The 72,089-nt window shown below is 42.0% G+C and overlaps 1 non-coding gene across 1 annotated transcript; it reads right to left on the bottom strand.

The window, feature by feature from the left end:
* Window positions 1–47,810: 47,810 nt before the first annotated feature.
* Window positions 47,811–47,894, bottom strand: Trnal-cag (transfer RNA leucine (anticodon CAG)). The gene has a single exon. It is a non-coding gene; the product is annotated as a tRNA-Leu (tRNA).
* Between the last annotated feature and the right edge of the window lie 24,195 nt (window positions 47,895–72,089).

Below are 72,089 nucleotides of genomic sequence, written 5' to 3' on the forward strand. Positions count from 1 at the left end.
TTTTGAAGGATTCTTTTCTGTTCTGTTTTGTGTTTGTGCTTTTTGAAGGATTGAAATTAGACTAGTTGTGAGCCTTAGTGCTAAATAAACCGAAGAGCGCCAGCTATTGCTCCGTCGAAGATGTGGTTCATCTGTAAAGGAGACAGCTTATAAAACACTAATAAGACCTATTCTTGAGTGCTGCTCGAGCGTTTGGGATCCCTATCAAGTCGGATTGACGGAGGACATAGAAGCAATTCAGAGGAGGGCTGCTAGATTTGTTACTGGTAGGTTTGATCATCACGCGAGTGTTACGAGTGTTACGGAAATGCTTCAGGAACTCGGGTGGGAGTCTCTAGAGGAAAGGAGGCGTTCTTTTTGTGAATCGCTACTGAGGAAATTTAGAGAACCAGCATTTGAGGCTGACTGCAGTACAATTTTACTGCCGCCAACTTATATTTTGCGGAAAGACCACAAAGATAAGAGAGATTAGGGCTCTTACAGAGGCATATAGGCAGTCATTTTTCCCTCGTTCTGTTTGGGAGTGGAACAGGGAGAGAAGATGCTAGTTGTAGTACGAGGTACCCTCCGCCACGCACCGTATGGTGGATTGCGGAGTATGTATGTAGATGTAGATGTACCCCACGTTGCTGCGATTACGCGAGTTTAAACAGTTCTGTCCATAAAACAAATATTATTTAAATGTGTTTTTCATCACTTTGTGTGTGCAAAATATTCCGTTATTTTTTTTTAAAAGAATCATTTTTTCACGCTATTTCATTTCCTGCATCATTTATACGACTGCACCTTCGTCTTTAATCTGTTAATCATTGTAAACTGTGTGGACGAAAACTTTTTTAAAACTATACATCAAAGTCTGTTCCCGTTACATTAGTGAATGGAACGTGGTGAGAGTAACTGCTTTGGCGTCTTGTACGAGTTATGCTAGTTACGATTCTTCGACATTTGTGTTACACACTCTCTTGCCAGTCAAACAATCTTCTGACCATTCGCTTCACACTTCCCCTATTGATTGTTACCAAACCGGGTAACTATGCCTGACTCACTGTAAGACGTAAGTGCTTCTCAAAAATCTGTTTGGTTCGGGAGAAGTTCGCTCAGTTTTTGCAACGGTTGTAGCTTTTCTTAAACGTCTTGGGTATTCCTCTTGGATATTAATAACCGCTTCAGCTGTATTTAATCCTTTATTACTGGGTCACTACCGGTTTCCTGGCACTAAAAGCCACGTCTTCAGATGAACATACGATTAAAACATTAGAGCGGAAAAGCTCGAGATCTTTTTACGCAACATTCGTTGTCCGTCAACACAAGACACCGCTAAAAGACGGTACGTCATGGATTAAAAACTGCCAGATTCCAATGTAGCGGATGGGCAAAAAAAAAAAAAAAAAAAAAAAAAAAAAAAAAAAAAAAAAAAAAAAAAAAAAATCGCTTCTCCGATCTATACGGAACTGCGTATAGGGGACGCAGCCGTGTGCTCTGTCATATTGATGGCAAGAAATACATCAGGGCGGCTGCGAATACATCAAGGTAATTCGACATCAGCTCTCTCAGTATTGTAAACAAGTTACAGTTTTTTATGTTTATGCTTTAGATAAACTTTTTACCAACATTAGCAGAAGAGAAAGGTCATGAGGAAATTTCACTGAAAAGTTTATGTGCTTCAATATTAAAATCGTCGTGACAGCGGTAGATATGTAAAAGCAGTATTGTTACGTGCGCACCTATAACAGTACATCATTCTATAAAACCAGGCATTTAGTTGCAAATAATACTGTCAGTCACTGGATAAAGCGTCACATTAAATCCACTTAAATGCTCTGTCAGCCTCTAGTCCTCGCAAAGTTTGTTGACGTACGCATCTTTGAGCGTTTTAGCTCAATGGCCCACTTTCACAGACGTTGAACGTTTCGTCAAGTAGTATATCGTATGATCCTTCGATGGTAGCTATTTCTGACAGCATCCGAGCGGTATGTCGTCCGAACGGTATGTCGCAGTGGTAAGGCGCAAGACTCGCATTCGCCAATTCAGATTTAGATTTTCCGTGATCCCCTCCCCCCCCCCCCCTATCACTAATTGCTTAAGGAAAATCCCAGGATATTTCCTTTCTAAAAGATACGGCCTATTTCCTTACCCACCCTTCCGACATCCCACTCGCGGTCCGTCACTAGTGACCTCGTCGTCAACAGAACGTAAAACCCAAATCTTCAATGTTTCCTTCTGAGAGCGCCGTTCCTATGAAGTCTTTTGCAGCTGTAACGTCTCATTTGCAGCTACAACGTTCATACTTCCACACTGAAATATCCTACGTGATGTATTAATTCTTACTAATGGGATACAGGCTGATTCACTGCCCCTAGCTGTGGGTTTTAAGCAACCTGCAACGTCTTCAAATACTATGCGCACGATTTTCATATTCTCTATTTCACTAAACGCAAACTGTTACTCCTACAGAGAAAAAGGACTGAAACATTTTCTTGGAAATTTAATGTAGTTAAATTTTGTAACTGGATGCGATTTTGCTAGAGATCGTAGTTTCTGAATTACTAAAAAAATGTACATAATTATCTTCAAATGCGTTTCTCTTGAATAACTCGAAAACCGTGGCCTCCAGCGAAAACGTATCGCAGTACAAAATTCAACTGCCTTAAATTTTCTGCAAAAATAGGTCCTGTCTATTTCTCTGTAACACCATTATTTTGCGCATCATGAGCAAGACAACATGAAAATTTTGTTCGTGGTATTTAGAGGCGTTGCAGGATGCATAAAACCCATAGGTAGGAGCAGGTGAGTCAGCCTGTATAATTAATCTGAAACGGCTGAGATTATATTTTTGATCTATCGCTTTGCTTCGTTTGTTTTTCTTAATAATACGAACTATGTTTGCCAGAGTTTTAAGAACATCGACACATCTCTAGGTGTATAAATGGTTCCTTAACTGCCAGCCCAACACGTTGGATTAAGTATCTTCCGTGTCAGCTTGGTAATTCTCATCGAACAAATTTTTAAATCCCGCCGCTGCAGCATGCTTTGACTAAAAAATTTATGCATATTCTCAACTGCTTCGAAATACAGAGCTGTATCTCGATTGGCTTCTTAGCCTCCAAAGCGCCATTAAGGGCAAATTTAAATAATGATTTCACTGTTATTTGCACATCATTGTATAAACCACGGATATGAATGTTCTGCGATAACCTTGGCTGAAGCGAATGACCGCTTCAATGTATCGTAAATAATAGAACCGAAAGCAATTCACTTTGGAGGTGTGGCGGTGGGACTTGTAGTCCCGTACCACCCTCTGACGATGATAGTGCTACATAAGCCAGGCAGAAGAATTTTGCCTAGCATGGGCGGGTGAAGGTGTGGCGGTGGGACTTGTAGTCCCGTGGGGCCTTTTTTTTTTTTAAAATGGACTTGTAGTCCGGGGTGATATGTTACAATACAGCATCACCGGTGTATTGCGGTCTAACTGTGTTGGTGGGCAGTAAATTTCCACAGGGCAATGACTGCGTCACTGCAATTCACTTTGGAGGTGTGGCGGTGGGACTTGTAGTCCCGTACCACCCTCTCACGGTGATAGTACTACATGAGTCAGGCAGAAAAATTTTGCCTAACATGGGCTGGTGAAGGTGTGGCGGTGGGACTTGTAGTCCCGTACCGGCGTGAGGTGCGGCGAATTATTAATGCTGATAGTAGCACAAATTGCCTGCGAGAATTAGACAATCCGTGCTACGGATGCATCTCTCTGGAATAAGTAACCAAAGATGTATATTTGAAGACTCTGTATGAGGCGATTACAGAGATCGGACGTGTTTTATGTAGGAGAGATTTTGCTATTGTTGTGCGACGCTATTAATCTCCATTGTGAATGTTTAGTTAGTCGATGGCACAATAAACAAATTCAAGAAAATAATACGCATTCAAGGTGTGTATTTATCAATTTATAAAAGATTTGACAAACATTCTTCAGATATCACGTGACGTAGATCGATCGGAGGTGCAGTGTGGAATGATTGTGCGGGCCTGCATCTTTTCATGATCAATATTCTTCGAGAGAATATCTCAGAAGCAAGAAACTTTTCGTCGATAAAAAAGTTAGACACATCAATCCATACGCATCATACAACAGAGCAGCTAGTTGTGCCCAACAATCTTCGTAGCGAAACAAACATTTTAGAGATTTCAGTTGGAGCAGTTCCGACGAGGGGTATCAGCGAGATCGATGCTGCGGGACATATATCCTGCTCTCCTGTGGTATTTCAAACCAAAGACTTATATTCTTTAGGTTTTAAAAGACTGAAGCTAAAACCTAAATAAAACCACTGGAAATCATAGCTAAAAATACCAAAAATAAATAAGAAGCAGAGAATTTCCTTTAAAAAAACTTCTTAAATAAATAAATAAATTAATTAAAATATAATAGTGTCCGAGTACAGGACGGCCAATAACTAAAATTGTTGTATACATTTCATAAATTTGTGCATGTACTAATCCAGAACTTCACATCGCTGCAAGCTGGATAAGGCAAGCACACACACAACTGTCAGCAATCTCACCTCAATCTGGTCTTTTAAGATGAATAGTCTCAATCTTTATATCGTAATATAGTTCTATATTTTCACTTCATTTCCGCATTTTCCTCAGAAGTAGTCATAGACACTTATTTGGTGCATTCTTTTCAGGAGGAATTTTTATATGAGATAGTGTAATATATGTATTTTATGTTTTCTAATTTCGTTATGGTGAAAACTAGATCACAATTTAAAATGGTTAAAGAGAAAGTGTTAGATGTTCAGGAAATTGGTGAAAATACGATGTAGAGGAGACAGCAGCTTAGTCTCAACAGGAGACAAATCCTATGGCTCAAATTTTAGAACAACTAAGACTTTTGTCAGTATCGGTAACGACTATGTCAGGTGCGGTACAAGCAGTATTACAAAAGCAGGAAGACATGTCACAGAAGCAAATTGATATGTTATTGGTGGTACAAACAGTATCACATAAGCAAGCAGATTTGTGACAAAAGCAAACAGACATGTCAGCTGTAATTCAGGCATTAGTTAGCCAGCAACAACAAATCTCAAATGAGATAACCGAGTTGCGAGATGCGCAAAGCAGTTCCTTTGGCTATCAAAAGAATTACTGAAGAAGTGCAAAACATGAAATCGAAGCAGGAGGAAGTAGAAAATTCCGTAGTGGAATTAACAGAAACTACCATAGCTTCTGGATGTGATCAACTGATACGAGAGAATTTCAGCAAACATAAACAGGATTTCTCAAATAAATTAGATGAATGGGCATCCGCTAATGAATACCAGGTGATGCTATGTACACAAGTATAAAAGTATACAAGTATAAAAGAAGCGGTAAGCAAATTGCCTACTGACAGCTTATCAACTGCATAAAATATTAAAGACGACATTAAAGAGGTAAAAGAACAATTAGGGGTGGCTTTTAAACAATGGAAGGACGAAATAGTCCATTCTGTTGAAAATATATCCAGAGATATGGAACAGATGCGAAGGGCAGTAAAAGACTGTAGAAACGAGCTGCGTGAAATATAACGAACACAGGGCTCAAGCCATGAATCATGTCATGGTAATGGACATGCTTCGCCGGAGGAAAATACAAATTATAACGGAATGCATGCAGAGCCGCAAGCTAATAATGTGTACACTGCAATGCTAATGGAGGAAAAATTGTTGAAACATGGGCAGTTTCAGACGTTCTCACCTGACCAAAAATCCATAAACCCGGTAGTATTTATACGAGGATTTTATTGAGTACTACCAAGGGCATGGACTGAAGCGCGAAAGATCAGTTACGTTTCAGTATATATTCAAGGTGATGGTGCGTTATGGGCCGCGGATATGACGGATACATGCGAAACGTACGAGGAATTTGAGAAGGCGTTTCTTGCTAAGTATTGTTCACGGTGTGTGCAAGAACGATTAAGAAAAGAGGTCTTTAACCCGGAGGCGTTCTGAGTAAAAACAGGAAGCCTACGACGATATTTGAGAAGTATTGAAATAAAGCAAGATACTGGGATGAACCTATAATGCACAAGGATATTCTGCAGATTTTGAAGGCGAAACTTCCGGCTGAGACTAGAGGGAACTTAATACACGCATCAGAGGAGAATTTAGAAGAATTCATGTCAGTCTTAGACTCCATTGATTTGATCCAAGAAGATATTAAGGTATTAAAGCAAGACCAGACACACGTAGAGCGTACTCACAGTCGAATAATGCTTACGGCAGTCGAGCAAGCAATTTTTCTGATTCAGGAGAGAAATGCAAATCGCGCTCCGCCGCACTGCAATAATTACGACCAACATCGTAATCCGTGTAGCGGTAATGGAACCAATTTCAGATACGGGAGAAACAGACAGAATCGACATGACAGAAGATACAATCCAGCTAATAATGTGGACTCGAATTCTACCAATTGGCAAAACAATAATAGGCAGACATAATCTTCTGTGCAATGGATAATGACTAGAAGCAACGAACGGAGAGAGGGTGCGGTTCATGCAAATGAATCGCTCTCGGAAAACTGATTCCGACCGAATCGTGCCCTGGAGGAGCGGTCAAGGAAAGGTGTAGGGGCTATGAGCAGAATATTTTCCAAAGCTGTTTCACAGAGGAAGACCGCACTGCAGATCCTTCTCTAAATCCTTGCACGAACGAAAAACTGGCTGACATCGAAATGAGTGTCCAAGGAATAGAAAAGCAACTGAAATCACTCAACAGAGGGAAGTCCACTGGACCTGACGGGATACCAATTCGATTCTACACAGAGTATGCGAAAGAACTTGCCCCCCCCCCCCCCCCCCTTCTAACAGCCGTGTACCGCAAGTCTCTAGGGGAACGGAAGGTTCCAAATGATTGGAAAAGAGCACAGGTAGTTCCAGTTTTCAAGAAGGGTCGTCGAGCAGATGCGCAAAACTATGGGCCTATATCGCTGACATCGATCTGTTGTAGAATTTTAGAACATGTTTTTTGCTCGAGTATCATGTCATTTCTGGAAACCCAGAATCTACTCTGTAGGAATCAACATGGATTCCGGAAACCCAACTCACTTTTTTTGTTCATGAGACCCAGAAAATATTAGATACAGGCTCCCAGGTAGATGCCATTTTCCTTGACTTCCGGAAGGCGTTCGATACAGTTCCGCACTGTCGCCTGATAAACACAGTAAGAGCCTACGGAATATTAGACCAGCTGTGTGGCTGGATTGAAGAGTTTTTAGCAAACAGAACACAGCATGTTGTTCTCAATGGAGAGACGTCTACAGACGTTAAAGTAACCTCTGCCGTGCCACAGGGGAGTGTATGGGACCATTGATTTTCACAATATATATAAATGACATAGTAGATAGTGTCGAAAGTTCCATGCGGCTTTTCGCGGATGATGCTGTAGTATACAGAGAAGTTGCAGCATTAGAAAATTGCAGCGAAATGCAGGAAGATCTGCAGCGGGTAGGCACTTGGTGCAGGGAGTGGCAACTGATACTTAACGTAGACAAATGTAATGTATTGCGAATACATAGAAAAAAGGATCCTTTATTGTATGATTATATGATAGCGGAACAAACACTGGTAGCAGTTACTTCTGTAAAATATCTGGGAGTATGCGTACGGAACGATTTGAAGTGGAATGACCATATAAAATTAATTGTTGGTAAGGCGAGTGCCAGGTTGAGATTCATTGAGAGAGTCCTTAGAAAATGTAGTCCATCAACAAAGGAGGTGGCTTACAAAACACTCGTTCGACCTATACTTGAGTATTGCTCATCAGTGTGGGATCCGTACGAGGTCGGGTTGACAGAGGAGATAGAGAAGATCCAAAGAAGAGCAGCGCGTTTCGTCACAGGGTTATTTGGTAAGGGTGATAGCGTTGTGGAGATGTTTAGCAAACTCAAGTGGCAGACTCTGCAAGAGAGGCGCTCTGCATCGCGGTGTAGCTTGCTGTCCAGGTTTCGAGAGGGTGCGTTCCTGGACGAGGTATCGAATATATTGCTTCCCCCTACTTATACCCCCCGAGGAGATCACGAGTGTAAAATTAGAGAGATTCGAGCGCGCACGGAGGCTTTCCGGCAGTCGTTCCTCCCGCGAACCATACGCGACTGGAACAGGAAAGGGAGGTTACAACATAGGAAGATTAATAGAAGAGGAGCTTTGTGCTGACACAACAAAATGTGTGGAGGAATATTCATTGGAACACGTTTCTGCTATGAAAGTTGAAATAGAGGGTATCCCAGTAATAGTAGTTTTGGATACAGGTGCGTCAATAAGCGAAGTATCAATGAGTTTATTTAATAAAATAATGAAGAAGACCCTGTTACCGACATTTCCTGCATAACACTGTAAAATACTAGAAGCGTTTGGCATGTGGTCACAACCTTTAAAGCCGGCCTGTGTGGCCGAGCGTTTCTAGGCGCTTCAGTCTGGAACCGCGCGACCGCTACGGTAGCAGGTTCGAATCCTGCCTCGGGCATGGATGTGTGTGATGTCCTTAGATTAGTTAGGTTTAAGTAGTTGTAAGTTCTAGGGGACTGATGACCTCAGACGTTAAGTCCCATAGTGCTCAGAGCCATTTGAACCACAACCTTTAAAGACACAGACGGTGCTGAAACTCGATCTAGGAAATGCAGCGATAACATGGGTGTTCCTAGTAGTGGATAAATTAATAGTCACTGTGCTCTGGCATTAGAAACTATTTGGGAGAAGGACGCAAAATTAGACTTCTCTACCAGGAAAGTAAATTTTTGGATCGACGGAGCCCTAGCCCAGGTAGATTTGCTAAGGAAAGAAGGAAAACATGGAAGGTACAGCAGAGGGCCAAAGTTGCGATTGATAATGAAAGAGCGCCGAAAATACAAAACAAGTTTGATTTTAGTTATCCAAGCAATAGAAATGTCCGAGCAGATAAAACAGAAGTTGGGTGAGCCAGACCACCTTAAGGATGAGCATAGGACACTATTGTCTATCCTATTAAGCAAGTGTGTTTGAAGAACAACCCGGTATCATTAAGGGTTATACATGTCATTTGAATGTCAAGCTACATACAACATGCTGCCATAGTTTCTATCCTGTTCCTTGGAAACAACGCAATGCAGTGGACCAATAAATACACAGGATGTTATACTGGAATCTAATCGAACCTTCAAACAGTCCTGACTGCAGTCCATTTCTCATGGTGCCAAAACCAGGTGGAAAGGTACGTCTTGTACTCGATGCTCGTGTAATTGGTTCAAATGGCTCTGAGCACTATGGGACTCAACTGCCGAGGTCATTAGTCCCCTAGAACTTAGAACTAGTTAAACCTAACTAACCTAAGGACATCACAAACATCCATGCCCGAGGCAGGATTCGAACCTGCGACCGTAGCGGTCTTGCGGTTCCAGACTGCAGCGTCTTTAACCGCACGGCCACTTCGGCTGGCGCTCGTGTAATTAATACAATTATTGTACCAGTATGTACTCACCCAGAAAATATAGATGAGTTGATCCAAAAGTTCAATAGAGTAAAGTATTTTACAACAATCTATTTGCGTGTTTCATACTGGCAGGTCAAGTTAAATGAAGAGTCAGGAAAGTATACTGCATTTGTATATGTCGGAAGAAGTTATCATTTGAAGGTTCTTCCGTTTGGTTTGAATATCAGTGCAGGAGTATTCATATCCGCATTGGATGCAGCATTAGCACCTGAACTAAGGATTCAACTAACATTGTTTGTGGATGACATCTTGACAACTACAAATTTCACTGGATATAAGTTGAGGCATGCATTAGCTCGAGCCAACATCACAAAAATATTAACATCCAGACATAACCCTGGCGCTAATCCGATCGAGAGAACTTTTCACAAATTAAATAGATTTATGTGAACATATTGCCATGTGAAGCAGACAAGATGGATAGAATATCTCGATACATTTGAGGAAATCATGAACAATTTGCCTCATATGACCACAAACATTGCACCTGCTGAACTAACGTTTGAGAGAAGAGAAAGAAACAAATGGACAGATAAGATTCCAAAGATGTCAGAAGGAGAAACCCAATGGCAAGATAAGATAAGAACAGCTTTAATTAATCTGCCTGAAAGGACTAGAAAGAGGAAGGTAGAATTTGACAAAAGAATATTATGCAGACAGTCCTTTGGCATTGGCGAAAGAGTATTGATACGTACAGATCCTCGTGCATCGCTACTAAACAAGACAAATAAAAAATGGCAGTTGATGTATGAAGGACCATTTGAAGTGATTAGGATATCAAATCCAGGAGCATATGTCTTAGGATATCCTGAGACAAGGAATATAAAGGGATTAAATCCTCATCACGATTTAAAAATGTTTCATTCCTGAGGGAATGAAGAAATACAAGAAAAGGAATATAATTTTTCTAATAGTAATATTAGTAATTTTTTCATGATTTCAGATAAGATTATGATTTGTCGACAGGGATCCATAAGAGATGAATTACAATGGTTAAGTAAATATATATGTTTTCTTTCAGCAACGTAATTTTGTATATTCTTAAAGAAAAGTAATTATGATGTTTTCTTTAATTTCAGTAAAAAATATAGATATACTGGATATCTGTTTCAGGTGTCATGTAATTGTTAGTAATAGGTACATGGGAATATTCATGTTGAAGACATAGGAATATATTATGTATTCAAAGCAACGAGACAGCAATATAGCTGATTAATTATTTTAAAGAATAAAGTCATTTCACTGGGCGCAGTTTCAGGAAATTTTATTGAGATAGATTACCAACGAAAGTATTTGGAAGGACAAGCTGGACCAGAATGAGAGGGATATGTGTGATCGTTGTGGGGTGTTTGGTATTAATTTGTAATTATTTGAAGTATGATAAATGATGAAGAGAAACGATTGGGCTGAATTTGTGCATATTCCGGGGATGTAGATAAATTCGTAATTATATTCTGTGAAGGTTAAAGCTAATTTCACAGACTGATAGAAGTGAGGAGTAGTGATGGATTCCGTGAACATCATCAAGTTGACGCTTTGTTTGAAATTTCCTTATCTTACATCTTCCAATTCTGTGGCACTGTTTGAAGTTATACAGACACCCATTGCTTTCCTTGAAATCATTGTAATTTATGTTGCGCGCAGCTTGATGTGCATAACGTAGTAGGTCACTATAGTGTACACCCTGTAGATTGTATCGAGTACCCTTGAAACGCGCAAACGCCAGTTTTTGTAACAAGTCAGCCTCATCCTCCCTTGAATATCAGTAGTTTTTTTCATGCACTGCATGGGCATATTGCTGCGGATTTATCCGAACTCTGTATATATTACAATGCTGCGAATGATCTTCCATGTACGTAATCATATATATAGTACGCACTACCTGTACAACGATTGACTTTACTACACTTTACTGGAGACCGAATTTGTGGTTACCTTTCCGAAAAGGATGATAAACTTCAGGATTAGACATTTGTTTCAACATCACTTTCACTTACATCACTTTCGCTTGCTAAGCATGTATTGTCATCGTTGTACTCCTCATGTAAACTGTCCGCACAGTCGAGCGTGTATAACACCATAAGTCTCACTGACTCATCTTGCAGAAACGCTAATATTTCGACTGCCACTTCTTTCTCACTCTCCGAAATTCCTTGCGTTCCTTTCTGACGAAATGTCAACTTCGGCAAGTGTTGTAGATATAACGCTGTTGGCTTTGTTTATCGTTGCCATTGCTCTGCTTTGTACCAACACCACTAGTACTGTAGCACGGTTGTTACTCGTCGACTAACAACAAGTTCTGCTTCGTTCCGTCATCTCATGCTGTGCTCAATATTATATACCTCCAGTCCCTTCTCCTGTTGCCATTAGCAGCCAATATTGTGGCTGTATATTAGACATTATGTGAGGAGTCGAATGCCATAGACCTACACTACTGGCCTTCAAAATTGCTACACCATGAAGATGACGTGCTACAGACGCGAAATTTAACCGATAGGAAGAAGATGCTGTGATATGCAAATGATTTGCTTTTCAGAGCATTCACACAAGGTTGGCGCCGGTGGCGACACCTACAACGTGCTGACATGAGGAAAGTTTCCAGGAGGAGAAATGCGTACCATCACGTTTCCGACTTTGCTAAAGGTCGGATTGTAGCCTATCGCGATTGCGGTTTATCGTATCGCGACATTGCTGCTCGCGTTGGTCGAGATCCATTGACTATTAGCAGAATATTGAACCGGTGGGTTCAGGAGGGTAATACGGAACGCCGCGCTGGATCCCAACAGCCTCGTATCACTAGCAGTCGAGATGACAGGCATCTTATCCGCATGGCTGTAACGGATCGTGCAGCCACGTCTCGATCCCTGAGTCAACAGATGGGGACGTTTGCAAGAAAACAACCATCTGTACGAACAGTTCGACGACGTTTGCAGCAGCATGGACAATCAGCTCGGGGACCATGGCTGCGGCTACCCTCGACGCTGCATCAGAGACAGGAGCGCCTGCGATGGTGTACTTAACGACGAACCTGGGTGCACGAATGGCAAAACGTTATTTTTTCGGATGAATTCAGGTTATGTTTACAGCATCATGATGGTCGCATCCGTGTTTGGCGACATCGCGGTGAACGCACATTGTAAGCGTGTATTCGTCATCGCCATACTGGCGTACCACCCGGCGTGATGGTATGGGGTGCCATTGGTTACACGTCTCGGTCACCTCTTGTTCGCATTGACGGCACTTTGAACAGTGGACGTTACTGTGTAACGACCCGTGGCTCTACCCTTCATTCGATCCCTGCGAAATCCTACATTTCAGCAAGATAATGAACGACCGCATGTTGCAGGACCTGTACGGGCCTTTCTGGACACAGAAAATGTTCGACTGCTGTCCTGGGCAGAACATTCTCCAGATCTCTCACCAATTGAAAACGTCTGGTCAATGGTGGCCGAGCAACTGGCTCGTCCACAATACGCCAGTCACTACTCTTGATGAAGTGTGGTATCGCGTTGAAGCTGCATGGGCAGCTGTACCTGTATACGCCATCCAAGCTCTGTTTGACTCAATGCCCAGGCGTATCAAGGCCGTTATTACGTCCAGAGGGGGTGTTCTGGGTACTGATTTCTCTGGATCTGTGCACCCAAATTGAGTGAAAATGTAATCACATGTCAGTTTAGTATAATATATTTGTCCAACAAATAGCCGTTTATCATCTGCATTCCTTCTTGGTGTAGCAATTTTAATGGCCTGTAGTGTAATTGGCATTTTACGACCTCACACTGAAGAGGTACTTTGTAAGGAGACTGTTACAACAGTGGCTGACAGACGTAGCTATCTCAACAGAAGTCGGAAGACTATGTATGACTTAGAACTGATCTTCAATTGTTTCCGCTCGCGTCGACCTTAGCTTTCAATACTGTGTGCAAAGAGTATCTTCGCTGGCCATATCAGTAACTTTAAAACATTTCAAATTGAATTACATATAACTGTTCTGTGACCTTTAGCTCTGTGTGCGTTGTCTGAATTCGTTTACCAGTACATATACGTACTGAACACAATATCGTTTGTTAGCTAAACGTGACTAAATGGAGTCATTGCGTCAGAATGATTTCTAAAACCAACTTTGATTATTTTTATGTAGCTAAAGACAGCGAATCCCCGCTATGGAAGTAGGCACTTCAACGCGCGCGACTGTCAATGCGGATTAACTTTTAAAAACGAGTATTCGTCGTCACGGATGCACGTCATAAGAATCCCAATTTTGGCATATCACTTGATAAGTGTGATCTGCGGAACTAGTGGTGCATAAAAGAACAATGGAATAGATTTTTGACAGCTAAGTTGGAAGCAAATCAAAGATTCCATGCATTAAATCAACTGGACACTTCTAGTGATTGATTTAAGTATTTTAGTACGTCTGCAGCAATTGTGGGCTTCTACGACTATTATTAATTTCGGTCGCAGCGTTTCAACAGCCAGGAAGCTGAATGTTGTTTTCACAATTGCGATGAAACTAAATTTTCCATGTTTCTTTGCTCTATAATTGTTCCACAAACTGACACGTGTGAGCGATAAAGATTACGACGCGCGCAAACAAGCTGTAGCGCCCATAATCATACTCTACAGGGAAACTACTTGACCCTTTCTGTTACAATTATAAGGGGCGATCGCAAAATTTCCGTCCTGAAGCAGTACAGTCCGGAATCGGTATGCCAGTCAGGTAAAATCGATGTAAGCATTGAGGCAATCATCCCACAGACGCGCCAGCCTGTTTCACGTCTTCGTTCGACAGAAATCGTCGACCATTTAAGGTCGTTTTAAAGAGATAGAAGGAGTAGTAACTGGGTGCGGAGAGATTAGGATTATAGGGCGAGTGCTCGAGTGTCTCCCACTTGAGTTGGCGCAACTTCTGCGTTGCGACATTTGCGGCATGATGACGTGCGTCAACATAAAGCAGCACCCCTTGTCGCACAGCGATGGTTGTACACAGACATGCTGGCCCACGCAAGTTCTTCACTCTCCGGTGGATCTCTACCGGTGTCCGTCGTTTTCGGAACGAGAATTCATTCTTACACATGGATCTCTTCGTCAGCCAAGAAAGAATGACATTATAATGGTTCTGTTTGGACGCATTTGGTGGTAACATCGCCATATTTCACGTTTTCGCATTTACCGCACGCGCTTCGGAAATACACGAATACTACGCTAATCGCTTGCCTGCATGTCGGTGCTTGCAAACCGCATTGGAGTCGCGCTACGTTGCATAAACGGAAACTTTTTGATCGCACCTTATATATTCACCAACTACACTCATGCTCATAAATTAAGGATAATTGCAGAATGTGGTGCCACACAACGTGGCACTAAACAAAACGCGCTAATAGCATAGGCACATAGGGAACACACATAACACAGATCTGTAAGTCCACGATATTGGTGATAAGTTGAGGAAACAGTCCCGAAACACATGTGCTACAAAACGCCACTGTTTCCTGCGCCTGTACTCCGACATCAATATGGGATATGATCACCATGCACGCGCACATAGGCCGCACAACGGGTCGGCATGCTCTGGATCAGGTGGTCGAGCAGCTGCTGGGGTATAGCCTCCCATTCTTGCACCAGTGCCTGTCGGAGCTCCTGAACACGTGCAGCGATACGCCGACCGAGAGCATCCCAGACGTGCTCGATGGGGTTTAGGTCTGGAGAACATGCAGGCCACTCCATGCGCCTTATATCTTCTGTTTCAAGGTACTCCTCCACGATGGCAGCTCGATGGGGTCGTGCGTTATCAGCCATCACGAGGAAGGTGGGACCCACAGCACCCCTGAAAAGGCGGACATACTGGTGCAAAATGACGTCCCGATGCACCTGACCTGTTAGACTTCCTCTGTCAAAGACATGCAGGGGTGTACGTGCACCAATCATAATCCCACCCCACAACATCAAACCGCGACCTCGATACAGGTCCCTTTCAAGGACATTAATGGGCTGGTATCTGGTTCCTGGTTCACGCCAGATGAAAACTCGGCGAGAATCACTGTTCAGACTATACCTGGACTCGTCCGTGAACATAACCTGGGACGACTGTTCCAATGACCACGTACTGTGTTCTTGACACCGGGCTTTACAGGCTCTCCTGCGACCAGGGGTCAGCGGAATGCATCTTACAGGTCTCCGGATGAATAAACCATGACTGTTCAGTCGTCTGTAGACTGTGTGTCTGGGGACAACTGTTCCAACTCTTCCAGTAACTGCGGTAAGGTCCCGAGCAAGGCTACCTGCAGTACTCCATGGCCGTCTGTAGGAACTGATGGTGAGACATCGATCTTCTTGTGGTGTTGTACACTGTGGACGTCCCGTACTGTAGCGCCTGGACATGTTTTCTGTCTGCTGGAATCGTTGCCATAATCTTAAAATCACACTTTGTGGCACACGGAGGGCCCGTACTGTGACCTGCTGTGTTTGACCAGCCTCCGGTCGCCCTAGTATGCTACCCCTCATAACGTCATCAATATGTGTTCTTTGAGCTATTTTCTATTTTCAACAAACAGTCACCATTAACACGTCTGAAAACGTCTGCACACTTACTCGCTGCACCGTACTCTGACATGCACCAGCACACCTCTGCGTATGTGGACTGCTGCCAGCGCCACCGTGCGACGACCGCTGGTCAAATGCACCGCATCGTCATACCCCGCTTTAAACCCGCAAACCGCCCACCAGAGCGTTGTTTCACCATCTGTCAGCATTATCCTTAATTTATGAGCATGAGTGTACATGTCCTAGAATTACATCCATATTCTGAAAACCATTAACGATATTCCACATAAGGGTGTTATTCCCTAAGCAAAAGATAAGGTGCACATTTAGGGCCACAGCTCACTTGTAAGCAAGCAAAATGACAAAAAGGCAAAAGATCTTAACGATGATGATGACGATGATGATGATGATGATGAAGGAGGAGGAGAAGATGTACATGGAAAGAGACTCCAACTATACTGTTTTATTTTCACTTTGATGCTTTCGTGATGAAGAACGGGCGACATACCTTTCAGCTAGAAATTTTGGATGCGGGGCAGACGTTTTCGTTGTACTGACTTATAGAGAAATGTAGATGGTGGCTACCATTATGAATTTACTTTAATTATTCTCCGCAGAAGCGATATCTGTTTTTCCAAAAGATATGCAAATTAAATGATGATCATCCTATCGTTCGTGGAGGTCTGTCACTGAATAACGAAATTTGCTAATTTCACCTTCCAAGCAACCAATTTAGTTAAAATTACATTTCTGGTACACAACGAGAAAATGTTCTAAATTTTTATCTTACCATCGACTGTCGGATGGACTAGCGCGAAAATTAAATGTTCTTAGTTTGCCATGTGTACCGAATGTCGTTTTCACGTCTTTGCCATCTGATTTGACCGTGTCAAATGATCTGTTTCGCTAGCATGAGATGCTTGAACGGCTCGGAAAGACAGGTCACGGAAGTCTTTGGTGTGACTAACCAAACAATCGGCAATCCTTGTGTACTTTAAACGGTCAAAGGCAGGAGAACAGTGATTTAGCCTCGGGTCTGTCTTGTGCGGACTAATCGCCCTGCTTTTCCGCATTATTCTGCCCTCATGACCTTCCGAGTCTGTCAGGCCCTGTGAGGCCTCGCAGAAGAATTTTGAAGTCTGCGGTCTGGCGAGAAGTACTAAAACCTCTATAAAATGTTTGGAGGTGCGCACCCTTTATCACTGTGTTCCTTTCTTTAATGATGAACTTACATTTGTTTCATACATTATAGATATTTGGTGCAATTTTTGTGTAATCAAGAGACAAAGGAGTGCGGCAGTGCAATTGTTTAAGAAGTTGACTTCGTATTCCGGAGGACGGATTTTGCCTGTCTGGCTAACCTGATTTAGGTTTTCCATGGGTTCCCCAAATAATTTCAGGTAAATACCGAGATAGTTTCTTCAGCAGGTCACGATCGACCACATGTCACACATTCTGCTGGTGTGTATCTGGATCTATTTATTTTCACTGTATTGTGATAACTGATAACTAAATAACTGATAACATATACTGAATGAAAAAAAAGAGAAAACTGATTCGGAGTTTCCTTGCTGATTCTGTAGATAATACTCGCATTTATAATCTTTACAGTCCACTTAATTTTCGGTGTAGTTTGGTAGCAGCACATCTTAACGCATCGATTCTTTTCTTCTCCTGCTTTCCCTAGTCCACTCTGAATTTCCATGCAACGCTGTCCTCCAGACGTTCATCTCACAATTTTTTTATTGAAATTAAAGCCTGTTTTTGATACTAGAATACTTCTTTTGGCGAGAAATGCCCTCCTTGTCTGTGATAATCTACACATTGCTTCATCCGTCGCCTACAACTTTTCTACCAGTGTGGTAGAATTCGTTCAGTTCATCCACTACGTGCTCCATTAATGCGGCCACAGCCTATGTTAAACATAATAAGCACTCACAGACGGCAGGCGGCCGCACTAGCAAGGCGGGGGCGTGGGGTCGGTAAAACAGTGCCCTTTTTATCGTAATGTGGAAACGGAACGATTTATCTGACGTTCAAAAGGGCATGATCGTTGGCTTTCGGGTCGAGGGTGGAAGCATTTCCGAAATAACTAAGTTTGTAAACTGTTGGCATGCCGCTGTGTTTAAAGTATACCGTGTATAGCAAAATGATGCTATTCAAAATCGGTGCAGATGCAGCTATGGTGCACCATGGGCCATAGATGACAGGGGTGAACAACGGTTGCTGAGATGCGTACGTGCAACTGTTGAGCAACTGACCGCCCATATGAACAAAGGGGCTTCCCACCGTATCTCCTCAAGGACCGTTCAGCGAACCTAGCAGTGTATAAGCCTCGGCAGCAGGCTCCCGGTTCACGCCCCTTTCCTGACTGCTGGTCATCGACGACGAAGGCTGGGATTTGCGCGCCGATACCGCAACTGGACGTTCACGTTTTGTGCCTCATCGAAAAGATGGTCGCTGGCGCGTACGGCCCTGCAACAATCGTCTGAAGGGTCCAAGCAGCAGGAGAGAGCCTTGATGATTTGATGATGATGACGTTTGGTTTGTGGGACGCTCAACTGCGTGGTTATCAGCGCCCGTACAAATTTCCAACCTTTGCTCAGTCCGAACTCGCCACTTTCATGAATGATGATGAAATGATGAGGACATCACAAACACCCAGTCATCTAGAGAGAGAGCCTTGAGGTATGAAGAATGGTTCAAATGGTTCAAATGGCTCTGAGCACTATGGGACTCAACTGCTGAGGTCATTAGTCCCCTAGAACTTAGAACTAGTTAAACCTAACTAACCTAAGGACATCACAAACATCCATGCCCGAGGCAGGATTCGAACCTGCGACCGTAGCGGTCTTGCGGTTCCAGACTGCCGCGCCTTTAACCGCACGGCCACTTCGGCCGGCTATGAAGAATGTTTTCGTGGGATTCCCTGGGTGATCTCATTCTGGATGGACGATGCGTCAACATAAGTATACATCTATCCTTCGGGACTATGTCCACCCCATCACGCCCTACATGCTATGTGTTTTTCTTCGGCACGGTGTCATTGACCAGCAAGACAATGCAACGTGTCACACAACTCGCAGAGCACGTGCACATTTTAGAGAGCACCAGGATGAGTTTACCGTATTCCCCCGCCAAGCAGACTCACCGGATTTAAGCCCAATCGAGAGTCTGTCGGACCATCTCCATCGGGTCCTTCGTACCATGGATCTTCAAGCGAGAAACGTAGCGGAGCTGGCCACAGCACTGGAGAAAATGCACTTTTTTAATTTTCCTGGGTGAACAAAATTGTTTCTGTGCATTTACAACGCTACACTACTGAAACAGTCTGGTATTTGTGTTAATCATAGCATAAACAGTAGGCTTCCTTCAAGAAAATACAACAAAATACCTCGAAACACATAATGTTTATTGAAATACAAATATACAGAAGCATCAGAAGAAGATACTGGCATATTTAACACCATTCTTGTTGCAATTACATTTTCAATTCTCAGTCAACAGGTTCTGCCAGACCGATGTGCAAATCTACTATTCTCTTGGTAGCTGCTGATGAAAATTCCGTTTTTCAGCTTGCTTATACCGATATTTGTCCGTTAAATGTCTCTTCCATGTGATTTGAGTGCTAAAATTTTATCATACAAGATATGGAAAACTAAAACGTTAGCTGGCGACAGATTTCTTTTCCCAGTACCTCTCAGCTTCTTAAGTGTCTTGACAAACCCGTTGTTGCAGAACGTTATGACTTCTTTTCACCTTAGTTTAGCAGGGCCGTCATATGAAATTTGTAGCCAGATATACTAGTTAATTTTGAGCGAGCCTCTATGCAACTTTTCGTCTAGTTCGCTTCTATATTCCTCTGATTCCACAATTTAGACAAGGAATCCGTTTTCTTTGGAGTTGACAATAACTGGAAACAAATCGTCTTCGTGGTATAACTGAAAGGAACTCTTGTTCCTCTCTGCAAGGGAAGTGTGCAATATAACAAGGAATTTCTGATCTACTGTATTACAGTTTCGGCTAAGGTTACACCACTGTATTAGAACTCTGCAAGCATTTAATGCTAACAATTTTTCGGCTATACGAATTATGTGGAACTTTCTTCCGTTATGAATAGTAATTACAACGCTGTTCTACTCAACTCGTCAAGTAGTAAATTTCCAGAAACAGGAGCTACGCGTATTATGAGGAACTTTGTTCCCTTATGAATAGTAGTTACAGCGTTGTTCCTTTCAACTCATTAAGTAGCAAATTTCCAGAAACATTACCGTTTCTCTTCGATATATAGGAACATCTCCTATCCCTCAGTGTCTTTCTCTTATTGTCCTTCGTCTCAAAAATTTTAACTTAACATTTCCTTCCTTTATTCAAACAGTTTAGCGCTCTGCTCGTTACAACACTCCGTACGTTATGCATGGTGCCTACGCTCACGACGTCGTCCATCGCAGCAAAAAATTTTGTGGTTCGGTAATGGTACCATAAATATGGCACGGCGCAAATGATTTAACCAGCAGGTGCAGGTCGTCAGTTACGACGCTGTTCAAACTCTCACTTTCGACAAAGTAGTTGGTTACAACGTCGCTCGGCCGTTCAGTTTTGTTTTCCATTCTACATACACTCCTGGAAATTGAAATAAGAACACCGTGAATTCATTGTCCCAGGAAGGGGAAACTTTATTGACACATTCCTGGGGTCAGATACATCACATGATCACACTGACAGAACCACAGGCACATAGACACAGGCAACAGAGCATGCACAATGTCGGCACTAGTACAGTGTATATCCACCTTTCGCAGCAATGCAGGCTGCTATTCTCCCATGGAGACGATCGTAGAGATGCTGGATGTAGTCCTGTGGAACGGCTTGTCATGCCATTTCCACCTGGCGCCTCAGTTGGACCAGCGTTCGTGCTGGACGTGCAGACCGCGTGAGACGACGCTTCATCCAGTCCCAAACATGCTCAATGGGGGACAGATCCGGAGATCTTGCTGGCCAGGGTAGTTGACGTACACCTTCTAGAGCACGTTGGGTGGCACGGGATACATGCGGACATGCATTGTCCTGTTGCAACAGCAAGTTCCCTTGCCGGTCTAGGAATGGTAGAACTATGGATTCGATGACGGTTTGGATGTACCGTGCACTATTCAGTGTCCCCTCGACGATCACCAGTGGTGTACGGCCAGTGTAGGAGATCGCTCCCCACACCATGATGCCGGGTGTTGGCCCTGTGTGCCTCGGTCGTATGCAGTCCTGATTGTGGCGCTCACCTGCACGGCGCCAAACACGCATACGACCATCATTGGCACCAAGGCAGAAGCGACTCTCATCGCTGAAGACGACACGTCTCCATTCGTCCCTCCATTCACGCCTGTCGCGACACCACTGGAGGCGGGCTGCACGATGTTGGGGCGTGAGCGGAAGACGGCCTAACGGTGTGCGGGACCGTAGCCCAGCTTCATGGAGACGGTTGCGAATGGTCCTCGCCGATACCCCAGGAGCAACAGTGTCCCTAATTTGCTGGGAAGTGGCGGTGCGGTCCCCTACGGCACTGCGTAGGATCCTACGGTCTTGGCGTGCATCCGTGCGTCGCTGCGGTCCGGTCCCAGGTCGACGGGCACGTGCACCTTCCGCCGACCACTGGCGACAACATCGATGTACTGTGGAGACCTCACGCCCCACGTGTTGAGCAATTCGGCGGTACGTCCACCCGGCCTCCCGCATGCCCACTATACGCCCTCGCTCAAAGTCCGTCAACTGCACATACGGTTCACGTCCACGCTGTCGCGGCATGCTACCAGTGTTAAAGACTGCGATGGAGCTCCGTATGCCACGGCAAACTGGCTGACACTGACGGCGGCGGTGCACAAATGCTGCGCAGCTAGCGCCATTCGACGGCCAACACCGCGGTTCCTGGTGTGTCCGCTGTGCCGTGCGTGTGATCATTGCTTGTACAGCCCTCTCGCAGTGTCCGGAGCAAGTATGGTGGGTCTGACACACCGGTGTCAATGTGTTCTTTTTTCCATTTCCAGGAGTGTATATATCTCTTAGCACTTGGAAGCATGTGGTGTCAAGCTCGCATCTATCTGCTTTTTCGATCTCCTGGATTGTGTGGATCTAATATCCCGTCACTCTAGCGACATGGTAACTGTCCCAATTAATGGCAGCAATAGTACCTGTGTATCAGGTAGTTCCGCTTGTGGTGGCCGCGAGTCCAGGGCTCAAGGCAAAAATATCACATGGCTAGTGCATGTGGACCACTGCAAGAAATTAATCGGATCGACAGACTGCATATCTCCATTGAAGTCTACACTATGTCCATATCCGAATACAACTGATATCTCTCTTTTCCAGACCTATAGGATTCTGGCGGGAATCGGTACTGAATTGATCTCGTGTTACGTACAGTCACAACTTTCTGTGTTTTCGGCCGTCGACTTACTCTCGATCTTGATTTCCATAGGCTACGTGGATTGCAGCAGTTATCAGTCTAGTCGGTGATAGGAACGACTCAAAATGGATTAACTCACTGAAAGTGCGGTAGTATGACCTCATTTGTATTGCGTCTGCATCACTAACTTCAATAATCATTTGTTTGACACTTACCCCAATGAATTTAGGAAGGAATTTTAACTACCCTTTAACCCTTGTTTGCTCACATGTCTTCAAAAGCTGTGATAAATGATGCCTCTAATACTAGATCCCTATCCCCTATGACTTCCAGATCGACACCCATTTGGTATTCTATCACGTACTCTTTCCACTTATACACTCTCTCTTCAGCGTTTAAAAGTTGAATACATTTTGCATTTCCTTGGGGAGCGCAACTGAATAAATCAGTGCATACACATTCAAGAATATGAGTAATTACACAATCACTGTAATCAACAATCTCTTTCATACAGCTATACGTCATAAAATTCAATCTTATAGTGAGATCTCCAGTGTGACAATGTTTCGCGAGTGAGATTTCTTATTCTGCTAACAAAGCAGGGGCTAAATTCATCGAAACAGAACAAAATTCATACTCTGCTGGACGCAGCATTTAATGGTCCCCGTCGCCGAGAGCGCTACGTCGTCGAAATCCATCAGACTGGGAAGATAGAGACTAATGAGCAGTGAGTCGACACTTAGTGCATCAGTTTAGTCAGTTAATAATCCGAAATTTACTTAAAGACTGACGAATTCCAGTCTCTCTAAAATGGTTCGATGTGAATACTAGACTGGCGGATAAATAAGTGAGATAGTCACGAGTAGCTTCGTAATCAGTTCAAAAATACGGCCGACTTCCAGTTCATACCTTAACGTTCATATCTACTGCAATGTCAAAATATAATTTTATAATAAACTTTGCAAATCACTTCTTCGCATACGTTTGCGTAATGTGTTCTGCCATCTGCCACTGAGAAGAAATACAAGTACAGTTAGGATTATTTATAAAATAGTGACTGTTATAAGAATTTAGTAAGCTTTTACCTACCTTGTTACCATCATTCGATGTATTTCGTCATATGTGTTGGCTCTGTAACTAGAAGTACATTTCTATTTACAGGAGGGCATAATTTAAAATACGTGTGTAGAAAAATTTGATGCAGGATTTTCATCTTTCACACGGATAATTTAACTCTCATCTTTTTGATACAGCACAGTTTCAATATTCAGACATGTTTGAACCTCAGAATACGAAATAACACACAGTACAGCAGCTTTCCGCCCACTTCATACAATTTCCAACTTAACAAGAAAACCAAAGATAATACATACATTAAAAAAGTCTTTTACGTAACAAATGAGTTACTTATCGAAAATCTTTTCTGAAGCCAACTTGAAAGTTTACAATTAACAATTTTAATGTCAGTGACTTCAAGTGTAATTAGAATTTGACAATCAAATTTTGAAATAAATCCAAAGTAATAAAAATAATTATTTTATTTGGAAAGTCATAAAACTGATATTGTTTATGCTAGATTCTTATTTGAAAATATATTCTTTATTTGAATGCAGAAAACTATTTTTATGTGTCACTAAGACTATACGAAATGCGAGATTACAATTTTGAACATGTCTGTATCATACAGTAAACTTATGGAGTGTACTGAGTTGTTCAGTATGTGGTGTACGTGGCCCACTGACTAATTCCATTACACAGTCAACATCTGTATTGTTTAATTTGGAGAGTTCCCCGTTAATACATAAAACAATACCTTCTCAACGAGGTGTTGAAGTTAACCACACTTGATTTTCACCAGGTTACTTGGCTTAATATACGCTTAATACTATTCCTACGAGTTAGTTCACATTATTGTAGGAAGCGTGTGAACACTGTTCTTGCTGAGAATATTCCATACGATATATGAATTCGTGATCTGTTTTCGAAAGTTCGCACAATTGCACCTTCGCACTCACGCTCGAATCATGAGACGTCATCTTCATCACAAGTTACTGTACTCAGTGCTGTGTGTTGTGACACAATAAATGAAGCAAAGCGTCTCCATCTCGGATTGTTACCACATTCTCTGAAAGACGGCTGAAGAGGTAGACCGGAGAGCATCTTAATTTGATCTACCTACCTCCTCGCTGCTCTCTCCATCTGTCTTGTACCCTTGATATTTCCTTCCATAATTATTTTCTCTAGATTTTATCCATCTCTTCCTACAATATGGTCAACGAGCTGAAGAATTTTTTGGTTGCTAGCCGCCTACATAACGAGTTGCGCAATAATGGACACATTAGTTCTTCTTTCGGTGCATCTGATGGGCAGCGCCAAAACTAAAATGCGAAAGTTAATTTCTAGCAATATTATTGATGTGTTGGCAAATGTGCCAACACCTTGTAGATAGAGGAGGCCGAAATGCACGCTATCTAACGCAGACGGGCGTGAATTCTGGAACAGGATAAGTAGTGAATGTTAATAAGAAAAGTATGCAGCTCCTCGAATACTTAACTTTTATTCCTTCATGTGAATACAGCGTTCTTGATGAGGCGTTTCATACGATAACTATCAAACTATATTAGGCTAATGGCGCCTTGCTAGGTCGTAGCCATGGACTTAGCTGAAGGCTATTCTAACTGTCTCTCGGCAAATGAGAGAAAGGCTTCGTCAGTGTAGTCGCTAGCAAAGTCGTCGTACAACTGGGGCGAGTGCTATTCCGTATCTCGAGTCCTGCCTTGGTGGCGCTCGGTCTGCGATCACACAGTGGCGACACGCGGGTCCGACATGTACTAAATGGACCGCGGCCGATTTAAGCTACCACCTAGCAAGTGTGGTGTCTGGCGGTGACACCACAATTATCGTTTTTCTATCCTTCGTCTTATTCCTTTCATCTGCATATATGATGGTGACGGCGCAATTGTCAGACAGTCATCGATTACCGTTTCTGCAAATTTAGTGAAAAGTATTTCACGAGAACGTCGCCTTTCTTCCTAAGATTCCCATTTAAGTTCGCCGTGTTTCTCTTTCAAATTTTGTTTGGGCTACACCGGCCTGTTACTATCGTAGAAGCGCACCTCTGAATTCGTTTGGGTGATTGGAGTAATACTCCACAATTTATTGCCTTAGAGTCTCGCATGTGATTTTCCTTACAGATACGCAGCACTGTCCCAGAAGCATTACGACAAAAGTATCTTCTCTTCCTTTTTCCTTTTCCGGTTCGTCGTACGGTTTTCCGTCCGGCTTTCCCTGTGTAGCTTGCCAGTAACTTTTTATTTCGACTGGCCGCCGTACCTTACGGGGGCTGCGAAGGTATAGTTGGATAGTGGGGCTGCCAGTTCAAGGCCTTCCAGCGTGCCTGATTGTCTTGTAATGGTTTAAGGGAAAGCTGGCCCCTCTACGCCTCTAGAGCCCTCCCTGCCCTATGTTGTGGGACACACTTCGTCTGTCTCCTCTGTCAAGGCCTGTCCGACTTGTGTGGCCTTGCTATATAGCGTCGGCATAGCTATTGTGGGAAATTTTAACAAGAAGAGGTATACCAATACACATTGTACAGGTAATTCAAAGGATCTATGCTAATATTCCTGGGGATGATGAAGAAACAACAAAGGTTATTAATTTAGGAGTTCGACTAGGATGCAGCCTCTCTCCAGTGCTTTTTAATATATACACTGACGACATTATACGGTAATGGAGGATGAAACTGAAGTACTATACATATAACTTCAACCAAAAAGTTTACATTATGACTTTGTTATTCGCAGATGACCAATGAAGATGTACTGCAGCGAGCTGCCTACGAACTATACCAAACTTGCCAGGTGTATAATATGTCAATATCAATACAAAAAACAAAAGCCATGGCATTCTGTGGAAAAAATCCAGTAAGAACAAAACAATTATAGACAAAAAGATTATAGAGCAAGTAGATAGATTCAAATTTCTAGGAACCATGTTGTCGTACAGGGGAGACCTAGATCAAAAAGACAAAATTGAGAAATTTAACTACTTAAATGGCACTATCAGAAGCGCCCTCTAACTTAAAGTAGGAACAGAAACATATCTAAAATTTTATAAATTTATGTCATTACCAACATTACTATTTGGAAGTGAATCTTGGGTAATGAGAAAAAAAAGATAAAATAAGATTACAAGCCAATGAAACGAAATTCCTCAGGTGCATAGCAGGATACACCAAGATAGACTAAAAGAAATACAGATATCAGGAAGGAATTAAATATTTTCTATATAAACAGTAAGGATGACGAATACCAACAAAAATGGATATCCCATCTCTTACGAATGGGCAAATCAAGATTACCACTACATTTTTGGTGATATCCTCCGCAAAGTGAAAGATGCATTGGAAGACCTGCAAAACGATGGAAGGACCAGATGTAGCTGCAACAGGCTGAGGGAAAGCCTAATGCATGACGGAAGAAGAAAAAGAAGATATCTTCTCTTCGCCTTCTATAGTGCTGATCTGACGTGTTCATCGTACTGGTTCTTCGTATGAGTCCGAATTATGTAAACGACCTGTAGTGCTCCAAATATGCGCCACTAATTATATGATCGGATACTACCGGTTTCTCCTCTTTGCCACGAACCGTAGGTTATATTTTTCCACAGTTAACGAGAGATAGCATTCATTGTAACAAGCATGAATATTGTCCAAGTCGTTCTGCGTTTCCTTATTATCACACATATACATCTACATCATACCCTGCAAGCCACCTAACGCTGTGTGGCGAATACTTCCGGTATTACCAGCTGATCCCCTTTCCCTGTTCTGTTCGCGAATGGCGTGTATTTTACGTGGTTTTCTACCTAAGGTCGCTCTGGATAGACTCCTAGATTTTGTGGCGGATGCTGTTTCCAGCAACTTGCTATGACTAGTGTAGTAGTGCAAGAAGTGGATTTCTTTTCTTGTATATGCGCAATATGTTACATTTATTTACGTTCAGGGTCAACTGTCGGAGCGTGCACCATTCATCAGTCTTCTGTAGGTGATTCTGCAAATCGATACTGCCTTCTGGCGTTGCTGCTTTCTTATAAGCAACCCCATCATCTCCGAACAATCTTAGGCAGCTTCCGACGCTTTCTAATAGATCATTTATGTACATTATAAAAGGCCTTATCACACCTACTTGGGGTACACCGGCAATCATGTTTACATTTGTCGATTTTGTTTCGGTAAATGTGACGTTTTGAGTTCTTTCTGCATGGAATCTCGAATATGGGCCGATACTCTGTAAGTTAGTATTTTTTTTTATTAAACAGCAGTGCGGGACGGTGTCAAACGCCTTTCTGAAATCAAGGAACACGACATCAACCTGAGAGCCTTTGTCTACAACGTTATGGATCTCATGGAGGAACTGGGAGAGTTCAGTTTCGCAAGATCTCTATTTTCCGAGTATATGTTGACTTTTATAGAGGAGATTTTCGTCCTCCAAGAAAATAATTCTTGAGCGTAAAACTTGTTCCATAATTTTACATCAGACTGACGTCAATGGTATAGGTCTATGATTATGTGCATCTGTTCTACGATCCTTCTTCAAAACGGAAATGACCTGCGCTTGTTTATAGTCGACAGGTACTCTTCTTTGCTACAGCCATCAATGATAAACTGCTGCTAGAAGGGGAGCGAGATCTTTCGCATTAACGTATGTAGAATCCTACAGGTATCTCATATGACCCTGGTGCCCTTCCACTACTAAGCTATTGTAGTTCCTTTCAACTCCGGGATCGGTTACATCAGTTTCTGCCGTTTCGGCGTTCGTACGATGATTGAAAAGAGGGGTCGTGTTATGACCATACCCGCTGAAACAATTTCGGAACACTGAATTCAGTATTTCACCCTTCTCACAGTTATCTTCTTCCGCTTCGGTGCCACTACGGTCACTGAATGAGCGGACGATTTTGAGCCAAAACCTTTAAGGGTTTTTACTCAGACAAAGTCATTGAACTCTTCCCTCATTGCTCTCCTTACACACATTTTCGCTTCATTCACGTTCTGTATGTCAGCTAGATTTTGACTTCTCTTGAATCTAAAATTAAACTTCCTTTGTTTACTTAGCAGTTTTCTACCATGGCTGTTAAACCACGGTGGGTCTTTCCCATCCCTTAAGACCTTTCTCGAACATTTTTGTCTAAGGCATGTTGAACAATGCTTTTGAATTTTTCCATTTGTACTCTACATGTTCGTTCTCAGCTCCGAATATTTGATGCTGTCCATTGAGATATTCTACGATATGTATCATGTCACTCGTGCTAAGCAAAAATATTTTTGTACCTTTCTTAACATTCCCTGTAAAACCCGCAGTCATAGTTACTATTGGAGCATTATATCACTAGTACTTTCCTCTACGTTTATTGATTCGGTAAGTTCGCGTCTGTTTGTTGCTAAAAGGTTTGAGGCGTCACCTTCATGAGTTGGTTCTCTAATTATCTGTTCGTAATAATTTTCGGACAAGACATTAAGAATGAAGCCACACGAATTCCTGTCTCTGGCACCAGCTTTGGTAGAATGACACTTCCAATCTATATCTGGGAAGCTGAAGTCACCTCCACCTGCCCCCCTCACCACCACCACCACCACCACCTCCACCACCATCAACAGAACAGAATGATCAGGAAAACCACTAACGACATTCCGCAGGATCTCACTAAAGCGCCCTACCGCTATAGGTCCTGACCCAGGTGGTCTATAGAAGCACCCAGTTACCATCTTCGATCGATCTTTGATGCTACACTTCACCCAGATTAATTCATATTTGGAATCCGTAATAACCTCTCCAGTTTATCGAATTGTTTACTGCAACATATACGCCGCCGCCACCGGCGACCAAACTATCCTTACGATAAATATTTCAATCCGAATTTAAGATTGAATTTTTATTCACTTCTGATTTCAACTAACCTTCAATAAACGATACTACTTCTGCAACCTTTCCTTGGATATTCCTGCAGTTTACCTTTTCTATATTCGATGTGCGAGGACGACCATTCTCTGACGACAATGTGGCGATATAACTTGGATTACGGCAGGAATTCGTCTCTGATACTAAGGGGCGTTAATGAGTGCGGTGCTACTTGCCTTCACCAGGTCAAACAGTCGCCAAAAGGAACCGAGGATGGCCTCAGAACCCAAGCGACAGGCGTAATTTGTGCAGACACTAGCCACGATTTGCAGCCGGTTGCGCACAGGTACTCGATAACCACTGGCAGAGCATCCTCTACGTCACGAACGAGACCCCTCGGCAAACTGCGGCTAACTCGATACTATTCTGTAGACAACAGCATGTTTAGTGAACAATTAACAGCGGTGTTTGCCCTGTCTAATACATTGAGGTGACAAAAGTCATGGATAGTTCCTAATATCGTGTCGGGCCTCCTGTTGCCCGGCGTAGTGCAGTAAATAGACGAGACATGGACTCAACAAGTCCACCGCAGAAATATTGCCCAATGCTGTATCTATGACCGTCCATAATTACGAAATTGTTGCCGGTGCAGAATTTTGTTCATGCCCCATAAATATTCGATGAGACTCTTGTCGGATGATCCGGGTGGCCAACTTATTCGCTCAAACTGCCAGACTGTTCTTCAAACCAATCGGGAACATTTGTGGCTCAGTGACATGGAGCAGTGTCATCCATAAAAATTCCATAGTTTTTTGGGAATATGAAGCCCATGAATGGCCACAAATGGTCTCCAACTAGCCAAACAGGATCACTTCCAGATTTTATAATTAAATTTTCCACGAGACAAAAAAAAAAAAGTTCAAATGTGTGTGAAGTCTCATGGGACTTAACTAATCAGGTCATCAGTCCCTAAGCTTACACACTATTTAACCTAAATTATCCTAAGGATGAACACACACACACACACACACACACACACACACACACACACATGCCTGACGGAGGATTCGAACCTCCGCCGGGACCAGCCCCACAGCCCATGACTGTAGCGCCTAATACCGCTCGGCTAATCCCGCACGGCTTCCACGAGACATTTCCGTCTCATTTTTATCTACTAAAATGATGGAAGCTGAGTAAATGAATTAAAATTTGTGCCACGGCCGGGACTTGAAACGGGTCTCCTTGCTTATTTGGCAGGAATGCTGACTATTTCACAACCGCAGCACCATGGGAAGTTAATTATCGTTTCAGTTGGACCAGAGGTCCCAGTCCATTCCATGTAAACACAGTCGACACCATTATGAAGCGATTAACAGCTTTTACAGTATCTTGTTTTTGGGTCCTTTGCTTCGTGTGGCCTTCGCCACACTCAAACCCTACCATCAGTACTTAACAACCTAAATCGCAACTCAACTGACTAGGCCACGGTTTTCAAAATGTGTGTGTGAATTCCTAAGGGACCAAACTGCTGAGGTCGTCGGTCCCTAGACTGACACACTACTTAAACTAACTTATGCTAAGAACAAGACACACACCCATGCCCGAGGGAAAACTCGAACCTCCGGCGAGAGGGGCCGCGCAATCCGCGATATGGCGCCTCAAACCGCGCGGCCCACTCCGCGCGGCCCACGGTTTTCCAGTCGTCTTGGGTCCATCCGGTATGGTAACGAGCCCAGGAGAGGCGCTGCAGGAGATGGCGTGCTGTTGGTTCATTAATGGATACGGTCGCCGTACCTCCCACATTGATTTCTGCGATTGCTTGTCTGTTAGCAGTAACAACTCTATGCTGATGCCGCTGCTCTCAGTCGTTACGTGAAGGCGACGGCCACTGCGTTGTCTGTAGTTCAAAAAATGGCTCTGAGCACTATGGGACTCAACTTCTGAGGTAATTAGTCCCCTAGAACTTAGAACTAGTTAAACCTAACTAACCTAAGGACATCACACACATCCATTCCCGAGGCAGGATTCGAACCTGCGATAGTAGCGGTGTCGCGGCTCCGGACTGCAGCGCCTAGAACCGCACGGCCACTTCGGCCGGCTGTTGTCCGTAGTGAGGTAACTCCTGCACACACTCTTGACACTGTGGATTGTAAGAGGTATGTGCTGCCTACGATATGTAAGCTATAAGAGAATCTGAGACCAAAGCGCAGTGTTGACTGCAGTACGAACTGTGTAGCAGTAGCAGTAAGTTGTTGCTAGCGGGCAGTCGCCTGTCTGCGCTTGTCAGTCCTGTCTGGTGTATCATGTTGGCTGGGCCGGTCGCGGTGCAGCGATGCCGGACCCTGAGTATTATTGTATATGGTAAAAAAAGCAGCCTCGCACATATCTAGTAATATTATGTAAACTCACGTGTAAATCGTTTAAAAATGTCCTAATAATAATCTTTGTCTAATTTCTAACAAGCATTCATTTCAATTTAAAGAATGAAATATTTTTTTAATGCATGATCATTCCGATTGTTGCAAAAGAAAAATCATTTGCTTCCTTTCATAAATAACAAATGTATAGGCCAGCATTGCACAGAGCTGTGCCGGAAAAGAGCTATTGTAAGAGCAGATAGTTGCCGACTTTATCGAGGTGAGAATTTTTGCTTTTATTCAGAATGATCTTACAGGGCCATGACGCAGCACTGCTGTCGTCCAAATTTTTCCAGGCTACTGAATTTATTTTTTTATTACGAGGTTTATGAATTTTTCTGTTTCGAGCTTATATTAAATGAGAAAAGAATTTTGTGGGTACATTAAATGGGAACCAATTTTGTTCAGAGGTTACACAAAAAATAGAATCATATTATTATTATTATTATTGATTAAGTTTTGTTGTGAGCTTACACAAAAATTAGAATCATTAACCAAAATAATATTTATTATATTTTGTGGGGAGGTTACAGGATCTTGGAATATTGAATTCCCTAATGGTTTCCGAAATGGAATGTCCCATTCGTCTAGCACCAATTACCATTCCACATTCAAAGTCTATTAATTCCCGTCGTGTGGCCCGTCGGAAATCCTTTCATATGAATGACCTGAGTACAAATGATAGCTCCGCCATGCACTGCCCTTTTATACCTTGTCTACGCGATACTACCGTCATCTGCATATGTGCATATCGGTATCCCACGACTTTTCTCACCTCACTGTAAATCGTTTAGATAGACTGAAAAGATTAGAGGTACCACTAAGCTTCTTTGGAGCACGCGCGATGTTACTTTCATTCCTGTTCGATATCCGCCATTCAGTATAACGAACAGTGCTCTGTTCATCAAAAATTCGAGCGAATCACCTATCAGTAAACACAGTCTGCATGATCGTATAGTGGTTATCAGTCATCGCTGTGAGACAACACGGATATGTAGGAGAAAAAAATAACGCTCAGCAATACGCCTATTTTAGACGGCCTTCTTGGCAAATGATTTCGTTTTTGTACATTGACCAGGAACTACGTCAATGAAGAGATACGAACATAAGTTGTTCAGGCAGCAAGGAGATGCCAAGTTCCGTGCTGATACCGTTGGTGTTCGTGTTGTGGAACACCCCGCGGGTGTGTCGTTGGCAGGGGCCTGGCAGTGAGGCGGGAGTGGCTGTTATACGGTGCCCACCAGTACCCGCCGCGCCCCCTATCGTCTGTAGTAAATTAGCCTCGTCTGCCGCGGCAGAATCTAAAGAGCGTTTTATTGGGCCGCGCCCACTGACGTAACGGTGGCCTTGCGTCTTCGCACCACACGGAGTCTAGATAGCGCTTTCAATATTCCGTTAACTGCAGGGCGCCGGTGCAAATTACCTGCGTCGTTTTCGTGAGTATATGACAGACATAAATTCTTCTTTTGGTTGTGCTCCACTGCTTTCGTAAAAGGTATTTTTGTGCACGACCTTAAAAATGCTAAAATCCTTATTCGTCAGCTAGTTTTGACAATTTATGTCATTATCTGGCAGAGTATGAAGTACTAAATGGTGTATACACGACATTGACTGAACCAAAGCGTGAAGACTGTGAAGACTGAAGAATGTCTAGCAACCAGAACACACCATACCATTCTGAACGAAGAAAATTCTTCGTAGTAAAAGTAAGTTCGGGCGCGCCCCAAGGGAGTATTACAAGCTCATTACTTTTCACAATGTATAGAGTCATTCTAAAAGGACTTTACCACTTCACTTACGTACATAATTTTATTAAGACGACTTAAATATGCAATTAAGGTGCTATGCTGTGGTAAAATTCTTGAAGTTTCATTCGCTTACTGTTTTATTAACAAACTGCAACGCCACGAAGGAAAGGAAATTGAAAGCCGTATGGTTAAGACATCATTTTGTGGCAAAAGTTCCATTCATTTATTATTGTAGCACCGAATTCCGCCACTAGAAACGACGGAAAGTTGCAAATCAAAATGGAAGACTTCACAGGGCCTGAACGTGCTCGTTGCACGTTTTGGACGGAAGAAACAAACTAGACAACGATTTCTTACCGAGTACCGCAAGGAAGTTTCTAATAGGATTACGGTTCACGCGTGGCATCAGAATTTCGTTAAAACTGGTTGTAGCACTCGTCAAAACAAATCTCCGGGTCGCCTACACATCGAGCGAGTGTGAGAGAGAGTTTTGTTCCCAGTTCACAGTCAAATCAACGCATCGTGCGTCGCGAGAGCTTGGAGGTCAATTAACTGTCTGGAAAGTGTTACCAGAAAGACTGTATTTGAAGCCATACGGTATGACAGTACAGAAGAGACGTCAGATACGCTGAATAGAATCTGGCAAGAAATTGATTTCAGATGGGACGTTTGCTGTATGAACAACGGCAGTCACATTCAGCCAAAGTGGAAGTTAAAGTGAAAGTACATGTATGGGATGAAATTTTCAGTATTTTGCTATAATATGAGACCTCTACTACCTGCAGAGGCTTTCTCAATAAAATATGTATGTAAGAAAAGTTATAATGTTCTTTTAAAATCACACTGTACATAAATGACCTAGTAGATAAGGTCGAAAGTTCCATTAGGTATCTGGCAGATGATGCTATTGTGCATAGAGAAGTCTCAGCCCTTGAAAATTGTAGCGAAATGCAAGTAAACCTGCAGAGCATCGACGCTTGGTCCCGGGAGTGGCAGCTGACTTCGACTTAAGCAAATGTGCTACATTGCGAATAATTAGACAGAAAAGCCCTTCACTGTATACCTACACGACTGCAGAATAGTCAATGGAAGCAGTTACTTTATAAAATATCTAGGAGTATGCACACGGGGAGATTCGAAGTGGAATGACCACAGGTGGGTATCACACTGATATTCATTGGGAGCACCTTCAGGAAATATAGTTGACTAACAATGGAAATAACTTACAAAACACTCATTTGACCAATATTTGAATATTGCTCGTCACCCTGGGATCTGTACAAGATAGAAGTGGTAGAGGAATTAGAGAACATCCAAAGAAGAGCAGCACTTTTCGTTACAAGTTCATTTAGTAGGTGCTAAACCGTCACGAAAATTCTCAGACAACTCCAGCGGCAGTCGCTGCATGACAGGCGTTGTGCATCACTATATGGTTTACTGTTAAAATTCCGAGAACATACGTTCCTAGAAGCATCAACCAGTATATTGCTTCATCCTACATATATCTCACGAAAAGACCATAAAGATAAAACTAGAGAAATTCTAGCCCACTCAGAGACTTACCAGCAATGGTTTTTCCCGCAAACAATACTCGACCCGAACAGGAAAAGGGAGAAGTGACTGCTACGCAAAATACCTCCGCCACACACTGCAAAGTGCTTTCCGGAATATAGCTATGGATGCAGTGAAGATTAAACTCTTAAAGTTTGATAAATGATGATATAAACTGCGAAAAGTCGCTGCTGGATAGCAACGATTTTAACATCTTTGTAGTGGTATGCATAAATATGTCTATTAAAGAAATATACCGTTGGTCCAGACGTAAAATGAAATATATGGAAAAATTCACAGAAAAATAAATTAGCAGAAAAGGCTACACAGAATTCTCCTGTTAGCAGGGATAACATACAACCTATCTACAAGAGGTACAGAAACCAATTTGTGTCAGTTAGAATCAGTGTACTTGAAAGGGCAGAAGTAGCTGATATGGTTACAGTTGCGCCCATACTATTCAGACATGAAGTAATCAGTAAAGGAAACCAAAGAGAAATTTGGAAGCGGAATTAAATTTCAGGCAGACGAAAGAAAAACTTTAAGGTTTTCCGATGACATTTAATTCGTCAGCGACGACAAAGAACATGTGAGATCAATTAAATGGAACAGAAAGTAGCATGAACAGAAGTTATAAGATGTGCACCAATAAAAATAAAACAGCGGTAATTGTGTGCAGCAGAATTAAATCAGATGATGCTGAAGAATTCAGATTACTCAATACACATTGAAAGTAGTAGCTGAATTTTACTATTTGAACAGAAAAATGACTGACGATGGCCGAAGTAAAGAAGATATAAAACACAGAATAATGATAACAAGAAAACGTCTTCAGAAAAATAGGTATATGTTAAAACATCAAATGTAAATTTTATCTTTTAAGGAGTATTTACTGAAAGTACCTATTTGAAGAGTAGCCGTATCCAAAAGTGAAACGTCAATGATAGTACAGACAGGAATAGAACAGAAGTTTCTGAAATGTGGTTAGACGGGTTGATCGGATAATTAATGACGCGCTGCTGAATATAAATCTGTGGCACAACCACCATACTAAGCGGTGGCGCAGCTTGTTAGGGCACGTCCTGAAACGTGAAAGGACAGTTAATATGGCAATGGAAGGAAGTTTGTGTGTACATGTGTTTTTGGATGGGGGGGGGGGGGAGGAGGTGACGGGAGGATTAAAGTGGAGGACCAACAAGGTTTAACTACAGCAGACAGATTCAAATAGATGTAAATTGCATATGATGGGAGTACCTGCATGAAATTTGTCTTCGTGTGGATGAACACCACACAACAGAAATAAAGCTTTTCTCTTAGCCTGGTAGTCGAAACACAAAACTCACAGCCGGCCGTGGTGGCCAAGCGGTTAAAGGCGCTACAGTCTGGAACCGCGCGGCCGCTACGGACGCAGGTTCGAATCCTGCCTCGGGCATGGATGTGTGTGATGTCCTTAGGTTAGTTAGGTTTAAGTAGTTCTAAGTTCTAGGGGACTAATGACCTTAGAAGTTAAGTCCCATAGTGCTCAGAGCCATTTGAACCATTTTTGAACAAAACTCACATTCTATTTATAGATAACAAAGTTCTGGATAAAATTAGAAAATGAGGAAGTGTGTGTGAGATGCGGTTGCTTTTATTTCTGATACAAGGAATAAAATCATCTACAGACGCTAGTGCAATAAAACTGATCAAAATCACGGAAAAAGAATGTCTGAAGTTGTACAAGAAAGTGTTTAGCGTACAGCAATGTCCATAATACGTAATTGTAAAAGCTCTGAATCCGATGTATACGTTTAAAGAAAAAACTAAAACTGTATAATCTTGTCGTCAATAACAAATTGGTTAGCAGGGCACAATGTTGCCCCTAGCTTTATTTGTAAAGGTCCATCTTGATCATATAAGTTATGCAATTAATAATTACCTGTTTCAGGTCTGTTACAAATAGAAAAACAGTGGTGTGACAAACAGAGATCAATAAGTTAAAGTTAAATCTACAATAGGCCTAGAAGTATATGAGAATAACTAATAAAACATAGTAACATAGGCCGGCCGAAGTGGCCGTGCGGTTAAAGGCGCTGCAGTCTGGAACCGCAAGACCGCTACGGTCGCAGGTTCGAATCCTGCCTCGGGCATGGATGTTTGTGATGTCCTTAGGTTAGTTAGGTTTAACTAGTTCTAAGTTCTAGGGGACTAATGACCTCAGCAGTTGAGTCCCATAGTGCTCAGAGCCATTTGAACCATAGTAACATAATTAACAGCCATGCATGCCAGCCACACATACCATATAAATATTCTGATATAAGTATCTACGTCATTATCTATACAAGGTGATTCAGTTGCTCTTTAGGCTCTCGTGTTATGCAACATGCAATTAGCCTTCATAAACCATGCGCAAACAATCAGTCCTACAGAAAAGAATGAGCAGTACCTTCTTGTAGGAAATTCAATGTAGTTAAACTTTGTACTGGAATATGTTTTCACTGGAGGCCACAGTTTTCGAATTATTCAAGAAAACCGTACGGAAGTCACCTTCAAAAATGCGTACACCCCACACTCAGCTCTCAGCAGTCAGGATTTCTAGTACGTTGTGCGTGTCACAACCTACTACCACTGCGTAAGAATTTCCGACTACACGAACTATCCTCGATATTCCATATTTTTGTGTCTCTGTTGATTGGCCTATTACGACTCCAGCATAGTCGACTACTTAGTTAACAATATTAATGTAAACGTGCCCTTGAGGGCAATGAAAGAAATAGCCTTTTGTAAACGTTACGCTAATACTAACTACGTTGACATTTCGATCCAAATTTAACTAACACTTACTAACACAGTAGTTTTGTAGCCAGAAGGGCTGACGAACACAACGATGTGACTGTTTATTTTATGCTGTTAAAATTCACAAAACTGTTAGGTAAAATTTACGCAAATGTTAGTTTTACAATCGTAAATGTTCGACTAAGCCGGTCGCGTAATAAGGCCAGTCAATGAAGACAAAAATAAGTCGAACGCGAGAAATAATGCATGCAGTTCCAAATATTGGTACAGTGGTAGGAGGCAGTGCAATGTACAACATGCTAGAAATCCTGTGGCAGTGGGGGTGCATTTGACTGTAGCTTTTGTACATCCTCCTTGAATATCTCGAGACCTACTGCCTCTAGCAAAAACTTATCGCAGTATATAATTTAACTACAGTAAATGTCCTACAAGGAGGTCCTGTTCATTTTTTCTGTAGGAATAATACTTTGCGCGTAGCACGAGAGAATGAAGATCTTGCTCGTGATTTATGTTGATGTAACACTGCGGGTTGCATAAAACGACAGCGGTAGGGGCGGCTGAATCACCCTTTGTATCTACAGGTAGGTACATAGTGCCGGTGGTGCCTGTGTGCGTCCTGTATCTGTACAAATAACTGAGACCAGTAGAGGGCACTAATGCTAAATTCAAGGTAGTATGTCTTGTCATTTCATACGGCAAATGAGAGTCTGAAAATAAAAAGAAAGTGATATGCATCATATGGGAATAAAATCCATATTTAAAAACCGCATAAAACTTGTAAAGAATAATAACGGAAAGCTCCTAGCCTTGCAAAGCAAATAACACATAATTGTGTAAAATTCACAACTAAATGTAACATATGTCTATTAACAGAAACTCATAGCTGCTACACGCTTGATAGCAATGTTGGATGTTCTGTATGAGGGGATTCTAAAAAGTTTTCGGAGTCGACCACATCCTAAGAAAGAACTGTCTTCGGGTCTGATAGTGTCCGCGCGATGTGATCCAGTGTTTAAGCCACTGGACTCGTGTTCGGAAGGAGTCAGGATCAAAATCCTGTCGAGGGATTCATACTTAATTTTTCCTTATTTCCTAAACCACCTAAGCCGAATACCAGGATGGTTCCTTATTTCATCGTCCTTATTTAACTAAGATCTTGCTCCGTCTCTAATGATGTTAGTGTCAACGAGTCATTAGATTTCAGCTTTCCCTCGCACCCTTCAATGCTTTCACTGCAACGAGACTAAGCGGAAAGTGGCGTTAGTCAACGTAGTAACTGTGAGGTACTGTAAATAGTGTGTACGAGATAGCAGGATATATTTGAATCCCGCAAAAGATCTACTCCCACTGAGTGCTGCGGGAAGAATATACAAACACCCTTGCGGATTTAGTGGATTGTGAAGTGTCAGTATTCGAACCGTTCTCATAGTCAAGCGCAAGTATTATGCTTACGTGCGTCATTTTTGGGAACATTTCTGACCGTGATCGTCCTACACGCTGATAAACCAAAACATTATGAGCACTGCGCACCGCGACGTCGGATGCTACCGGTTGACTCTGTGGGCACGTGACGCAGTAACAAAAGTATATAAGCGAAGCAGACACAGGAGGGGGATCACCCGAGCGAAGATATGGGCTGCAAATGGGGAGATCCATTGAGATAAGTGACATTGACGAAGGGCAGTTTATTATTACGCAAAGCGCTACGGTCGCAGGTTCGACTCCTGCCTCGGGCATGGATGTGTGTGATGTCCTTAGGTTAGTTAGGTTTAAGTAGTTCTAAGTTCTAGGGGACTTATGACCACAGCAGTTGAGTCCCATAGTGCTCAGAGCCATTTGAACCATTTTATTACGCAAAGTCTGTCAACGAGTATCTCGGAAACAGCGAAACTGGTCGAATGTTCACGTGCTACGTGTCGTGAGTATTGCGGAAAGAGGCAGAAGGACAGTGAGACTACCTCTGGGCACTAACTGGTTGGACGTCCACGACTCTTCACAGAATTTGTGGGATTTAGAGGCTTGTCTGCTCGGTAAAGTGGGATAGATGGTGATCTGTGGCATATCTGCTGAAAGTGAACAACGCTGGTGCAGGTCCAAGTGTTTCGGAGCACACCGTTCATCGTAAATTGTTCAAAATGCATCTCCGCAGCATACCACCCCTATGTGTTCACATGTTACCCAACGACATCGTCAGCTAAGATTGCAGGGTGCACGGGATGATCGGTATTCGACCATCGATCAATCGGAACTTGTCGGCTCTTCGGATGAATCACATTTTTTCTACACTACGTCGATGGTCATCTCCACAAACGCCGTCATCGACGTGAACGGCGGTTCTAAACGTGCAGCGCGCAACTGACGCAGGCTGGTGGGAGCAGTATTACGCTGTGGGAGACATTCTCTTGCGCTTGCGTGGGACCTGTGGTAGTTATCGAAGACATGCTGACAGCTGCGAACCACCTACATCCTTTCATGCTCGATGTCTCCCGCGACAGCGATGCCATCTTTAAGCAATATAATTGTCCGTGTCTCGGAGCCAGAACCGTGCTACGGTGGCTTGAGGGGCATTATGGTGAACTCTCGGCGACCAAAGTTGCCTCATTTAAATGCTGTGGAACCCATCTGGGTCGATTCCAGGGGCCATCACCGCGCATGGAGATCAGCGGCTCTTTATTTTGGCGAATTACATGACCTTTGTGTAGATATCTGATGCCACATGTCTTCACAAATCTACCAACAAACTAGCGGATCCCTGATACGCAGAATAAGTCATGTATTTCGTTCCAAAGACGGGCAAACAAGCTATTAAATATATAGTCATAATGTTTAGGGTCATTAGGGTAACTGCACTGTGTATTGGTTACTATTCGTCTCTGGAACTATGGTGGTGTTATCCATCATGTCCTTGAGTTGCTATTTTACGGCAACAGGTTTCTATGAAAGTCAAAGAACTGCAAGGATGTGAATGTTCACCGTCGTGCAATCTTATTCAGCAACCCTACTCAACGGAGAACATCCATGTGATGCGGGATGGTGTTGTTAAGGAGGTTCTCGACCATTCTGTAGGACTATTGCTGAAACACCCCGGTACTTGTACTGATCATCTGATTCTCATTTTTAGGTAATAATATCAACTAGCGGAATTTGTTATTTGTATGACAATTACTGTCCTCACAGACGATGGTGTATATATGATATGGTGTATAAGTATATTGGCGAAAGCACGGATTCTTACAAAGAATTTGCTTAGCCTCCACTGCTTCGCTCGCATTTCAATAGCAATACACCAAAAACAATTTTGTAAACACATATTAGGTATACTACTAAAAAATTAATGCATTAAAGAGCAATTTCTTTTTATATGCAATTCTTACAAAGCCAATTTCTGGTGGTGACTGATAAATAACTATTCTTGATTTAGTACACAAATTTCAACACCTTTTAAACTTTTCACGCTAATTAGCGCTATAGAAGCATCGTCATATCTGAATGTACTGCTGACCAAAAAACGATTCCAGTAGCTGGAGTTGGAGGTTTTTGTTACCTGCCTTTTGAGTTCTTGTGGCGATATTTCCATACAGACTTTAATCCCATGACACATTTCCCTTACCAATTTTCATAGCTTTAAAATTTTGTATTATAACGATAACTTTTATAAAAATTTTCATCCCCTACTTCACCCCCTTAGGGTTGAATTCCAATAGATACCGAAACACTTTTTTTTTTTTTTTTTTTTTTTTTTTTTTTTAACGTACTAGCTTTCGCCCACCGTTTCACGCCCTTAGGAGATGCACGTCCACAGATGCTGAAACACATATCCTTTTTTTATTTCTGACCAAAAACGCAAATACCAGTTTTAGTATTTCTATCTTCAAAATCGCCTTACTAGCGAAATATTTTCAAAAAACTGTTGTCCCCTATTTCACCCCTCTTAGAGATGGAATTTCGAAAATTTCATTCTTAAACGATGCCTAAATTACAAGATCAACACCCTCGCCAAATTTCAAGTTTCTGTCCTTAGCGGTTTGGGCTGGGCGATGAGTCAGTCATAACATCCCTTTTATACTGTAGAGAATTCACGAGGCAAGTGGGGTCAGAAGATTCAATATAATTATAAGAAATGCTTCGTCGCTGGAGAATGACAGCAGTATACCCGAAACTGGCACTGGACATGGACGTTCCAGTACGAATATTTCGGAAATTTGTGTACAGCTGCCGCTACCGGCGCTTCGGGAGGTGCAGAGATGGCTCACCGTTGTGACACTGCTGTTCATGTTGACTGCATCGCCTATGTACAGCGTCTTAGTCGCAATAAAAGTGCCGAGAACGCATGGCTCACACAACTGTAATCTTGCAATGTGTAACCCCACGTCTTTGTGTCTGAAGCATGAGCTGAATGTGGTATTACGAAGGACGGATTTATACCTGGAAACATGGCTCTCTGCATCACGCCACATCTTTTATGCGCAATACAAGACTACTGTCAGTTTTCCTCGTTACTTGTCCACTTTACTCTCGAGTTGTTTTTTAGTAGCGTGTCCTACATGCGTGCATCGCACAAGACGGACTTCCTTCAGCAGAAACCGGATTGCGACTAAGGTCCAACAATCTTGTAAGGAAACTGGGTCAAGAACAACACCTTTCCTATGTTCTGAATGGTAGCTCTTTGTAAACACTATGATGGATGCTGTTGGAGTAAGGTTACTACACCCGTCTGCTCTGCTGCCTCACAGAGAAACTGCTTCCCCTGAGAGGAATAGGTGTAGAAACATGAATTGGTAAGTCGGCAAACACGCGACCACGGAATTCCTTAAGGAAACAAGGAAGGTTACGTTTTAATATATTGTGAATGTTATTTGCAATACAGCTGAAATGTTGGCTTAAGTGTATAAGGTCAGAGTCTTTTTCAAGAGACTACATATCCACAGGCTTGAAGTCGTCACCATCACTATCACTGTCACCATCACCATCACCATCAACTTTAACGCCATAATCACGACCTCACCACCACCACCACCACCACCGCCGCCATCACAATCACTACCATAATCATTATCACTGTCAGCACTTACGCCATCATCATTGCTGTCCCTATCAACAACAAACACTATCATTTACACCCGCGGCTGGCGTTAATGGCAGGGGGGGGGGCCGTACTGGGGTGGGGGTGTAAGTGGGGTAAAAGTACCCCAGACCGAAATCCCTGCAGAGGCAAGCTGGCCCGGTGCCTTACTAAATAGGAATCAAAACCAGGTTTTAAAATTTGCAGCTAAAGCATATAAATGTATAACTAGTGCTTAAATTACTGCAAACACTCTGAAGCAAAAAGTATTGTTAATACATATGTGAAAGTGTTGTAATATTTATGAAATATTTTGATTCCTATATTGAGACCAGATTTTAATGCAACTATAACTGTCAGTTTAGTCCCCACAGATGGAAAGTCTTAAAAGAAAATATCGAATTGTTCCTTCACTGTCTATGGGTAACAAAATGTCCTGCACAGACAGGTGCCGTGCGTACTTTTGCTAAGCAATTGAGAGGATTACAAAACGCGACTGAACGAGGCTTTCTGTGTTAACTTGACTGCGAAGGCACATACTGAACTGAACTAAAGGGCATTCAGAATTGTCTGAAGTCATTTCACTACGCCTTGATGGCTTCAAGTGGTACAATGTATTAGTTGCAATAAACATACGTAACGTTGTGTTTCATACAACGAAATCCGCAGTAGATCTTCAGAATGCCAATATTGAGAGTCGAATGGAAGAATTAAATCAATTAAGAAAGTGATAGGATACTATTTACGTAGAAAGCTGGAAGGTAAGGGACAGTACTGGAATATCACCTGATTTGAATGTTACTATCTGCGGCACAAGGAAACAGAAAGATAAAACAAAATGTTTTGTAGATGAAACAGCAGAAGATGATTCAAAGCTGAAGTCAGATAAAAGTTTTAAACTAAATATTTTCAATGTTATTAGAAACTTAAGTATAGGGTATGCAACCGTAGACAGCATGATGGGATAATTAGATTTCTTTTGGAACTATAGAAGCCTAAACGTTTCTACATTATCAGAGTGCGTAGAAAACATGGCATCTTTGTACAGCGTACAAGTTAATAAGTGGGATTTGAAAGAAGAAGTTTTGCAGTTAAAAAGATGCATGCAGCTACTTTAGGGTCTGAACACTTCCCTCTCTGCTCCTTCTCCATGCTCTCCAGAAATGCAATTGTCCGCAGCTCGTAGTGCGGTAGCGTTCTCGCTTCCCACGCCCGGGTTCCCGGGTTCGATTTCCGGTGGGGTCAGGGATTTTCTCTGCCTCGTGATGACTGGGTGTTGTGTGATGTCCTTAGGTTAGTTAGGTTTAAGTAGTTCTAAGTTCTAGGGGGCTGATGACCATAGATGTTAAGTCCCATAGTGCTCAGAGCCGTAAGTGCAATTTTAACAATGTAGTTTATTTCCAAATATAGTGGTAGCTTTACATATTTTCTGCATTTTCCTGTTACTGTTGCCCAAACAGAGCTGACATTCAGCTTTCTTGCAGGAGTTAAGAATTTGAGAACTATAATAAGGCAACAAAGGCTTATTGGTTTATCTCTGATCGCAAGAGGGTGTTAGCTCACTCATTAGATTATAAAGGGGTTACAAGAGAGTTCGCATCTAAAAAAAGCTGGAAAGAAAGTATAATTTGGTAAATGTAGAATTTATGTAAACTACGAGCATAAAAAATGTTTCCAGAAAAAGGTGTCATTTGATTTTTTTATTAACATTTTCTGACCTTATCCAAAATAACGAAGTTTAAATTTTAAAAAATTGGGGGAGGAGCCCAAGGAAGCATACCTGCGCCCCGAAAATCCTAGAGCCGGCCCCGTTTACACCATCATGGTCATTGTCGTCGTTGTCGTCGTCGTCATCATCATCATCATCATCATCATCATCATCATCATCATCATCATCATCATCATCATAGTCGTCGTCGTCGTCGACATCACCATCATTGGTATCACCACCACCGTCATCACCAACAGCACCTCCATTACCTACATAAAAATTAACAACACCTTCATTATCATCAACACCGTTATCATCAACTCCAATTTCTCGAATCCAGAGCACAGCCATTCGCCATCTCTTCTTGCTGCAGATCTGTTGCTCATGGAATTCTTCCACGCTCAGGCTTCATCTTTCCACTTTTCCTGGTCTTATTTACACAATTTTTATTTTTACATCTATCAGGAAAGATGTCCTCAAGCTATAATCCAGGATGTGATGCAACAACACCGCTATAGACCTCAAAGAATTTAGGAATTCATGGGAAGGGGATTAGAGCCCTATACTCCCTTTTGTATGTGTCAATATCTGAGTCAGTGCCCTACCTCGATAGACGCTCCTTCGTAGCGACGAGTTATAAAAATATTCTTGATGGGCTGCTTTAACGGGCAGCACAGTACAGTGTTTTTGACTAACGGAGGACCGTTGATGGCCGACTGAACACGTACAATTACGCATTATTTCAGCGAAATATTAACTGAAAGAGAGTAGTAGGGACACAACGGCATCGATGTTAACATCTGTGGACTTACTCTGGGAATTATTGTGAAGTGCGTACCAGAAGGTATTTCCCATTATACCGCATTTAAGTGTATCTACCCATTACATCTGTGTGTGCAACGCGGGATGAATGAGTGCTTAAATGCCTCTACGCGTGATGTGATTAGCGTAATCATGTCTTCGCGGTCGCCGCGCGGGGTAGCCGCGCGGTCCAAGGCATCTTATCACTGTCCGAGAGGCTCCTCCCGTCGAAGGTAACGAGTCCTCCCTCGGGCATGGGTGTGTGTGTTGTCCTTAGCGTAAGTTAGTTTAAGTTAGATTAAGTAGTGCGTAAGTTAGGGACCGATGACCTCAGCAATTTGGTCCCGTAAGACCTTACCAAAAATTTCCAAAATTTCTTCGCGGATACTGCGGGAGCTTCACGTAGGCGGTTGTAGTATCCCCATACTCTTTAATACTGGTTCTTGAAACTTTGTAAGTGGGCCTTTGCGGGATAGTTTCCTTACTGGGAGAATAAAGCTTTGGAAAATTATTTAGTTGTTACCAAAATATGCAGTGCATGCACGATGCAGTTACTGTTGTACTTTAACGCAGAGCACAAAATTTAGTATTATTTGGTTAACTTTCTCTGCTTTAGTATTTTACTTTTTCCAACGCTTTCTCTAAGTCCACTCGATGTATGAGGCGCTAGTGATTATTGTACATCGTCATTATTGGAAAGCACTGACCGTGAATAAATATTGCATCGACTTCCTTGCACAAGCTGACAGAAAGTATGAAATCGAACTTCATAGAAAAGTACTGCAAATTTTCGACTTTGTATGTGTATAATAGTGAAATGACCGAGCGAGGTGGCGCAGTGGTTAGACACTGGACTCGCATTCGGGAGGACGACGGTTCAATCCCGCGTCCGGCCATCCTGATTTAGGTTTTCCGTGATTTGCCTAAATCGCTCCAGGCAAATGCCGGGATGGTTCCTTTGAAAGGGCACGGCCGACTTCCTTCCCCGTCCTTCCCTAATCCGATGAGACTGATGACCTCGCTGTCTGGTCTCCTTCCCCAAAGAATCCAATCCAAATCCAATAGTGAAATGACCTTACAATATAAGCTACCGGCCGTTTTGGTTCCAAATCATGTGTACACAATCCTGTAACACAAACCTGACATATTAAAACTCATAAACCAGATTAGCGTGTGTAACCCTGAAGCATTCTGCAGATGACTCTAGACTATTTACAAGAAAATTAACTTATTATTCAATAATAATAATAAATTACTCAGAGCAATTACTCACATCTATTTTCACTAATGAAGCACAAGAAAAAGTGAACATCAAAAGAAGACCTCGATTCCCTACATTTCTTTTTAAAAAATGAACAACATTTTCACTATACGCAATCTGTAACATTACATTGAAAATTTACGACATACATCTCATGCAGCATGATCATTTCATCACAACATAGACGATAAATAAAATTTATTACATGTTTGTAGTTATGAGATTCGTTTCACGTCTTTCTTGCAGCGTTTGTCAGTTGAGAGTTTTCAGCATCTCCTTAATACTCTCATATTCGCCACACCAATCTCTGCCCACTCGTGCTGCTCATGTTAGTATTCATTCAATATCTCGTGTTAGTCCTATTTGCTATGAGACTCGTGCCTTTCAGCAGTGTTCTAGAAGAGGTCCCATGTATGTGTTGTACAGGGAAGGAAGTGGCGGGCACCCTGAATAACATAGGACGCAACGGACCACTCAGCTTGAAAACGACCGTTTCGACAACGGAGATCAAAATGTTCATTTTGTCTAATTATCTTGAGAGGAATTCTGACAGAGCCCAGCTCTTCCATAGCAAAGAGATGAAGAGACGAGACCTTAAAGGAACTTCATTGAGTTACTGTTTAGGTATATGATCTCGTACGTTTTCGTAATTTGTATGTGTTAGCACGTTTGTACGACATACCAGGAACCTAGCCAATTTTATTCAAGTAGGATGTGGGAGAGTTGCCATTCAGATTTGTGAACTGAGTGACACTTATGATTTGAAGGTGCGATTGTGTTAGTAACCACAGTTTTATGTACTCCAGATGGCTCTATGACTGTAAAAATCAAAACCTATACAATAATATAAATATAGTCGATGAGGATTGCGAATAAAAACTACAGAGCACACGGGAGGAAGTTTCACAAATAAATTTTCAGTTATTTTTCTTACTTTTAAAAGCACAGTGATTTCAGATTATGGAAAGAACTAGAGCATCGTTACTGTTTCTAGGTCACCAGTTCTCTCAACGCAGGAAAACATTAACGTAAACTGCTACGAACTTTCAAATGATTCCTGACAACGCAGCTACGCCATCTCTGCTTTTCTGGTTACTGTTTTATCCGTGTCCCCTAGAGCAGAGTCACGGGAGTCAGATAAAAATGATTGTCAGGAGTGGGATTCGAACCCACGCCCACAGAAGTGGACTGCGACCTGAACGCAGCGCCTTAGACCGCTCGGCCATCCTGACACCTATGCGTAAATAACTACTAGAAAGTTTCTCTCGTATTCCACTTTCGAGCTGTGACAGGCGAGAAAATCAGCTGCGACGGCAGAGCGAGTGCCGAGGTCAGCGTACGTGCGGTGTGGCAGGCAGAGCGAGCACTCAGTCGTGCTGTGGCCGTTGCGCTGCGCTGTGGCGTTGCGCAACGATGGGCGTAAATACTCAAGACAAGCAGTGCAGCCAGGCGGTGTGGGACGAGTCTGGGCTAAACTGCTATTTACGGGAAAGGTGTAGAATCGGACCTCTTGAAAAGCTACATTTCCACTTCAAATACGTATTCCTACTTCAGTTATTAAACTCGCTGCTTTGTAATTGACTCTGGCGTTTTATCATCATAGATGCAAATTTCTGTTGTCTTCAGTTCAGCAGGGAAAGAATGAATCAATAACGTACAGGACTCCAAACAAAGGTCCGTGTAGAAAACTGAAACTGAATGAGGCAAATGTGCTGGAATTGGGAAGCGGTTTTAAGCAATTCTGAGCAAACATACAGTTATCTACAGGCAACAAGGGCTAGTCTGTTACACATGATTACTAAGGCGAATGAGAATCTATTCTGTTATTAATTGCTATTACTATTAACCATTTCTACTACTACAACTAATACTGGTACTACTACTACTATTATTGTTATTACTATTATTAATATTAACGTTGCTTAGGATAAAATTTTAGTTCTGCTTACAATGAAATTACAAAAAGGTTATCAGTAGGAGGTAAAGACTTTGGGCAAGAAATTAACATTTGAAATTGCTCTATATGTTCTGCCTTTAAACACACGTGGGATCGCATTGTAGGACTTTCTGAGGCGTGGAGGAAAAGTCAAGTGGTTCACTGCAGGATAATTTCCAAATTTTACAGCTAACTTTCGGAGACGAAAGTAGCACGAAAACTAAGTGTCTTGGAAATGGCAAGAAAATCTAATAATTAGAATCTGTATTCAACACAGAATACTTTTCAGTTTACAGTACACAGTATCCGAGATTTACGGCAACTTACTGGGTTAACAGACATTTGCGATACCGCCTTCTTTTCCGTAGAGATTATTTCGATTTTCTGCTGCAAACTGTGAGATTCATATTTCTCACACAATTACGCAATACACTGGTGCGGTTACGAAATTCTGTATCTTTCCAAATGTGTCCATAACGTAATAATAACTTTCTTACATGTTTCCTTAAGATAATGATGTGCTATGAAAATTTGTTATCCTACAAATTTTACTGTGTATAGACGTAGATTCAAAATAGAATGTATACCTATGCAAGATGTACTCTGCTTTTTATTTTTTGTTATATAAATCATAACAAATATCACGTGGATCGAGTATTCTTCTACATGTAATTTGTTTAATGTTCCGTGTAAATGTAGTGATCAGTAAAGAGGAACACACCTAACTTTTTCATAAATACATTTATATTTCGTAGAAAGGCTAAATATTTATTGTCTTTTACGTGTAGTACATTTCATAATTTCCAAAGTTGTATTTCATAATTATTTTAAACAATCTATGTTACTTTTTTTTCTTTATATTATTTGTAAACATCAAGAGTTGCAGTTCCGTTTCATCTGTTCACTTACTGAATAACAGGCAGTTAATGTAATTATTTATTTGAACATTTACTGCTTCTGCAACGTACCAGAAGCTCATGTTCTTATACGTAAAGATGAGATTCGCACCGAACGCGAGCGCTTCAGATAAGACACTTCACTTGCTTACTTAAGTGCAGACACTTCTTGTCAGATCTTTTTCTGACTTCTAATATAGTGCGCAGCTACTCTTTGTTTGGTGTCTACGAAAATGTCGTCTGTGTAGAAACTCTTATCAGTACTTAAAGACGAGTTTTTACTACCATGATAAATCAGTATGTAAAATACATCTTGTGCAGTGAGAGTGTGAAAACGCGTTTACACTTGAATTTATAACAACCTGGACCTCTAGAGAGAATACGACGAGCCTTGGTTTTGGGAATGCAGCAATGGTATCATTTTTACCCACGTTATCATTCATCTTCGAACTTAATTTTGTCCCTTTTCATGTGAACTGCGTGTGTACTGAAACAGCAGTTAATAGTGCTAGACGACTACGTCATAAGGACACTAATTTGCAACAGCGAATTTTACGCAGAAAAGGAATGAGAAACATTATAAGTAGTACCGAGCTATGTGGTGCCGGGGTTCGCACACTGGACTCGTACTGAGGAGGGGGACCGTTCAAATGCGTCCAGATTTGGGTTTTCCGTGATTTCCCGTAAATTGCTCTAGGCAAATGGCAAGGTGGTTCGTTTTAAAGAGCACGGCCGACTATCTTCCTTACTAGAATCACAGGGGCGAAATGCGAGTTGTGGCGCCACCGCGACCCTTCTCGTCAAGTTACGCTGCATCGAAACTTGTAGACACACGGCGCACACGTGCGTAAGTCATAGCAGGCACAATCGAGATATCCCATATTTTAGTGTGTTATTGCTGTTACTATTACCATGGTTTACATTAGTTAGATCAGGAGTTTTCAAAGTTTTCCTTCTACGGAACACTTTGAGAATTTTTGTACTTTGATGGAACATCTTGTTTATTTTGAAGGTTAACAAAATTAAAAATGTTTGTTTTATTCATCACTTACTTCAATTTTAAATCATAATTAATAACACGGAAAACAATGAAATTAAAGAAAAACAATCAATATCATTAGAATGTCGAAATAGCAAACCGGCGTGTTATTAATAGTTTTTCGCAGAGTACTTATTAGCTTCTCACGGAAATCAGTGTCCTGAGGAGCACAGTTCGAGAAACCTTGATTTAGACTACATTTTTCTATAATCGGTGAAATGCTAGTGTAAAGTTTCCGAAGGACGTCAGCCTTTTTCACCATGTCCTCAGAGGGCAGTGTTCTAGACCTATTGTTGTGGGTTGGCAGGAGAGCCAACACCGGTATACTAGAGGAAGCCGCAAGGCACGCGTTTTAGCTCACGCAGGCTGGCGTGAGGTCTGGAACAGGACAAGGAAATTAGATTTTAGAAAAACGGACGTAGCTGCTGGAATACTTAACTTTAATCCATTAATGATGAGCGTCGCTCTTGACTGTACATGACTCAGTATCAATAGTAACTGGTAATGGCGCCTTGCTAGGTCGTAGCAAATGACGTAGCTGAAGGCTATGCTAACTATCGTCTCGGCAACTGAGAGCGTATTTTGTCAGTGAACCATCGCTAGCAAAGTCGGTTGTACTGCTGGGGCGAGTGCTAGGAAGTCTCTCTAGACCTGCCGTGTGGCGGCGCTCGGTCTGCAATCGCTGATAGTGGCGACACGCGGGTCCGACGTATACTAACGGACCGCGGCCGATTTAAAGGCTACCAACTAGCAAGTGTGGTGTCTGGCTGTGACACCACACCTATAGTACGTAGAAACCTCTACAATGTCGTTTCAAACTCTTTAACTGCGTTAATAGTTTTTTTCCTATTCTGGAAAGTTGTATTACAACATTTAACTTTTTTTCAGTTTTTATCTTTTGTTCACTCTCCGTTCGCGTACTTCGTTTGCACTTTTTCCCTTTTCGTTAACGTTCATTCTGATGAAAGTGGGTGTCCTTACAAACATATTACAGCAAGGTCCTCGATTCCTGATATTTCTCATATCATCTCAAGGGTATCTGTCGGTGAAGGATATGGCTGGGGATCGCTGCTCGTGATAAAGGTGTCCATAAAAAGGAGCTATCTATTAACATGGAAGGTTTGAAGATGGTATCTGGATATACATGAAAGAAAATCCTTTGATGTTTAAATGAACTGAGTTGCCGGATATGCACATTTATGATAGTTGAACAAATATTAAATAAATAACTTGGCCATATTTATCGGTTTCACAACGGATAGCAGTAGGACGTAAAAATGGAAGTTGGCGAAAGAATACTTAAGCACGTGCTCCTATAAAAATATCACGTTTATTGAGGACACAACTGAGCAAGCTAATAAACTAAACAACTAATAAATGGGTGACGGTTGCTGTTCTTCATAACGCTCTTGGCTGAGTTACAAAATTACGTTTACAACTGCGTCTTGGAGACCACAGCACGATTTATCATTAATTATTAATTGTGGAAGGTTGTGAGAAATCTTTCAATGGCAATATTCACGCACATGTACACATATCATAGATATTTTGGAGAAATATAAGAATAAAGAAGAACTTCACCACTATGCACGTGGTCGGCAAACGGTCGTTCCCTCGGCTTGAGTGCACGAAGCAAGTGAACAAGAATCCATCGATAAGAATAAGTTGTTAATAGTTGCAGCATAGAAGAAATTCTGAAACTAATTTGGAAGTTTTACCCTGAGAAGCAGTAACTGCGACATGTAACGACTCTCACAATCCGCGAACATGTGGTCGTCACAAACAAAAAATCTGCATAAAAAGAGTGGTACAATTCACAATAGCTAACTACGAGTCCACAGGTTTGATCGGAGGTTTGCATGCGTGTCCAAGTATAATGTTTATAATGTTCCGAAATTAATCAGAAAAATTCCGTATACAGCTCAACGAGCAATGAGCGATGAAAGCAAGACATTAATTTTGACTGAAGCTGAAATCTACAAAAATAAGATAATGATTTACCTGTGAATAGGCAGACTCACACTTAGTTGGTGTCGACCATCTCGCATCTCCCGGAACCCTACCGAGCGAACTCTTTTGGAACCCACGTGTCCAGTTCCTCCGGAAGTGCCCAGAGAGCTCCCTATTGTGTGGTGCCAACCTGTACAAGAGCTCCGTTCAAAGCGAATAGATACCTCTTTGCTACCTGGTACGTACTTTATGGGGCTGGCTATTCTTCCACAGTAGCAGACGACTTTTACTCCCACATATCTAGATACTGAAATTTACCTTGATGTACTGAATATGCTTGTGGGACTCTGATAGTTACCAAAAATCTGCTATACAAATGTGCTAACTTGGGGTGTTTGCGTTTAGCGCTATAAGCAAATATCTTGCAATCATCTCTAACTTCTCAACATTTTCCTTCAAATCTGGAACACTTTACCCTTCGTATTCGGTGCAATTCTCAAAAATGTCACTTCCCTGTAGAGAATGTCTTGCTACTCGGAAGATGACGGTTCTACAAACGTAGCTCGAGTTTCCGCCAGTATATTGGCGCTTAAAGTACCACATTCTTGACCGCCCCATTAGCCATGCGGTCTAACGCACTGCTTTTCGGGCGGGAAGGCGTGACGGTCCCTGGCACGAATCCGCCCGCCGCATTAGTGTAGAAGCCCGGCGTGCCGGCCAGTCTGTGAATGGTTTTTAAGGCGGTTTTCCATTTCCCTCGGCGAATGCGGGCTGGTTCCCCTTATTCCTCTTCAGTTACACTACGTCGGCGATTGCTGCGCAAACTCTTCCTTCACGTGCGCGTACACCATAATTACTCTACCACACAAACATTGGGGTTACACTCTTCTGGTGTGAGACTTTCCCGGGGGGTCCACTGGGGGCCGAAACGCACAATAACGCTGGGTTCAGTGTGGGCGGCGGTGGGGTACGTGGACTGTTGTAGCCTATTGTGGGGTTGTGTACAGCTGCGGGCTACGGCTAGGACAAAGCCTCTCTGTCGTTCCTAGGTCCCCAGTTCAATACAATATCACATTTTTTCTCATTCTTGCATGTACTACATGACACGATTTCACCCGCATCACAGCTGTAAATCAAAGACTTAGTCGTAGATAGGCAACATGTAGTCGCAGCCTCAGAAATATCTTCAGAGGACCAGTTAGTACACTGTCCTTTCATAACCACTTGTTGCTGACAGTCAAAAAAAGAGCCCCGAATCACTTTTTGTACATGTTTTAATTTCAGTAACTCACCGCTAACATCGAGAGATGATCCTGTAAAATTTCTCTTTCCGTAATTTCTAGTTATTGGGGTCAACAGGCATTCATGGATTCACTGCAGTGTTTTTCATGGTTAAAGTTTTGTCTGGTAATAGTTTCTTCATTCACTTGGTAAATATCTACCTGTAAAATAACTTCTTCTTTGCGGCTGCTTCGTTTTCATGCTCGAATATTTGTCTCATTATTAGCACATTACTACGCCCTAAATAAGCGCCGGAGGATGGTACATTTTGAGTTTGAACAGCATCTGTCTTCAACTTGCATTTCGAAGTAATGTTTAACAGTTCACTTCTCAGATCCCTTCCATAATCCGAATCAGTACAATGTATTGAACGGACACGAGTACTTTCAACTGAAAACGAATTTGCACGTTTACAAGCATTTTTCCACTTTCGTTTCGTCTCATTGTTTTTGGTAAACATATGAAACTTAATTTCAAAAATGGTTCAAATGGCTCTGAGCACTATGGGACTCAACATCTGAGGTCATAAGTCCCCAAGAACTGAGAACTACTTAAACCTAACTAACCTAAGGACATCACACACACCCATGCCCGAGGCAGGATTCGAACCTGCGACCGTAGCAGTCCCGCGGTTCCGGACTGCAGCGCCAGAACCGCTAGACCACCGCGGCCGGCAAACTTAATTTCTTCTTTGTTTAGTACAACTGGCGATCGCACAGCAAACCATTATTTTTTTTTTCTCTTCAATATTTACTTTAAAAATCCATCAATAAACTGATAATTACGGCGTAACTCTGTACCCAATCGTCAGTCACTAATAAAAATTCACGCTGCCGTAAACGACCTCGTTTTCACTCGCAAACCCAATTACAACACAATACGTTATGGCAGATTCGGACTACTGAGCGCTGGTTGGGTTCACCGTGACATCAGCTGTGCGGCTTGTTATTGCGAATATACCTTGTGATCCCTACCGTGTATTCCAGTATGTGTGCCCTGCCCCATCCTTGCATCATCGCAAGACAGAGCTTCGTCTCTGATGACCTCATTGTCGACGGATAGTTAAACCATTATCCTCCTTCCTTCCCTTCCAGCAGCTTGTGTGAGGGCCTGCACACGCAGATGGCATTACCACCTGACCTCTAAAACTCTAGTCAGGTGGATGCACACATTCCCAGGTCGACCGTACCGGCTACCGACAATAAATCCGAGGCGTCTCGTAAGTCCACAGGTAGATCAGACATTCCAAAATGAGATGTTACTATTATAGCTCATAAAAATGCGTGACGCGTCTTTTTCCCATATTTTTCTATTAATGCGACATCTTGGATGTTACGCTATAGTGATATACTGAGTACTGACGTAAATATGTTATTATTATATTAAAAGGTTTTGAATATTTTACTGTTACTGTTATTAAAATCGTAGTCACCTGCGACCTGTTAAAAGTGTAGGTGACTGCAAGTAAGGGGAGGTGAGAACAGTACCAAAAAAAACCTCCCCAGAACCGCATAATCAGAACCATAATCATGCCTAAGAGGATGTAGGGCAGTAGTTCTGCAGACACAGGCTACTGAGGACAGCTGCATAAAACTAGTCTGCAGGTTGAATGTCTCAAAACCATTTAAACATCATGATTTACATTGCCTGTATGGTATGAAACACTTCCATGAATCTGGTGTGTTTCACAGTAACTTATTTTCGGGGCAATATAGAGTGAGTCAAATAAAAGGCGTCCATACCTTGGGGGCAAGAGCGGCCACCCTTCCCCCTAGTTCTTAGCTGTTGTTGTTGTTGCGGTCTTCAGTCCTGAGACTGGTTTGGTGCAGCTCTCCATGCTACCCTATCCTGTGCAAGCTTCTTCATCTCCCAGTACTTACTGCTACCCACATCCTTCTGAATCTGCTTAGTGTATTCATCTCTTGGTCTCCCTCTACGATTTTTACCCTCCACGCTGCCCTCCAATACTAAATTGGTGATCCGTTGATGCCTCAGAACATGTCCTACTAACCGGTCCCTTCTTTTTGTCAAGTTGTGCCACATACTCCTCTTCTCCCCAATTCTATTCAATACTTCATCATTAGTTATGTGATCTACCCACCTAATCTTCAGCATTCTTCTGTAGCACCACATTTCGAAAGCTTCTAAATGGTTCAAATGGCTCTGAGCACTACGGGACTCAACTTCTGAGATCATTAGTCCCATAGAACTTAGAACTAGTTAAACCTAACTAACCTAAGGATATCACACACATCCATGCCCGACGGAGGATTCGAACCTGCGACCGTAGCGGTCTCGCGGTTCCAGACTGCAGCGCCTAGAACCGCACGGCCACTTCGGCCGGCTCGAAAGCTTCTATTCTCTTCTTGTACAAACTATTTATCGTCCATGTTTCACTCCCATACATGGCTACACTCCATACAAATACTTTCAAAAACGACTTCCTAACACTTACATCTATACTCGATGTTAACAAAAGGAAAAAAAAATATATCGTAGTCGCGTGTTTTCCTTTCAAGAAAATGATTTGAAAGTCGTTATTATATGGGTTTTAATAGGGCCGTAACTAGAACTTCTTTATGGCTACCTACAAGTCGCAATGCGTCTTCCAAAATATTGAAAATACTCCATACCTCCAAGTCTCCCCTACCCCCACCCCTACATACAAACTATCGTATGGGCGCCCTTGAGTCAAATAACAATACAGTACTAAGAGTGGTTTTCTCGAACCTAACCTCATCGCTTACCCCTCTAATGTTGGCCTCAGTTACGTGGATGTTCCGACAGTCCGTGGAGACGGCCGAGCATGGTGGTTGTATTTCATTCCGTTCCTGTGTTGGTTACTGGTTCTTGGATGCTTGTCTATGGACTCAGTCTTCTATTAATTGATCACAATATTACTGTACCTGGGAATGCTGTCGCTTCGGTCGGCTTATCGTGAGTTTTCGTCATGATTTTCCACGAGGACACGCAGAATCTCTTGACAGAATATGCACTGCTGCCTCAAAATCATTCACAGTGCGAAGCGTTTTCCTCAGCTGCTGCTATACTTGTTTACTGAGCGTCACCGCGTATTTCCGATAATGGCCACGGAGGACCAAGTGCAGCAATATCATCATGGTAGAGTAGAGACTTGCTTGTGACCGTCACGAGGTTGGATGTCTTGCAAGGTTAGGGACGAGTGCCTGTATATGCTTGTTTCACGGTCCGGGGAGCCTAGACCGCTATCTTGTTTCTGTTTGTTGCCAGGCACGTTTACATTTAAGGGCAGTTCTTCTCGAGCGGTCGCCAGTTGTCTCGCCTGAAGCACACTAATATTCTTCCGAAAGCTCCTGCGCGTAAGTGGACTGGGTGTTTTCTTCAACATTCGTGGCGGAAGGACTTAACTGTTTTTGTGTTGTTTTCATGATCGGGCTGCCAGCTTTTATGTAGTCTGCCGAGCTACACGTCACGCAGGTACGAGGTACGTGGCTGACTATCGTAAATTACTGAGTCCTTTAAATTAGGTATCTGTTGCGCAGCAGTGTATTTTGAAGCGAAAACCACTATTCGCTCGTCGGTTAAACGTTCTTGTGAGACAAAATACCGTTAAATTTGAACTGCTGTAATCTACGATACTAATATTTTGTTAGCAAAGGGTGAGCCCACGACGGATATACAGTATCATGTTTGTACGTATTTGTTGCGCAATATTTGTTTGGCCTGTGACGTCATAGTAGCAATGTAGGCAAATCCGGTTGATGATTAGTAATGAAGTTTTGTGTGAAGTTATAGTATGTTACATCGTGGAATCACGTTTGCAAGGTGACCATAAAAACTTCCCCTGACCGACTTCATTGATACTGACAGAGAGTGTAAGGCACGACTAAGAGTTCAACATTCATATGTAAACAGGAAGACGCAGCACCCAAACCGTTTGCTAGAAAATCGAGTTTGAAAATTTTAGGCCCGCATATATAGTGTGTGTGGTCGCCACCACTAAAGGGCTTAGAAGCTGAGGGAGTAAGCGGTAAGTTTCAGGAGAGCGAGGTCCTTCGATCGAATCTGGCTACCGGTACTTTTTTTCCATTCTCACGTTATTCAGCAAACGTGGTGAATCCCGTCCAGACATTCTCTACTGGTGCAGCCTTTCGACATATATTTTTAATGTAGACGAAGACCTTATAAAACAACTACAAAACTGCTCGTACATTATCGAACTGAATAGAGAGACAGCTTCTAGAGAAGATAGCATAAAAATTCAATGAATCGTTCATCATTAGTCGCCTATGCCAATATTCGGTGGTATGCTTCGATATGCGTGGTACGCCGCTAAATGACACGATGGCCGATAACCGTTTATAAATGTAAACCAAATTTGTTTTGCAATAGACACATTCGAAAACCATACATATGCAAAAATTCAGCATTCATCACACATGTTGTACGTCGTAATATTTATTGTTCTCAGTGTTTCTATGATAAGTATCCTTTTGATTCCTGCAATGCTCCATAGGTTACATACTGCCACAAACGTAGATACAATAATGTAAATGAAATAACTGCACTGATTTGATCAAAAGTTCTCGTGCATAGTTTTTTTAATTCCAGTTTCCTTACAAAGAAAATGCTTTCTACTTTTTCAGGATAAATATCATGTAAAGAATAAATGATTCAGTAAATTTGACAATTTTCACAGTCATAAATCTGTTAGAATTATGAGGGTATGAGAAAGAACTACCAGCAGCGAGGTTTGAACCAGAGGCCTTGCGCTTATGAAGCTACGCGCTTACTCACTCGGCTGAGGACTGCTTGAATACTGGCGAGCATTCGAAGTATACAAGCACACCTAAATTTTTCAAACTCCACGTTCTCCGAAACGGTTGCGTCTTCCTGTTTACGTATGTTGAAGTTCTAGTTGTGTCCCGCACACCCTGTCAATATGAATCGAATCGGTGAGGGCAAGTTTCTACGGTAGTCTTGTTAGCTTGCACTTCGATTCCGGCGTCATTGGGAAGGGCTTACGGAGCAGTTCTAGGAACCAAAATGAGACAAAGAAAATATTGGCCGAAACATAGTGACAATGTATATTAAACTGAAAAATACTAAATAATGGAAGATTTCCTCTCATATGACTCGTAGAACATGCTCGGAAGTATAGAAAAGTCAAGTCAGAGAAACGCTCGCTTCGAAAGGAATCCAAAAAACCTAAAATGTATAGTGTTGAACGAATGTGAAAGCAACAGCAGCGCGGGGAAAATGAAAACAAAAAAAGGCGCAAAGCTGTTACGTAGGTGGCCCATCTATCGAACTGCGGCCAGCGATAGTCCAAACGTCTATGGATTATGTGCAGGCCTCGATTGAAGGCAATACACAAGACACTGATGACATAGTCATAGATAGCAACGTGATAGCGTCAGACGAGCATGTATCGCGAGCACCAAATATAGTCATGTTGTCAACCGACGTTGAGACGTCGGGGCTCATTGCGCGTATGTCAATGGAGGGTGACACGATAAACTGTGATGTTATTCAGCAATCGAACACAGCTGGATAATCGTCGGAGAGCGGTGCATACACACTTTACGCACACTTCAGCGCAAACGACTTCGACTTTGCGTGCCATGTGTGCAACCATTTATGGTTTCAGCTCGATTCGAACGAGGTTAAGGAAAGACATCGTTCAGTACTGGAAGATGCACTCCACTGTAAAGATGCACTCCACTGTACTATGCAAGAATTCACAACATGCAGCAGTTGTGATAGGGGGTCTCGATGGAGGGCGGTTGCCCATCTTTGACATGTGGTAAGGCTTCTTGCACCCACTGATATCAACTAACCTGCCAATGTTGGACACCATCATAGTTAGACTGACATCACTATTGCTACATACGATAAAATTGTTTTTCATCTAATTACGGAGATAGACAATAACTTACATCCTACTATGCATCACTTAGTATGATTTTATTCCGATATTTTCACGAAAAATCTACGGCGCAAACCCCAACTGTGCACACAAGATTTTTGTGGGACTATTTTTGTAAATTTCACAACAATGTTATTGTTGTTTTTGTTGTTGTGGTTGTGGTGGTGGTGGTCTTCAGACCGAAGTCTGGTTTGGTACAGCTCTCCATGCTACTCTATCTTGTACAAGCCTTATATTTCAGAATAACTACCGCTACTACATCATTCTGAATCTTCTTACTGTATTCATCTCTTGGTCTCCCTCAATTTTATCCCACGCACTTCTCACCAACACTAAGTTTTGGTGATGTCTTCATGTCTTAGAATATTCCCTATCAACCGATCGCTCCTTTTAATCGAGTTATACCACAAATTTCTTTCCAAACCAGTTCTATTCAGTACCTCTCCATAGGTTACATGACCTACTCATCTAATATTCATCATTCTTTTCTATCACTACATTTCAAAAGCGTCAGTGTGGTCTCGTTTGTTCCTACATTTCTCTAGAACGCAAACTGATCTTCCCCGAGATCGGCTTCTACAAGTTTCTCCATTATTCGGTAAACAATTCGTGTCCTTATTTTGCAACCAATACTTACTAAACTCATAGTTCGGTAATATTCACACTCGTCATCATCTGTGTTCTTTGAAACTGGTATTATTACATTCTTTTTTAAATATGAGGCTATTTCGCCTGTCTCATACATCTTGCACCCTAGATGGAATGGTTCTGTTATGGGTCCACCCAAATGTTGCCTAGGTTGTTTCAAGTAATTTGCAGAAGTTTCGCTGGGAAGCCCTTACACGCCCTCCATACAATCCCCATCTCTTCCCATGGGATTCCCATATTTTTGGACCCCTGAAGAATGTCAGACATGGAATTCGACTTGCTTCGAACGAAGAGGTGTACATGCTGGGTACAGTCCTAGTTCCATAGGCAACAACAAACATTTTTCCATGAAGACAATTACCGCCTTGTCGCACTGTTGGGTTAATCTGTTAACGTTTGAAATTATTTACTTTTTTCCATTTGTCTCATTTTCATTTGATTGCTCCTTACAGAGTACGCCTGAACCAGTATGTGCGAGCAAAGGTTTCAGGGATGCTGAACACCCACTGTGGAACAACAGCCGTTGCTCAGTGACCGTATTTCTTTGTGTCCTCAATCTTTCTGAATATTTTGATGCGGTGTGTCACGATTTCCTCACCCTCTACAGTTCCCTCTACTGCCATGGAAGTTATTCCCTGATGTCGTAACATGTGTCCTATCATCCTGTCCATCCTGTCTTGCTTCACTCGTCAATTTTACAGAGAATTTCGCAATTTCTTATTTATTTAGTCACTTCATTACCAAGGGGAGGGGTTTGAGATGAGGGTGATTCTGGATAAACGAAGATGTTTGATACACTATGTTTTCTTAGAGAAAATGTCCTTGTATAATTCATTGAGTGTTGCACACATTGTCTTGTTGCACAATGTTGCGTATTCTGTTAAAATATTCTCTTCATTGTTCACTGTTTTTGTATGTGGTAGTTATCCTCTGTTGTAAGTTTTTGGTGGAAACTGTTACCGTCTCTGAGGATCTTGACATCAGTTTCACTATTATTTAGGTAATAGTTTCCTGTATGAGATTACGTGCAGAAGTGAAGTGTGTATTCCAATTTTTTAAGGCTCTGAAGTGCGTAGAACACGTAGTTTTGAAGTTTATGCATGTCTGGCTAGTGTAAGCAGACTGGCATTAAGGACAAGTTAACTGATAGATTGCAGCTTTGTTGAATTTGTCTGAAGAGGTGTTGTTGGTGTTAACATTTTCTACACTGCATTATTTGTTAGGAGTAACATTTTTAGTTCTTGTATTTTCAGTAGGTATTTTTGTTGCTGTATGTGCCAAACAGTATACGTTGTAACGTGTTTCTTTTCCTCTGTGTTCTCTGTGATTGTCATGTGTTGATGTTCCTGACTTTCTGTTGTGGCTGGTAATTTATATTTGCTACGGCATTTCTCCAGTCTGGTTTTTATTGTTTAGTTCGCATATTGTTTGTATATTGTATCAATTGACTCTGGCTGTCTGGTATGATGTGATTAATTCATATGTGTAGACGATTCTGTCTAGAGGAGCTGTGTTAATTCTGCACAGCATGTACCTAAAGCTTGAATATTTTGTGTGTCAGTGAGTGAGTGGACTGTGAATGGTTGTACTTGTGGTTGTGGGTTTTCTGTGTATCCCAAAGTTATATTTGTTGCTGACTCTGTGCAATGTGATGTCTAGGAAGTTTCATTTGATGTCTGCTTTTGTCTCTGTGGTAAAATTTAATTATAGGCTGGACCTTTCTTCAGTTTACTGTTTAGCTGATTTATCCGTGTATCTGTTTTATCTACTAAACAGATGATGTCATCTGCTTAGTGATGTTAGCACCTGCATAATGTCTAGGTTAAAGAAGTTACACACTAGCATCTCACTCCTGTAGAAATGGTATGAGAAGAGGAGGAATTGTTACATATATTAAGCTAGAACACACATTCAAAAACATTGAGACAAGATTTCGTTGCGATCAGCACATGGAAGTACGCGCTTGTGATTTAATACTGAAAAAGTAATTCACTTTCCATTTTAATTGCATGCGGATCCCTAGTGGCAAGTTTTGAATTATTTATAAGAAATTTCGATTCCTTACTATGCAGTCTGACAGACAGCACCAACATATAACCTGTGGTGATATCAGTGTAGATGTAGTTCTATAAGTTACTACTTTTATTTAAATTTATTGTCAAAGCATCTGAAGAATTTCACTGTTATACTTTCAGGTTTTTCGTTTAGCATTTTGCCTTCTTATTTCATGCAATGTGTATATGTTTCCAGTTCTTCTAACAAATCCATTTCATGCCCTTTATTTAGTCGGTGGAGTACTTCGACGTTTTGCTCTACTTTTCCATATGGGTGTCCTGTATTGTGTATGTGTGTAGCTATTGCTGATACTGTGTGTCTGTTGTGTGTTAGGCTTTAATGTGCTCTGTTTACCTGGTATTGAAATTTCGGCCAGTTTGTCATAAGTAAAACATGGAGCATTTCTGGCACGTTACTTTGTATATTCCAGGCTGAGTATGGGTCATGATTACACTTTATATTATGTATTCGTTTTTACTGCACTTTATTTGATGTAGAAAACCCAACTTTTACATTGTGATTTTTGTGAATATATCGCAGAAGATAGCAAATACTCTCCACTGGTGAAATTAAAAGCAAGGGTGGTAACAGTAAGAGAGCAATGGGAATTGCACTGTTAAATGCGGAGCAGAGAGCGGATAGATGGAAGAAGTACGTTGAAGGACTTTTGGAGGGGGAAGTCATGTCCGACGACGTGATAGGAAGAAAGACTAAACAAAAATCAAGGATTTGTTGACCTGGAAAAACGGTCGACAATGTAAAATGATGCAAGATGTTCAGAAAAATAGGGGTAAGCTGTAAAGAAAGAAGGGTAATTTGCAATATGTACTTGGACCAAGAGGGAATAATACGAGTGGAAGACAAAGAACGACATGGTCGGATTAAAAAGGGTATAAGACAGGGTTGTAGTCTTTCGCCCCTACTATTCAATCTATACATCGAAGAAGCAATGTTGGAAATGAAAGAAAGGTTCAGAAGTGGAATTGAAATTCAAGGTGAAAGGATGTAATGATACGATTCGCTGACGACATTGCTGTCCTGAGTGAAAGTGAAGACGAATTACGTAATCTGCAGAATGGAATGAAGTCTAACGAGTACAGAATATGAGTTTACAGTAAATCGAAGAAAGATGAAAGTAAAGAGAAGTAGTAGAAATGAAAATTGTGAGAAAATTAGGGTCAGGACTGGTGACATGAAATAGATGTAATAAGGAATTCTGATACCTGGGTAGCAAATCAAACCATGGCAGATGGAGCAAGGACATCAAAAGCATATTACACTAGCAAAAAGGGCTTTCTTAGCCAAGGGAAGTCTACTAGTATCAAGCATAGACTTTAATTTGAGGAAGAAATTTCTGAGACTATACATCTGGGGCACAGAATTATTTGGTAGTGAAACATGGATTGTGGAAAAAGCAGAAAAGAGAATCGAAGCATTTGAGAAGTGGTGTTACAGGAGAATGATGAAAAGTAGATGGACTGATAAGGTAAGGAATGAGGAGTTTCTCTGGAGAATCAGCGAGGAAAGAATTATACGGAAAACACCAAAATGAAGAAGAGATAGTATGGTAGGACATCTGTTCGCCACCAGACAATAACTTTCATGGTACTGGAGGGAGCTGTAGAAGGTAAAAATTGTAGAGGAAGGCAAAGGATGGAATACACCTAGCAAATAACTGAGGACGTAGGTTGCAGTTGCTACTATGAGATGAAGAGTTTGGCACAGAAGAAGAATTCGTGGCAGGCCGCACCAAACCAGTCAAAAGACTGATGACTCAATAAATAAATAAATGAAAAAGACTCCAGAACAAATGTTAAAAGAATACTTCACAACAAATGGTCTAGGATGAAATTTATAATTAACGAAATGCTGACAAAAAATTAATATATTCCATGATAAATTCATATCATTATTTTAAAATAGCTTTCCACATGAGGTAATCAGAAACGACACTAAACAACCATGTAAAAGCTATGAATCACTAGAGAGCTTAAAGTATCTTGTGAAAGAGAAATGGAAGTGTATGGGATAGGTTGACAATACATCCTGTAATAGTTGTGCACAATAGAAACTATTCAATATCATATGAAAATTAATTAAAAATCAACAAACATGCATATTACGCCATAAATCAGTAATCATGCCAACAGACTCAGGGATATATGGAGTGTAGTGAAACGTGGGACAAGACAACTGGCCACACAACAGAAGAATATCGCTATTAGATGAAAGGTCTATGAATGATGATACACAGATGGCTGATATGCTTAATAATTGTTTCTTAAATACAGTGGAAAGTATTGGGACAGACACTTCCAGACAAAAAAATCACACCAATAGGTTGAAAAAGTAAATTGTGATCCCATGATATATCATCAACTTCTCCTTCTGCAATTAGGAAATGTAATTCTCTCAAAATTAAAAACTCATTATCGATATGAAGGTTTTTGCAACAGAGTACTAAAATTTTTTTGCTATATAATCAACTTACACGAAATATGTAATGTATCACTAACTTAATGCATTTTTCCAGAAGAATTGAAGTATGCTATTCTTGAACCCACCCAAAAGAAATATAACAGGCGAGATGTCAATAACTGCCACCTGTTTAACAACTGATAGTTTCCATAAGTATTGAGGAGGTAATGTATTCTTCAAAATTATTCCACTTGAGTAACGATAATATCCTCAGTATATCATAGTTTGGATTTCAGAAGGGTTCTTATACTGAGAATGCCATTTAATGTTCACTGTAAAAATTTTAGAAGCATTAAATAACAAATTAACAGCAGCTGGTTATTTATGCAACCTATCTAAGGCGTTAGACTGTGTAGACCGTAATATTCTCATAGATAAACTGAAGTTTTGTGGGATTCATGACATAGACGACCATTGGATAATGTCATATATAACCAACCTTGCCCTGGTGATAACACCAGTTCCCGTCAGATCACCTGAGTTAAGCTCTGTCAGAGTTGGCTAGCACTTGGATAGGTTACCGTCTGGTCTATAGAGCTCTTTTCGCAAGTGGGGTGCACACAGCCCTTGTGAGTCCAATTGAGGGGCTATATGACAGAGGTAGCGGCTCTGGTCACGAGAACTGACAACAGCTGGAAGAATGGTGTACTGCCCACATGCTTCTCCATATCCGCATCCAGTAACACTATTAGGCTGAGGATGACACAGTTTGTGGTCAGTACCATTGGGTCTTCCAAGGCTTATTTGGACAGAGTTTAGAAGCATGTATAACCAAGAAAACACAGAAATCTGTACTTAGTCATTCAGCCAATGAAATCAGGAAGGTTCTACTGACTGGAGAGAAATCCTGTAAGATGTCCCCCAAGGCTCAATCTTATGTCCATCATAGTTTGTCATCTGTGTAGATAATCTGCCATATAATACACAACATGCAAATAAGCTATTTTTGTCGGTGGTACTAGTATTGTAGTCAGTCCAGGCATACATAAAGCAACAGAAGAAATGGCAAACATTATTCTTAAAAGTATCATTGACTTGTTTTACTCAAATTGTCTCACTCACAATGTTTAAAAAACACAACACATTCAATTCCGCACATTTAGAATAATTAATGCAGTGATTAGTATGATCAATGGTGAGGAAATATAGTGGAAGCTTAAAAATTGTTGTTTGTCCACATTCATGGCTATTTAACCCATAAAAAGTACTTTTGCAAGTCCGACAACAACTAAGTTCAGCTACATTTGCAGTTAGAATAACTGCAACTCTTGAGGAGAGAAAAATCAGTAAATCAACATATTTTCATTCAGCTGTGTCATATGGTGACATCTTCATTGCTCAAAAATGTGATGTAAGGATAATATGTGGTGCTCACCCATTATCATCTTGTTGACATCTGTATAAGGAGTTAGGCATTCTGACCACTGCTTCACGGTATATTTATTTCCTTGTGAAGCGTGTTGTAAATAATCCACTGCAGCTTAAAAGGAACAGTGATGTACATAGTTATAATACCACAATGAAAATGGCTTTAATTACCTCATATTAAAGTTTCTACCACAAAAAGTGGAGCACAACGCTGCAACTAAAATTTTGATCACTAATAAAGTGATATAAAATTTCTGACTGACAGTTAAGTAAAATTTTAAAACAAACTGAAAACTCCTTCTGTTCTGTAGAAGAATTTCTCTTATTGTAAAGTGTGAAAGATGCTCGGCAGGAATTACTAAATCACATCTGTATACTTAAAACACACACACTTGTACATGGTCATCATGTATCTATATTTATAAAAAAATTGTGATTTGAATGTAAAATGACTCATTCCACATTATTATGATTTATGGTTCAATTGATCCATATAACAAGACTAAATAACTAATAGACCTTTTATTGTACAATGTCACTGAATAATTTGTTTTGTATGGGGTTCAGAAATGTGTTGACAAGGAGGCCACTGATGGATTATCCTATTGGAAGGTCTCCTTCTTGTGAATAGAACTCCTTGTTGAAAGTGTAGTCTTTTTCTGTCATGAGCTTTACAGTGTGCTAAACTCTTACATATCTGCATCTGTTGTGTGCCTTTGTTTCTGCAGTTGTTCTTTGATGATGCTGATTGTTTTTGATTTTGACACACTTGTGTATATAATTACTATTAAAAACAGTCTTGATCATGATTTATTTAACAAGGTGACCGGTTTCGACCACTACCGTGGTCATCTTCAGACCTATAAGTTGTATACAAAGCTCTAATTAGAGGGCTACATATATTAAACAAAATACATAAAGTTATAAAGCTATAAAACGTTGAATTATCATTGAGTAGGAACCTCTTTCTGTTGGAGAATCACTACTGGAGAAACCAGTGCACGTCTTACTATATATAATGGAGGCTCCACCCACTTCTGACTGCATGATGTCATTATTAACCAATGAGTAATAAGTCGAATTACAATTTAAAATTTCTTAGTTAAAAGAACATTGTCAAGAATTAGAAATAAATACACACTAAACTTAGCTTATTAAATAGCTATTGTCAATTAAGAAGCGTTAAAATATTTAAATATGTAGGAAAATTAACTTTGGTTTGGCAGTACATGGGTTGCCCTCTCAAGGCCTGTCAGCGAACCATTTGGAACCACTGGTTGCTATGGTGAAGTTAGACGCCGGTGCAAAGATGAAGCAGCAGGCTTTTTTCACTGAAGTTGTTGTAAAGTCGATAGTCGAACTAGTGGTTGCCATGGTGGGTTGCACGGGCGTTTGTCCTCACCATGGCAACCACTAGTACTAAAATGTACAAAATTCACCATCGATTTCGTCCAGCTTAGGTGCTATTCTGTTGGTCTCCGCCCCTTCAGTCACGAACACACCTCGGCCTTCGGGAAAAACCCACACCCAGTGGTCAAAATGGCTCTGAGCACTATGGGAGTTAACATCTGAGGCCATCAGTCCCCTAGAACTTAGAACTACTTAAACCTAACTAACCTAAGGACATCACACACGTCCATGCCAGAGGCAGAGGCAGCGGTCGCGCGGTTCCAAACTGAAGCGCCTAGAACCGCTCGGCCACACTGGCCGGCCCTAGGTCAGGCACAAGCATTCCTCGCATCCCTCGGTCGCAGGACTAGCTGAGGCGAGCTGTCAAAACACTCATCACTGCCCCTCGCCCCTTGAGTCGGCTTCTCCTAATGTTGGTAGTCCTCTCCTGAAGATCCATATGAGGGACTAATTCAGAATCTTTTGCCAATCGAGAGATCATTACCATGACGAAATAAATCTCGGGTGAACAGCTTGTTATGAGTGTGCATAGGACACAATATTTCGGCAATCGACCACGTTCCCATCATCAGGTGCGCTGATGTACTGACCAGCGGTGGGCCGGCGCCAAGTATATATAGGACAATCCCTCTCCTCCCTCAGGCGCTTCCTACGAGCCGGTGCGGTCCGCATCACGCGCGCGGTCCAGGTACAGCGTCCCTTTCCTAGATGTTTAGATTAGAAGACGAGCTGACGGCACTTTGGGCCACAGCGTGTATAGGAAGAAGACGCACACCGATTTGTACCTCCATTCGGAAAGCTGCCACCACCCAGCACAAAAGAATGGCGTGCTCAGAACTCTTGTACACAGAGCTCACGCCATCTCTGACAGGGCCAAACAAGAATTGGACCATTGAAGACCGTGTTTCGGAGGAACGGTTACAAGGAAGAGCAAATTCGGAAGGCTCTACGTCCCACACCTGCAGCACCAGCGGAAGCTGAGGATGAACCTCAGGAGGAGGCGGCCTTGGCTATTATTCCGTTTTGTGCGGCCTTATCCGGAAAAATTGGACGCATTTTACGTAAACACCAAGTGAAAACCATCTTCCGTCCTCCAAGCAAAACCAAGAGCCTTCTTGGTAGTGTGAAGGACAACCTTGGTCTACGTAAATCAGGGGTTTATCAGATACCTTGCCAATGCTGGAGTGTGTACATAGGTCAGACCATTCGTACCACTGAGGACCGATGCCGAGAACATCAACGGCACACTAGACTGCAACAGCCCAGTAAGTCGGAAATCGCTGAGCATTGCCTGTCGGAGCTCCACAGCATGAATTATACGAAACCAAAGTCCTGACACAGAATTCCAAATACTCGGACTGCGTCATCAAAGAAGCCATAGAGATCAGAGTAACAGAGCCACAACTAAATCGTGACAGCGGTTACATCCTTAAAGGCGTGGGAACCCGCGATCACCCAGATTAAGAAAAAAAAGGATATTTCCCAGAGCGTACCGACTTCGGGGGAGGAGGGAAGAATAACGAGAGCGGTGCCGGCAGACCCTCCTGAACGAGAAGACCTAGGACGCAGCGCCCAGACGGCGGGAGACGGAAGCTGTACCTGGGCCGCGCGCGGGGCGCGGACCGCACCGAATCATAGGAAGCACCTGAGGGAGGAGGGGGATTGTCCTATATATACTTGGCGCCGGCCCACCGTCGGTCAGTACACCAGCGCACCTGATGATGAGAACGTGGTCGATTGCCGAAATATTGTGTCCTATGCACACTCATACCAGGCTGTTCACCCGAGATTTATTTCGTCATAAAATACGCCTGGAGAAACTGAAGTATCAGATCATTACGATGCTTTTCCAATTACATGCCGCGTGTCTTGTGGATACACATTGTGTGTCTTTAATGTAGTGATTTCAATTGCCTTCTGCATACTCATGCAGTTGATCATGGCTAATTCTTCCATCTTTTAGGAGTAGTTTTGCACCCCAAGGACAATAGTGTGGCCCAAACCTATTTCTGCGCCTCTGCTCTTTTTGACAATACTGTTGGCAGAACGAGGGTCATCTTTGGCCACCTTTGCTTAAATATTGAGTAAAATCATCGGCAATGACTGGTATCGCACTCGGGAACCAGGACTTCTACATTTTAAGCCGAAGACGCTAACTGTAGACTAAGGAAACATTGCGTAGATCATAATGACACCGAAGTGGAAGATGAAAGAGGGAAGGCATAAATACTCAACTTTGTAATTGAACTGCACCGTGGGAGACAGTGATATGGTTCCTCCTTTCATACATTGCACAAATGACAACGACTAGAATCGCTCAGTAGCGTAAAGACATTTAGAGCAGATGAGTTACCAGTAAGATTTTACAGAGGTTATGCGAAGGAACGTACTCCCCTTCTAGTAGTAATTTGTCGTAGATCGTTGGAGCAACGAAGGTTACCAAGCGATAGGAATAAGGCAAAGGCCATTCCTGTATGAAGAATGGTCGCCGAGCTGATCCTTGTAATTACAGACGTATATCGCTGACAATTAAAGCCATCTGATAGAAATGTCTTTCATACTAAATTTCACTGTGCGAGTTGCCACTATCATGGTGCAAAGACTCTCTAAGCAGTATTTTCATCTGCTAAGGAAGTCACATTTTTGGTTGCATTATAAAAGAGAATCTGCATGCTGTACTTTCAGGCCGTAGCCCTAATGACCAATCAGGTACCTAAGTGGCTAACTTTCCGCGTTCGATTGCCCATGAGGATGAAGACAAATAGGTACTCTTCCGGTGACCCTGGACCTGGGTGTGTGCTGCTTCTTCGCATGGACGCTAACATGGTGCTGGTTGTTAAGTTCAAACGCTGCCCTCTTGTGTTTGGTTAACGTGGCTACTTCTAAGGAATTCAGAAACTTATGGTGAGAGCGTTGCTTGCTAGCGCGCTTTGGCACAATTTTCTTTTACATGGCTTTTCAGTTCTACAAATGCATTGCTTTGTTATCAACGTTAGACCTGTTGTTGAAATCCAGGCTTTGTTCATTGTTTAAGGATCAATATAGGTCTTTCATTGAGTCATCCATGGGTACATGACATGGTTTACGTTATTTTACTACTCATTTAATAATATCACGGAGATTTAAGAATATATGGAGTTATTTTTTCTGTTTTTGATAATCATCATCATTAGTCAGTTAACTCACTGCTAAGTTCCTTGAACTCATTTCTTCATTCATTTCTCAAGTAACTGAATCTTCGACTACACGCCTCCATCCATAGATTTCTTCAGCTCGTCTTAATGCAAAGTGAAGAAGTGGGCTGGTAATTTTCTTCGCTTCTACATCTAAACCTATATACACACTCCGCAAGCCACCATACGGTGCGTGGCGAAGGTTACCCTGTACCACAACTAATTGTTACGTTTCCTGTTCCACTCGCAGACGGAGCGAGGGAAAAGCGACTGTCTGTACGCCTCCGTATGAGCCCTAATGTTTCGTGTCTTATCTTCGTGGTCCCTATGCGAAATGCATGTTGCTAGCAGTAGGATCGTTCTGCAGTCAGCTTCAAGTGCCGGTTCTCTAAACTTTCTCAGTTGTGTTCTTCCAAACGAATGTCTTCTTCCCTCCAGGGATTCCCACTTGAGGTCCCGAAGCATGTCCGTAATACTTGCAAGCTGACCGAACCTATCGGAAACAAATCTAGCAGCGCGCCTGCTGATTTTATTTGATGTCTTCCTTCAATCCGACCTACTGCAAATCCCAAACACTCGAGCAGTACTCAAGAATAGATGGCACTAGTGTCCCGTATGCAGTCTCCTTTACTTTCTGAAAATTCTCCCAATAAACCTTAGTCGACCATTCGCCTTCCCTACCACAATCCTCACATGCTCGTTCCATTTCATAACGCTTTGGAATGTTACGCCCAGATATTTAAACGACTTGACTGTGTCAAACAGGAGACTACTAATGCTGTATCCGAAAATTATGGGTTTGTTTTTCTTACTCATCCGCATTAACTTACATTTTTCTGCAATAAGAGCCAGCTGTCATTCATCACACGAACTAGAAATTATGTCTAGGTCATCTTGTATCAAACTATAGTCACTTATCTTCGACACTTTCCTCTACACCACAGCATCATCAGCTATCCACCGCAAATTGCTGCCCACCCTGCATGCCAGATGATTTAAGTATATAAAAATTAGCAACGGTCCTATCACATTTCCCTGGGGCACTCCCGTTGTTATCCATATCTCTGATGTACACTGACAACATACTGGGTTTTATTACTTAAGAAGTCATCGAGTCAGTCACATATCTGGGAGCCTGTTCCATATGCGCGTGCATTCGTTAACAGTCTGTAGTGGGGCACCTTGTCGAATGCTTTTCGGAAATCTAGAAATAAGGAATCAGCCTGTTGCTCTTTATCCATAGTTCGCAGTTTATCATGTGAGAAAAGAGCAAACTGGGTTTCGC

This window comes from Schistocerca serialis, chromosome 4 (genome assembly GCF_023864345.2).
Source record: "Schistocerca serialis cubense isolate TAMUIC-IGC-003099 chromosome 4, iqSchSeri2.2, whole genome shotgun sequence".
NCBI classification, from domain to species: domain Eukaryota; kingdom Metazoa; phylum Arthropoda; class Insecta; order Orthoptera; family Acrididae; genus Schistocerca; species Schistocerca serialis.